Raw genomic sequence first — 72089 nt, 5'->3', positions numbered from 1 at the left:
TCGCGCCCGCATGCGCCGCACGTGCTGAGGCCAGCACGTGCGGCGCATGTAACGCCACTCCGTGCATTCTCCTTGATGTTTGGGTAATTTAACAATCGGTTTATTGGAGCGAGGTTTTTGAATTCGGCGGTAAGAGCTGCATTCTAAAAGCAAAACCACAATTTCTCCACGCATTTTGGTGAGCACAAGGTGAAGTAAGAATAACTTAGGGTGGGAAACGAAGGCGTAAGCCCAATAAATGGAAGGTATATCATGAACTCCCGCAAAGGCCTACGCATTTGCTTAGCCAAACCTAGGCTTAATATTAAAAAATTCGAACACCAACCAAGCCCTTCTGTAGGGACCCAACGTTTCAAGGCCAATTCGGCCTCTTCTTCAGGGGCGACTACGGCTATGGCCGTTGAGGAGCAGTGTCCTTTTCTTTTTCTTCTACGGCGTGTGTCTGGTCTTCTTCTTCTACGGCTCTGCCTTTTTCAATAATGTGACGAAGCCCACTCACATAGGCGGATGGTAAAGCCCCTAGAGATCTGTTGATGTTCTGTGGCGTTGTTTGAATGTGCCATGATTCTAGGAACAGTCTTTTTCGAGGATTTGTCTCAACGTCAACGATGCATGCGTTGTCGAAGTCAATGCGATGGTCCTTGACGTCGCAGTGCTCAGCAACCGCGCTACGTTCGTGATCGAACTTGCGCACGTCGTTTTTATGTTGACGGATTCTCTTTCTAAAGTTCTTCGTTTCGCCGATGTATGAGGCCGCGCAAACCCCGCACGGAATCTTATATACAACGCCTTGGGCCCTTTCTTTAGCAGGGCGATCTTTTGGGCGTGGCATGTGTTGTCCAAGGGTAGACACAGGTTTGTGCGCTAGTTGGATACCCTCTTTCGCAAGAACACGTGCCAGTGCCTCGCTTGTTCCGTTGATGTAGGGAACGCTGATGCGGGAGGTTGGCCGGAAATTCGCACTTAACTGTTGCTGCACGTGTCGTTGGTTTCGACCTACACGGCGGGCAACGCAATGGATGAAGCTGCTCGTGTAGCCGTTTTTCTTAAGGTCAGCAATGACGGTTCGTTCCTCCTTTCTTTTGTCCTCTTCTGATGAGCAGATGGTCTTTGCCCTGGTTAAGAGTGTCCTGACCACCGACGCCTTATGATTGGCTGTTTGGTTGGATTGAAACTGGAGGTAGCGTCCAGTGTGCGTCGGTTTTCGGTATACAGAGAATTTTAGCTGTTCCTTTTGCCGTTTTACTAGCACGTCCAGGAAAGGTAAGGTGCCGTCCTTTTCGCGCTCCACAGTGAACTGGATGGCAGGCTCGATGGTGTTGAGATGCGCCAGGAATTTGTCCACTTCAGATTTTGCGAGGACGCAGAAGCAGTCATCTACATACCGCAAGAAAATCTTGGGTGGTGTAGATAATGACTGCAGTGCCTTCTGTTCAATAGCTTCCATGCAGAGGTTTGCCGTGGTGACGGAGATGGAAGCACCCATCGCGGTTCCACTGCTCTGCTTGAAGAACTCCCCCCTAAAGCTGAAATATGTACTGTCGAGGCAGAGCTCAAGGAGGCGGCACAGTTCATCCACGCTGAGGTTCGTTCTGTCGCTGAGGTTTTTGTCTTTTTCTAAAGCGTTCCTAGCCGTGGCGACTGCCAGGGGAACAGGAACACTTGGAAAAAGCGAGATGACGTCGAACGATACCATGGTGTCCTCAGCGCTCAACTTTAATAGTGCAACCTTCTCTACGAAATCGCTGGAATTGCGCACATAGGTCGTCGTATTTCCCACAAGAGGAGAAAAGGTGCGATGAAGATAGTTGGAAAGAGCACGAAGTGGCGAGGTGGTAAAATCTACAATAGGCCGAAGGGGAACGCTAGGCTTGTGAATCTTCGGAAGACCATACAAGCCTGGAGCAGATCCATTCCTACAGAGAAGTCGCAGGCGGAGGCTTCTTGAATCAGGGTGCTTCTTGAAGATGTCCGTTAGAACTTCGTTCATTCTTGCCTGGACTTGTGATGTAGGGTCCTTTGGCAGCTTTTTAAAAGCGGAAGTATCAAGAAGATCTTGAACCTTTTTCTCGTAGTCATCACGGTCCAAGACGACAGTCGAGTTGCCCTTGTCGGCTGGAAGGAGCACAATCTTGTCATCTTCTCGAAGCGCTCGAAGTGCTTTTACTTCTTCTTTTGGTAGGTTGTGTCGCTGATGTTGCGGTATCTTAGACAAGATGCCGATCACCTTTTGTCGGGTTCGTTCGCGACAGCTTGGATTCATGTGCGCGATGCCGTCTTCAAGAGCTGCGACCATTTTTGGCAAAGGCGGCCTCGTTGTGGTCATCTTAAACCCATGGCTTTTGGCTAATACATTAATCTCACAAGGGGAGAGTAACCTGGACGAGAGGTTCGTGACAAAACTAGCGGTGTTGGTGCTGCGTTGTGTTGTTTGTCTGTTTTGCACTCTCGAAAACTTTTTGCCTTGAGATACTTGCTGTTTTTCAGCAGCAGTGGAGGCGACACTTTCGGCGAAAGACTGTAGAGATGGGAATACGTCTCGAATGCAGTATTCTAGCTGCCGTCGAGTGAAAAAAAGGTCCAGTTTCTTTTTCTTTAAAGTGGCGTGGCATTCGTGGATGCGGGCTTTAATGAGACGGCGCTCAGCCTGCTCGAGGATCTTGTGTCCTTCCGGCGTATGAACGAGGCGCTTAATGCGAAGGCTTTGGGGAACCACATGGGAGTCCCGGCAGGCAACCGTAAAGTCCAGGTGAGTCTTGAAAATAGAGATGCTCCAAGCAATATTCACATACCGTTTAGCGAGCTCCGCTGTCTCCTCTCCGAAGTCAATGCGTAAAGATTTAAAAGTAAACAGTTGACAGAGATCTGTCTGGTTGGGAGTAATTAATATTAAAAAATTCGAACACAAACCAAGCCCTTCTGTAGGGACCCAACGTTTCAAGGCCAATTCGGCCTCTTCTTCAGGGGCGACTACGGCTATGGCCATTGAGGAGCAGTGTCCTTTCTTTTTATTCTACGGCCGGTGTCTGGTCTTCTTCTTCTACGGCTCTGCCTTTTTCAATAATGTGACGAAGCCCATTCACATAGGCGGATGGTAAAGCCCCTAGAGATCTGTTGATGTTCTGTGGCGTTGTTTGAATGTGCCATGATTCTAGGAACAGTCTTTTTCGAGGATTTGTCTCAACGTCAACGATGCATGCGTTGTCGAAGTCAATGCGATGGTCCTTGACGTCGCAGTGCTCAGCAACCGCGCTACGCTCGTGATCGAACTTGCGCACGTCGTTTTTATGTTGACGGATTCTCTCTCTAAAGTTCTTCGTTTCGCCGATGTATGAGGCCGCGCAAACACCGCACGGAATCTTAGATACAACGCCTTGGGCCCTTTCTTTACCAGGGCGATCTTTTGGGCGTGGCATGAGTCGTCCAAGGGTAGACACAGGTTTGTGCGCTAGTTGGATACCCTCTTTCGCAAGCACACGTGCCAGTGCCTCGCTTGTTCCGTTGATGTAGGGAACGCTGATGCGGGAGGTTGGGCGGAAATTCGCACTTAACTGTTGCTGTACGTGTCGTTGGTTTCGGCCTACACGGCGGGCAACGCGATGGATGAGGCGGCTCGTGCAGCCGGTTTTCTTAAGGTCAGCAATGACGGTTCGTTCCTCCTTTCTTTTGTCCTCTTCTGATGAGCAGATGGTCTTTGCCCTGGTTAAGAGTGTCCTGACCACCGACGCCTTATGATTGGCTGGGTGGTTGGATTGAAACTGGAGGTAGCGTCCAGTGTGCGTCGGTTTTCGGTATACAGAGAATTTTAGCTGTTCTTTTTGCCGTTTTACTAGCACGTCCAGGAAAGGTAAGGTGCCCTTTATTAGTGGTGACCTGGTGACTCACCACAACAATGGTAAAACCTCAGCGTAATCGTTTACATTCTTAATTTTTTAGCATTAGTATCCACTGGTTTTAGCATTAGTATCCGCATTAGTACCACCTCGCCACTTCGTGCTCTTTCCAACTATCTTCATCGCACCTTTTCTCCTCTTGTGGGAAATACGACGACCTATGTGCGCAATTCCAGCGATTTCGTAGAGAAGGTTGCACTATTAAAGTTGAGCGCTGAGGACACCATGGTATCGTTCGACGTCATCTCGCTTTTTCCAAGTGTTCCTGTTACCCTGGCAGTCGCCACGGCTAGGAACGCTTTAGAAAAATACAAGAAATTCAGCGACAGAACGAACCTCAGCGTGGATGAACTGTGCCGCCTCCTTGAGCTCTGCCTCGACAGTACATATTTCAGCTTTAGGGGGGAGTTCTTCAAGCAGACCAGTGGAACCGCGATGGGTGCTTCCATCTCCGTCACCACGGCAAACCTCTGCATGGAAGCTATTGAACAGAAGGCACTGCAGTCATTATCTACACCACCCAAGATTTTCTTGCGGTATGTAGATGACTGCTTCTGCGTCCTGGCCAAATCTGAAGTGGACAAATTCCTGGCGCATCTCAACGCCATCGAGCCTGCCATCCAGTTCACTGTGGAGCGCGAAAAGGACGGCACCTTACCTTTCCTGAACGTGCTAGTAAAACGGCAAAAGGAACAGCTAAAATTCTCTGTATACCAAAAACAGACGCACACTGGACGCTACCTCCAGTTTCAATCCAACCACCCAACCAATCATAAGGCGTCGGTGGTCGGGACACTCTTAACCAGGGCAAAGACCATCTGCTCATCAGAAGAGGACAAAAGAAAGGAGGAACGAACCGTCATTGCTGACCTTAAGAAAAACGGCTACACGAGCAGCTTCATCCATCGCGTTGCCCGCCGTGTAGGCCGAAACCAACGACACGTGCAGCAACAGTTAAGTGCGAATTTCCGCCCAACCTCCCGCATCAGCGTTCCCTACATCAACGGAACAAGCGAGGCACTGGCATGTGTGCTTGCGAAAGAGGGTATCCAACTAGCGCACAAACCTGTGTCTACCCTTGGACGACTCATGCCACGCCCAAAAGATCGCCCTGGTAAAGAAAGGGCCCAAGGCGTTGTATATAAGATTCCGTGCGGGGTGTGCGCGGCCTCATACATCGGCGAAACGAAGAACTTTAGAGAGAGAATCCGTCAACATAAAAACGACGTGCGCAAGTTCGATCACGAGCGTAGCGCGGTTGCTGAGCACTGCGACGTCAAGGACCATCGCATTGACTTCGACAACGCATGTGTCACAGGAAGGCGGTAGGCCTCCCGAGTGACGGTGTGAAAGAAGGGGACCGCTGACCGAGCGATAGGGCCACGCTCTGGTGGAGAGTCTTACCAATGAAGAGAGACGGAGGCGTGTGTCAGATATATAAATGACGTTTAATTTGAAAGGGATAGGGTAGATAATTAGGCACTATATAATATGCAAAAATCACGTAGACATCAAACGGCAGAAGCACAGGTACGCACAGTATAACAGTTACAATTTCATGCTCGGGGTTGCCTAGACAGCACTAGAAAAATACTAAGTTTAAGAGAGTCCAAATGGTAAATTCAAATAGAAGGATAAGTGAGTGCAAAGAAAAAGTCTCATCTGGCGTAGAGGTGCTGGCGTCTCCCTGCGCGGTCCGTCCGAGGTGGAGAAATTCCGGCGGGTGACTTGGCACACCGTGGGCGCGGCTCACTGGCCCCGCACGCCCACTTTTTGCGGTCGCACACTCACTGGAAGCTTCGTCCGGTGCCTGGCGTGGGGCCGTCGACAGGGTCTCGCCGCATCCCTCGACGTCGCGATGCGTCCGTCCGCCTTAGAGTTCTCTCTCGCACTGTCAGTCCTGGCGACCCCGCGTTTCCCGCACTCTCTTTGTTCCCACGGTAGGTTGTTGCCCCCTCGGTCTGACACCTGACCCTAAAGCAGGGTTCTTCTAAACACTAAGACCCGCCAGGCAATTCAGGCGCTGACGAAAAACACATTCCAACAGCGAGCCGCCAGCTCGCCTCGTAAATCTGGGGCTGCAGAGACGCGTGTAACCCCCAAAACCACTCTAGATTGTGTATACCAAGAAACACCGAACATGCGGTCGCTTCAAGGAAGCGCACCCTGCGTAACCTGACACGCGCCTGGCCGCGAGCTCATCCGCCGAAGGCGGTCGTTTAATTCCCTGGCTATTATTCTTCCGCAGACGTCAGCACGACCCCTGTCGGTTTCTAGAACAGCCGGTTTCTGTGACACAACCCCCCACTTAAAAATATTCACTCGTGAATATCGGAAACAGCACAAGAAAACGGCCCACTCCACACATGCTACGGAACTGGTAGCTCTACTAAATGAAAAGGCATCTCTGCACTCTACAGTAAAAGAAACACTTGCAGCCAAGGTAGTAACACAACACTCTGCAAAGCCCTCCCCCCAAAAACAGTCGTGGCACATATTTTGTAGCACAAAGTTTACCGGTGATAAATACTATGCACACAGAACAAATACTTGTTTAACCCACACACACACACACACACAAAAATATTGCGAAACGGGACCAAACGTTGTAATACATATATTCGATAGTTTGGCAGGCTTCTTCTCGAGGTGCATATCAGCCTGGGCGCCTAGGGCGCCATAAGCCGACTCAGGTAATCCGCTCCCACATTTTCGCTGCCATTAATCTGTTGCCACTTTTCCGCCATCTCCAGACCTTCCCCACGCGTTCAAAACAGCTCCTCAGGGTATTGTCTTTCCTCTGCTGCTCCGCCAGTTTCTCGGGCTTCTCAGGTTCGCCGCCGATCAGCGGGACCCGAAGGGGAGTACTCGTCTTTTTCTTCTGCCTGTTGCTCCTTGTCTCCACAGCTGCGGTGACGGGGGATGCTTCCTCTTCCTCTCGTCTCCCCTTGGGTGGCTCTCCTGCATTCTCTGCCTTACGCAGGTTCCAACTATTATCAGGGTCTCCCGGGGCGCGAACATTCGGGATGTTTCCGAGGATGACATCATAAAGCGGGTTCTCCATGCACTTGGCGATTAGGTCCCCCGTGAAAAAGGGCGTGTCCACGTGCACCCTTGCCTCCGGCAGGATTCGCACAGTGCCGTCTACTAGATAGACGGGACTCGTCTCTCCCGTCAGATCGGCCTGAGTGACCAAACCTCTGCGCACCACCACAGTATTACAACCGGTGTCTCTTAGGACGCTAACTGTCCTGCCTTGGATTGTCCCTGCCGTGACCGGCATATTCGTCATCAGCGGCCCCGGCTCCGACACCGCGTTCAGGACGGGTACTTTCGTCCCATCCTTGAGCTCCACGTAGCCCCCTTGAATACAACTTGCGGTTGTATTTCGCGACTCTAGGGTCTCCCTGAGACCGGAAACCTTGTTCTTCTCATGGGGCCTACTCCAACACTGGCTTGCTGCGTGTCCGGTCTTTCCGCACTGTCGGAACCTGATGGACTTATCGGTCGACAGGCCGGCCCTGCAGTCAGAGGCCAGGTGTCCAGTTTTATCACATAGGAAGCATCTCCTCGGCGGGCGCGAGCTCCCCGAAGGCCTTGCACCTTGGTTAGCCCGTGTCTCTTCGTCAGCCCCACCACTCTTGCCGTGAGCCTCCTGTTGTTGTGCCTCTAAGTATTGGTCAGCCAGCTCTGCCATGTCGCCAAGTTCCTTACTCTTCCTTTCCCGGAGGAACAAAGACAATTTTGCGGGGGCTCCGAGAATAAACTGCTCGGTGACCAACAGGTTTCTTAAGGCGTCAAAATCCTTCGCCGTCTCTGACAGATCGACCCACCGATCGAGAAGGCTGGCCAACCTGGCAGCAAACTGGGTACCCGTCTCCCCTTTTTCCGGCTTCGCGTCCCTGAACTTCTCCCGGAAGCCCTCGGCTGTCAGGCGGAACCTCTGAAGGAGCGCCTTTTTAACTTTGTCGTAGTCAGCCGAGTCTTCCGGGGTCAGTCGCGAAAACACCCCGAGCGCCTCTCCGGTGAGGCAGACGCTAAGTGCGGTGGCCCACTGCTCCCGTGGCCATCGCTGTCCCGTGGCCAGCGTCTCAAATCTCAGAAGGTACGCGTCCAAATCGTCCCTCTCCTCGTTGAATGCTGGCAACCAGCGCTGGGGGCTCTTTCCCAGAGTTTGCCCGGCCCCTTCGGTTCCTCCACCTGGTGCTGGCAGAGGCGTCGCCGCGTTTTGGGCTTCTCGTAGTTTGATCTGGGCCTCTTCGAGCTTTACTCTCAGTTTCAGCAATCGAAACTCGGCATCTTCTCGGGCTCGAGCCTCTTCCTTGGCTGAATTTCTTTCTTGAGCCCTTACTTCTCTCTCTAGGGCCTTTTCTCTTTCGCCCCTCGCCCGCTCGGAGTCTACCCATTCCTTGAGGGCTGGACCTTCGAGCCCGAGCTGCTTTCCGTAGGAAATAAGGTCGCCTATGTCCATGTTTAGGTCTCACCAGGCAATCCGTTACACGACTAGGCTCCCTTCAACAATCCAGAAATCACTATCCGTTCTAAGGAAGCTGTTTCTATGCTCGGCTCTCCCTCTCGTCATGGAAGCCTCTCCACCGTGGTCAGCATGTCCTGTCGCGGACGCCAATTTATGTCACAGGAAGGCGGTAGGCCTCCCGAGTGACGGTGTGAAAGAAGGGGACCGCTGACCGAGCGATAGGGCCACGCTCTGGTGGAGAGTCTTACCAATGAAGAGAGACGGAGGCGTGTGTCAGATATATAAATGACGTTTAATTTGAAAGGGATAGGGTAGATAATTAGGCGCTATATAATATGCAAAAATCACGTAGACATCAAACGGCAGAAGCACAGGTACGCACAGTATAACAGTTACAATTTCATGCTCGGGGTTGCCTAGACAGCACTCGAAAAATACTAAGTTTAAGAGAGTCCAAATGGTAAATTAAAATAGAAGGATAAGTGAGTGCAAAGAAAAAGTCTCATCTGGCGTAGAGGTGCTGGCGTCTCCCTGCGCGGTCCGTCCGAGGTGGAGAAATTCCGGCGGGTGGCTTGGCACACCGTGGGCGCGGCTCACTGGCCCCGCACGCCCACTTTTTGCGGTCGCACACTCACTGGAAGCTTCGTCCGGTGCCTGGCGTGGGGCCGTCGACAGGGTCTCGCTGCATCCCTCGACGTCGCGATGCGTCCGTCCGCCTTAGAGTTCTCTCTCGCACTGTCAGTCCTGTCGACCCCGCGGTTCCCGCACTCTCTTTGTTCCCACGGTAGGTTGTTGCCCCCTCGGTCTGACCCCTGACCCTAAAGCAGGGTTCTTCTAAACACTAAGACCCGCCAGGCAATTCGAGCGCTGACGAAAAACACATTCCAACAGCGAGCCGCCAGCTCGCCTCGTAAATCTGGGGCTGCAGAGACGCGTGTAACCCCCAAAACCACTCTAGACTGTGTATACGTAGAAACACCGAACATGCCGTCGCTTCAACGAAGCGCTCCCTGCGTAACCTGACATGCGCCTGGCCGCGAGCTCATCCGCCGAAGGCGGTCGTTTACTTCCCTGGCTATTATTCTTCCGCAGACGTCAGCACGACCCCTGTCGGTTTCTAGAACAGCCGGTTTCTGTGACAGCATGCATCGTTGACGTTGAGACAAATCCTCGAAAAAGACTGTTCCTAGAATCATGGCACATTCAAACAACGCCACAGAACATCAACAGATCTCTAGGGGCTTTACCATCCGCCTATGCGAATGGGCTTCGTCACATTATTGAAAAAGGCAGAGCCGTAGAAGAAGAAGACCAGACACACGCCGTAGAAGAAAAAGAAAAGGACACTGCTCCTCAACGGCCATAGCCGTAGTCGCCCCTGAAGAAGAGGCCGAATTGGCCTTGAAACGTTGGGTCCCTACAGAAGGGCTTGGTTGGTGTTCGAATTTTTTAATATTAAGCCTAGGTTTGGCTAAGCAAATGCGTAGGCCTTTGCTGGAGTTCATGATATACCTTCCATTTATTGGGCTTACGCCTTCGTTTTCCACCCTAAGTTATTCTTACTTCACCTTGTGCTCGCCAAAATGCGTGGAGGAATTGTGGTTCTGCTTTTAGAATGCAGCTCCTACCGCCGAATTCACAAACCTCGCTCCAATGGACCTATTGTTAAATTACCCAAACATCAAGGAGAATGCACGGAGTGGCGTTACATGCGCCGCACGTGCTGGCCTCAGCAGTAGTAAGTTTTGTACAGAAAATGCCTAAAACAAATTGCATCTTGCACGGGCGTTCCTCAACGCTTTAGTTTTGTTGATTTACTTCGAATGTTTTATAGAGGAAATGCGAGCGAGTGTAGCGCATGGAACACCATTCCCTGCATTCTCCTTGATTCTTGGGTAATTTAGCAATAGGTCTATTGATTCGCTCCTCGACTTCCTTAAGGGGGGACATGAGTCTTTGGAGACAAAAACGGCCTAAAACAGCTGTTGTGTGCATGCGGGTGCCCGGAAGAAGACAAGTTCTCGTCCGTCGGGAGCGATCTTTATTTTGCGACTGACGAAATGCTTCTTCGCCGCGCGGCAGCTCGCTGCGCCTCTTATCAGGAGCGCTGATACCAGAGACTGGAAACGGAAACACGACACTTTCCCCCTTTTATTCGAGAGTAGTTAACCGGGACTGAAACGGTCGGGTGGTTTCCGGGTCCTCGGTGGGTAGCGTGGTTGCGACAGCTCCGGGGAGGTTACTTGTCCCCTTATTTGTGCTGCTGTCGCTGCTGTCGTCGTGGCTGATGTTGCTGTTGGCGCGGCGAGAGCTGGCTTGTCCTTTACAGGTGGCAGCAATACTGGTGAAAGCTCGTCTTCCGACTGAAACGCGGCCTTGCTTGTGGAGGGTGGCGCTGGCAATAAGTGATCCCGGTGTCTCCTCCAGATGTGCGCTCCATGCGACGTGGTAACTTGTACCGCGTAAGAAACGGGCCCAGTTCTTTTCAACACCGTTGCATTCAACCACTTGGGTTGAATGCAACGGTGTTGCATTCAACCAAAGTGTTTCGACTGCGTCCTGGTGCGAAACTAAAGTTTCGCACCGGGACGCAGTCATTCTCTGAAAAAGGCAAGTCCACACCTCCCCGATGAGACGATTGTTGGAACTGGCGTTCAGAAATCAAGGCTTCTAGTGATAGTCTCATAGCATCCAGGCGCGACCGAAGGGCTCTTCCCATCAACAAGAAGGCCGGAGTCTCCTGAGTAGTTGTATGAGGGGTGGTGCGGTAGGCCAGCAAAAACCTTTTCAGACTCTCGGCAACAGACCCTGACGCGGGAGCCTTTCGAAAGGCATTCTTCAGAGACTGTACAAAACGTTCTGCGAGTCCGTGGCTGCTTGGACGGTATGGCGCGGCCAGAACTTGGCGCACGCCATGCATCTTGAGAAAAGAACGGAAATCTTCGGAAGTAAATTGCGGACCATTGTCGCTGACGATGGTTTCCGGAAGTCCATGTTTACTGAAAAGTTCTTTTAGTTGGGCAACTGTGCTTGCAGCGGTCGTAGACTTCATCAGGCAGACTTCAGGCCACTTGGGATGGGCATCGACGGCTATAAGGAACATCCAGTTGCGAAAAGGACCCGCGAAGTCCAAGTGTATTCGTTGCCAAGGTCTCGACGGCCACGCCCAGGGGTGCAAGGGGGCTTTTGCGGGTAATGAATGTTGCTGCTGGCACGCCCGGCAGAGCTTTACTTGAGTCTCGAGGTCTTTGTCAACCGATGGCCACCAGACATAGCTGCGGGCTAGCTCTTTGCTACGGACGATGACCGGGTGACCCTCGTGCAGCTCCTCGATGACCAGATGACGCAGCTTGGGCGGCACCACAACACGCATACCATACATCAGGCATCCCTGATGAACCGTTAGTTAATGTCGTCTGTGGAAGAATGGCTTGAGATCAGCGTCGTCGATGTAGGACGGCCACTCAATCCGTGTGAAATCGAGTACCAGCCGGAGAGTGGAATCTTGACTTGTCACCGGCATGGAATCCAACCTCAGTGTGTAGAAAAATTCCTCATCTGCTTGTTCCTCCGCCGTGGAAAAGACGGGAAGCCGCGAAAAATAATCTGCGTCCATGTTGTTTGCAGACGTCTTGTAAAGCAGGTTGTACCTGTAAGCGGAAAGGGTGACCGCCCAACGCTGTAGCCTGGCAGTAGCAATGGCAGGTATGCCAGTTCTCGGTTCCAAAATGCGCTGCAGGGGCAGGTGGTCGGTGACCAAAGTGAAGCTGCGGCCGCAGACGTAGAAGTGAAACTTCTTCACACAAAACACCCCCCCAGGGTTAGGGCTTCTTTCTCAATTCGGCTGTACTTTTCTTCAGCCTGAGTAAGGGTACGAGAAGCGCACGCAATTGGTCTCACCGTGCCGCCGGACGTCACATGTGACAGAACTGCGCCGAGGCCGTAAGCCGACGCGTCGCATGCCAGCTGGAGCGGTGCGTTAGAGTCGTAGTGGACTAAGACTGGGGAAGTCGACAGGGCCGACTTGATCTTGTCAAGAGCTTCCCGGCACGCAGAGTCCCACGACCAGTTGACGTTCTGTCGAAGCAGCCTGTAGAAAGGTTGCGCCAGCGTTGCATGATACGGCGTAAACTTGCCATAGTAGTTAATCAGTCCCAGCAAGGAACGTAGCTGTGGGACGTTAGTCGGAGCTGGAGCTTTGAGCAAGGCTTTAATCTTCTCAGTTGTCGGCTGTACACCGTCGGCGCTGATGATGTGTCCTAGGTACTGGAGGTGGTCGCAAAGAAACACACATTTGCTGCGCTTGACGCGTACACCGCGTTCTGACAACCTTCGGAGAGTCGCTTCTAGGTTGGTGAGTGTTCCGCGTGCGTAGTTCCAGTAATCAAAATGTCATCAAGGTAGCACGTAACACCTGGCGAGTCTTTAAGCTGTTATCTATTACACGCTGGAACATGGCGGGCGCCGACGCCGCGCCAAACGGCAGGCGGTTCACGCTGAAAAGTCTCTTGTGAATGTTTAATGTTAGGAATTTCTTGGAGTCGTCCGCTATTTCGACTTGATGATAGGCCCAATCAAGGTCGATCTTCGAGAAATAGCGACCACCGGTGAGAGCCGCAAGAATCTCGTCCAGCCGAGGCAGCGGTTATTGATCCGTATCCAGAACGGGGTTCAGCGTTGTCTTGTAATCGCCGCAGAGGCGTATAGAAACGTCCTTCTTAACAACTGGGACTACTGGAGTGGAGAACTCGCTTGTATCGACAGGCGTAATGATTGCGAGCTTTCGAAGCTTTTTGAGCTCTTCTTCAACCGCGGAACGAAGTGCAAAAGGGACGTTTCGAGCCTTCAGAAATTTTGGGCGGTCATCTTTCAGCACGAGGAAAGTCTTCTCTCTTTTTATCTTCCCCAGTTTATTGTTGAAGATGTGCTTGTATTTTTCAAGAAGACGTTCCCAATCCCCCGATGCATTAGGCTTAGCAGCGCTAAAGCCATGGTCCTTGAGCTGGTGCACGCCGCAAATGGCTGTCCAGTTCGGGTTGACGTGCTCGAGCCACTCACGTCCTAGCAGAGGAGGCCCACGCTGATCCAGAACATACAGTGGCGGGAGCCGTCGCTGGTTGTTGTGCGTCAGGTTCACGTGAATGACGCCACACGGCTTGACTTCGCCAGTGTACAAGTTCGCAGCCGAAGTTCCGTTGGCTGCATTGACGACGAAGCAATCAACTCCTGGTACTGTTTGCGTGAAACCACGGAGACAGTCGCACCCGTGTCGAGTTCGCTGCGTAGCGGCACCCCATCCACAGAGACGTCAACCAGTATTGGGGGCCGTGCCGCCGAATTCATGCTGAGCAAACCGCCGCCTGCGTCTTGCGTACCCCCCCCCCCCCCCCCCCCACAGCGCGTGCATCTCCGTTTTCTCCCCGCGACCTTGCTTTTTTTTTTTTTCTTACTGCGACAGACTCGTTTGAGGTGGCCTCTTTTCCCGCAGCTTACACACTTAGCGGCAACGTGCGGGCATGAGTTGGCGAAATGCTTTGGCGAACCGCAGCGATAACATGCGGCTGTAGATTGCGCTTGCGGCGAGGCGTCTGCTCGCACTTTATGAGCGTCACCGCTCGAACGGTTGCTCACTTGATTCGCATCCGGCGCATGCGCGTCCTGGATGTTCCGAGTAGCCGCTTCTAGAGCTAGCGCTCGCTCGACCGCTTTTTGAAAGGTGTGCGTCTTTTCTTCCGCGAAAAAGTACCGTTGAATGTCGGTTCGGGACAGACCACTTACGAAACGGTCGCGCAGGGACTCGTCCAGGAAATTGCCGAACTCGCAGGACTCTGATAGTCTTCGAAGCTCCACCTCAAAATCCGAAATGAACTCATTTTCGTGCTACGAACGGCTTTGAAATTTGGCACGTTCCCCAATAATTGACACGCGTGGGGTGAGATGCTCCCTCAAAGCAGCTGTTAGTTCCTCAAAAGTCTTTGTTGACGGAACTTGCGTGGCCGTTAGTGCCTTTAGCAATCCATATGTTTTCGGTCAAATGACACTAAGAAACGCATGCACTCTGTCGGCTTCTGCTATCTTGTTCACGGCAAAATACGAGAAAAGCCGTTCTTCGTATCATGGCCAATCACTTAAAAATTCATCAAAAGCTTCCACTTGCCCGATACGAGCCATGGTGATTCCATCGGCGAGACTACCTTGCAGGAGCAGAAGAAAAGTGCCCAGTCACTCGTCGCCAGTTGTTGTGTGCATGCGGGTGCCCGGAAGAAAAGAAGTTCTCGTCCGTCAGGAGCGATCTTTATTTTGCGACTGACGAAATGCTTCTTCGCCGCGCGGCAGCTCGCTGCGCCTCTTATCAGGAGCGCTAATAGCAGAGACCGGAAACGGAAACACGACAACTGCAGTCTCTTGAAAATGGCGATAGCTGTTGTTCTTCTCAATCTACCAGACTTGAAAATTTATATATGAATATTTGAGCCGTAAATCAATTTATACTGTCTATGCGGGCTGAATGTAATGTGCGTTGAAGCTGACTCTAAAACATTGTTTTCACAAAGTAATTTTTGGACTTGTTGAGAGTTTGCAGGAGGGATATCCCAGCATCTAGAGCAGATAGAAATATAACCTCTACTGAAATGTGTAGCTAATTATGTGAAGCATACAATGTTGAGTGGAGATGTTTTAATATAAGTCTAGAAACTTTTCTATTTGATATTTTGTTGTATTACTTGTTAGCCATGCATTCAGCACTGAACTTCAATGTGAGGTAAAATAACTAATATTAGATTTTTCTTAAAAGTACTTCCAACATTGTATTTTCTACACTTCATTGCATCCAGTCATGTGTTAAAAAGGATATTCTGTTGAGCAGTTTTTTCCCATCGTTCCTCCAAACAAAGGCAGGCAAGTTTTAATTATATTGAGGAAAATTCTACTGACTGAGAAAATTTCCAGATATATGAAATCGGCACAAAAAACTGAACAAGCTTTTGCATTTGTATTCGGTTTGGTCATAACATCAAAAAAAAAAAAAAGCTCCAAGACCAGTGTTCCCCCCTAAGGGAGGCGCGAGGCCGGCGCTGGCCTATCGCGAGGAGGGATAAGCAGTTCAGGCCTCCTACCTGTTCCCGCGACTGGCCATCGCCGGCCCTCACGCTTTCCTGGAGGAAGTGGAGGGGCACTTCAATAGGAGTGAGGTTTGTGAATTCGGCGGTTAGGCTCCCGTTTCAGCGTATCGCAGCGTCGGCGTCGGCGTCGCCGTTGGCGTCAACGTAACCACGCTCGTGTCATTACGATACGTCACAGACACATACAATAATTCACTTGCCCGCTAAATTTAGCGCAGAAACTGAGGTGTGTATGTCAGTGACGGCCCGTAATATAACTCGGTGCATTAAGATTCCCCTCAAAATTAATCGGGAAAACTGACGTCACATGACTTCAACACCAATCCGGGCTCCCCGCTAAATTTAGCGGGGAATTGAATGGGTGTACATTTCCGTCGGTGTAGAACGCGCGCTGCATTATGGGACGTCACAGACCTATACACCGATTCAATTTCTCGCCAAATTTAGTAGGGAAATTTAATGGGTGTTAAAGTCACGAAACGTTAGCTTCCCCTCCTTCCTTAGCGGGGGAACCGAATTTGTGCATAAGTCACTTGACATGAAGTCATGTTCCCACATTTTTCCCGCCAAAAATTTAACGGGAAAACTATATTGGTGTCGAGGTGACGTGACGTCAAATTGCCCAATAAATCTAGCGCCGAAAATCTATTTGTGTGTAATTAAGTCACATAACACGAGGTCATTTCACGTCCTTTTTACCGCTAAATTTAGTGGGGAAATTGAATTGTTCTTGATGTTACGTGGCGTCAATTTCCCAACTAAATTTAGCTGGAAAAGTGTGATATCTTGTGACGTCACAGGGCACGGCTTCATTAAGTGCGGTTTCATGAAATCTGGAGGAACTAGCCAAAGAACGTTTCACGTTGAAGCAAACATCACGCGCGTTGCATTATCAGGCTCTGTCCGTATACCCTCCTCGTCTTTTTAAGGCTATCCTGAGACAAAAAACAAAAATTAGAAAAAGGAACTAAAAATCAGGGTGTCCAACCGGAACAGAACCGATCCGATAACCGGAACCGAACCGGTATTTTTTCCGAAACTGAACCCGAACCGGAACTGAACCGGAAAAAAAATAACGGTTACCGGCTCATGTCAAAACGGTTCGGCCACGCGCTGTTGACAATGAATGTGCTATTAATGCCATTTGTTCTTTAAGTGCCGTCAACTGACACACACCTCGCTTACATATTTTTCTTCTCCACTCAGTCTTAGGAATATAAACACTGCATCCATGAATCTTGACAAACGCTGCATCCATGAATCTTGACATAGGAACCAGTATTGCGCTGGTCGCGGCTTGCACGGACAGGGAACTCTTCTATTTTAATATTTATCCTATTACGTCCTTATGGCGTTGCGTTCGGTGAAGTGTTTTTCATATTCCGTATCTTGTTTGATGAAAACTTCTTTAAGGGTCTAATTTGGGTTACCGAAGGCTAGTTCAAATAAAGAAAGCTGTATTTTCTCCCCACTGTTCCTTCAATTGCTTACACGCCGAGGTGGAGGGATAGTTAGCGAGTTCCACTTGTAAGTGGGTTTGTAAGGAGGTCGCGGATTTTACAGCTACTGCGACGGACCCAATTAGATGAAGTCCGAATGCGTAAACGTCGGTGAGGTAACCTTTGAGTGCACATAAAGAAACCATTCCTGGTAGAAATCCCTGAGCCTTACACTACGATGTATCCTGTTTCGTATGTGCTGATTTCAGACGTTTTATTTGTAATTTATTTTGATGTTGCAATTTGTCATTTATAATTTCCGAACCGGTTCGCGAACCGGTTCAGCGCCCCGAACTGGTTCGCGAACCGGTTCGCGGATCGAATTAATCGAACCGGAACTGAACCGGAACAAAATTAATTTACCTGAACCTGAACCGTAACCGAACCCGTATTTTTTTCGGTTCGACACACTGCTAAAGATAATAATATATGAATATATTTATCTCACATTCTCTATTACCACATATCGCAAATTCAAATACCTCAAAGGCTGCGCTCTATCTCTCCATTACGGAGGAGTGTAAACGACTGTAATTTTTTAACCGTCCAACTATTTTCCCAGTTCAGCTAAAACGAATAACTGTCCTTATCTCATGAAAGCACTTTTTTATGTACTAGAAAGAGGTAGCTTTCCGACCCGGCCTTTCAGTGTCGTCGAGTGGCGGATGAAACTGTGTTTCATGGAGTTATACTCTATTCAGGGTGGTTCGTTATGTTTGGTACTCCAAGCTATTCATTAATTTATTGTTCTGGTAAAGAGAGTGCGCTGTAGATTTATTTGCTTTTGAAGAATCAAATTCGCGATGAATCACACAATAAGTTCAATATTTTTAACGTGCTAAATGCATTGTAGCTCGATCATTTTAATAATCTTGCGTGCTTTCAGGTTCAGTGGTCTGCCTAAGTGATGGCAATCAGGAATCTCCGGGTACTGAAAACAACCAGAAAGAGTGCCAATCTCTGGGACTCAGCGGTCGCCTTGCAGTTGTAACCGGGGGAGCAAGCAGGATGGGCAGAAGTGTCTGCATGATACTCGCACGCGAGAAAGCCGCATTTGTTATTGCGGACAGGAACACAACGGGCTCTAATGATACCTTGCTGATGCTCGTAGGTCCGTTGGTTTACTCGCTGATATATAACCCTCTCGTTTTTAGTGCACACAATCTTCAGCAATTAACTTATCTCTAACCTGACGCCCTAGTTTTCGCCACATAAGAAAGGGCAACTATGTTTTAGACGCAACAATACTGAGGTGGTTCACCCAGAACTTAACTTTAAATTTCGCCTTCTAGATATGCGCAGTTCTTGACGCCACATGAACTGTCTCCTGTCGTACAAATCCTATGGAGCCTTTTTCTCACGTAACTGTTTTTTTCGTTGTATCTCATGTAAAGCATTCTTAATCTTACTAAGGGTGGCAGATTGGGTAGGGTAGGGGGTTGGAAAATCTAAAAGAAACCTCACATAACCAGGGAATGGCTGAAGTCACAGCATCTGGTTGGCGACGAGAAAAAACACCAATCGGTAAATTTCTTAGATTGGAAGCTAATTTAATCTAGAAATTACAGTCGTTTTTGTGTTTTTTCGGCGGCCTAATGAGTCCTTTCCGCAAATGCTGGGTGCCATCTATCGGCAAGCAGGAAAAACGTCTTTGATGGCCTGCCTTGCTTCCGGTTCTGTCCGCTCTAAGCTATATTGGCTCTCTGAACGCGGTCGATAAACGCGCTCAGCGTTTGTTTTTCCTCTACCCAACGCGATCGACCAGTACGTTTTTGTTTTCAATGAACGCGTTGACTACGGACGAATTCGTCACTTTGTAGATTTTTTTCCGACTGACTCACCGCATGGTTGAGGCTCTCTTCGACAAATAAGAAAGTACAAATGGTTATATTAAACTAAGATTCATGTTATTTGCAGTACCGGCAGTAAATTCAGAAAATATTCGAGAACAAATTACAGTGAAAGAAAGCTTTTTTTTTTAATTGCGAGAATTTTTGCAATTTTATTTAACCTCCTCGAAAATTTTAATTGACTGAGATATATTCTCATAAATGTGAAGGCTCACGCTAAAATCGTCCCAAAAACTATTCTCCTCCACGTACAAATCTCAAATTTTTATGAAAGGTGTATCTAAGTGGTAGATTTCACCTTGTGAAATTTCAAAGCCTAGCTTCATTACTGTGAAAAAAAAAAGAGACAAACAAGCTTGCCCGGGTCAACGTCGGACGCATTCGGGGACCACTAATTCGTTTGCAAGCGCCGCTGACCCTGGCAAGTTTGTTCGTCTCGTTTTTTACTGGAGGGGAGTAACACTTCGAAATTTCACAAGGTAAAAGTTATGACTAAAATACATTTTTAATAAATATCTAGGATGTATACGTGCAGCCACCTATTTCTGAGCGTGCCTCGGCAATGATGTCGCCCTACTTCAGGCTGTAGTTGTGTGTGACTGTAGGTCTCGAAGAAAAAAAAAACGAAATCGGCCACACCTGCCTATATTGTGCCTTGCGCCTGTACACAATATTGGAAACAAATTTTTTACTCCATACATACATGAAGACAGCTTATCAACCCGATTGTTTCTTCTTTCTTATTTAACCACAAGACGTGCAGATGCGGTCCTGGTAGTGAAACAGCTGCTCCCATTTCTCTTCCCGGTGATGCACATAGCAACAATCTGTGCAGCGTAGACACTTTACCTCAGTTCTTTATAAATATTTGGAAACTGTGGGCGATTGCAATGTTTACATCAACCAACAAGCAGACAGACAGTTCGCGTAGCAACGAGAGACCGTCACTTTAGCAAATAAAAACGTGCTCCAGTAAAACGCACCATCACAGAAGCGCGAACTCCGAGGCGCTCGCTCTGGGTGGCACATAAGCCAGACAATATCATACCTAATCAAGCTGGCGACTTGTATTTCTACACCAATAAAAAATAAAGGAGCAACAACTTGAACCTTTCTTGATTAAGTGGCAAGTGCAAACACGGCCTGCTTCGTCGGGCGCAAACTAGTAGAAGGAAAGCTAAAGAAACATAAACGGCGAGAACGCTTGCTCTCGTTGCTGCAGCCGACCACGGAATAGCGTTGAGGCACGTCGGAGAACTTGGAAACGCGTGACCACCGCTAGCCGGACGCAGCACGCCACCAAAAAAGGCGGAGTCCTGTCTGCTGCTGCAGAGCATGCGCCATGGAAACTCCGGGAAAGGCCTATCACGCACTTTCGAACGCTTTTAATGTTGACGAAGCTAGTACACAATAAGTCAAGCTGATATAAGCTTTGGAATAAGTACTGGCGTACATTTGCACAATGACAAAAGAGGTGAAATATTTGAAGTGAAAATTTTTACAAAGATTCTAAGGGGCCTCATGAGGCTTCTTTTTGGTCTGAGAATCCTTACAAAGATTTTCTTCAACTTCAAGGATCTCCTGTGCCTCATTCATCTGCAAGTGGAAGAATATTTCCATGATACGTTTGCATTCTCAGAAACAGACATTCGTCTTAGAATATAAACACAGTGTGCAAGTGAGCGCTATATCACGGCATCACCGCCTCTGGGTGCGCCTTGATACCGACTGTAGTAAACCCTCTTAAAGTATCGGTGGTGTTCGTTTGAATTTTGAAACATTATTAGTGGTGACCTGGTGACTCACCACAACAATGGTAAAACCTCAGCGTAATCGTTTACATTATTAATTTTTTAGCATTAGTATCCATTGGTTTTAGCATTAGTATCCGCATTAGTACCACCTCGCCACTTCGTGCTCTTTCCAACTATCTTCATCGCACCTTTTCTCCTCTTGTGGGAAATACGACGACCTATGTGCGCAATTCCAGCGATTTCGTAGAGAAGGTTGCACTATTAAAGTTGAGCGCTGAGGACACCATGGTATCGTTCGACGTCATCTCGCTTTTTCCAAGTGTTCCTGTTCCCCTGGCAGTCGCCACGGCTAGGAACGCTTTAGAAAAAGACAAAAACCTCAGCGACAGAACGAACCTCAGCGTGGATGAACTGTGCCGCCTCCTTGAGCTCTGCCTCGACAGTACATATTTCAGCTTTAGGGGGGAGTTCTTCAAGCAGACCAGTGGAACCGCGATGGGTGCTTCCATCTCCGTCACCACGGCAAACCTCCGCATGGAAGCTATTGAACAGAAGGCACTGCAGTCATTATCTACACCACCCAAGATTTTCTTGCGGTATGTAGATGACTGCTTCTGCGTCCTGGCAAAATCTGAAGTGGACAAATTCCTGGCGCATCTCAACACCATCGAGCCTGCCATCCAGTTCACTATGGAGCGCGAAAAGGACGGCACCTTACCTTTCCTGGACGTGCTAGTAAAACGGCAAAAGGAACAGCTAAAATTCTCTGTATACCGAAAACCGACGCACACTGGACGCTACCTCCAGTTTCCATCCAACCACCCAGCCAATCATAAGGCGTCGGTGGTCAGGACACTCTTAACCAGGGCAAAGACCATCTGCTCATCAGAAGAGGACAAAAGAAAGGAGGAACGAACCGTCATTGCTGACCTTAAGAAAAACGGCTACACGAGCAGCTTCATCCATCGCGTTGCCCGCCGTGTAGGCCGAAACCAACGACACGTGCAGCAACAGTTAAGTGCGAATTTCCGCCCAAACTCCCGCATCAGCGTTCCCTACATCAACGGAACAAGCGAGGCACTGGCACGTGTGCTTGCGAAAGAGGGTATCCAACTAGCGCACAAACCTGTGTCTACCCTTGGACGACTCATGCCACGCCCAAAAGATCGCCCTGGTAAAGAAAGGGCCCAAGGCGTTGTATATAAGATTCCGTGCGGGGTTTGCGCGGCCTCATACATCGGCGACACGAAGAACTTTAGAGAGAGAATCCGTCAACATAAAAACGACGTGCGGCAGTTCGATCACGAGCGTAGCGCGGTTGCTGAGCACTGCGACGTCAAGGACCACCGCATTGACTTCGACAACGCATGCATCGTTTACGTTGAGACAAATCCTCGAAAAAGACTGTTCCTAGAATCATGGCACATTCAAACAACGCCACAGAACATCAACAGATCTCTAGGGGCTTTACCATCCGCCTATGTGAATGGGCTTCGTCACATTATTGAAAAAGGCAGAGCCGTAGAAGAAGACCAGACACACGCCGTAGAAGAAAAAGAAAAGGACACTGCTCCTCAGCGGCCATAGCCGTAGTCGCCCCTGAAGAAGAGGCCGAATTGGCCTTGAAACGTTGGGTCCCTACAGAAGGGCTTGGTTGGTGTTCGAATTTTTTAATATTAATTACTCCCAACCAGACAGATCTCTGTCAAATATTTACTTTTAAATTTTATCAGCTAAACGCGATCACGACCGGGTTTCGGAACGGGCAAGTGGGAATCAATAGCCGGCACCTTCCACGAAACGATGTGCTAGGATCTCATAGGTGGCATTTAATCATACCGACATGTTCGAGTCAGAGCGTGTCAGGAATTTCAAGACCAATTTGCCAATTGCCAAAAGAGCTACTAAAACGTTCAACTTCTCTCCGTTCATGGTGAAAGACTGCCCGGAATGTGATGAAATGATATGACGCTAATCGCAAAAACTGAACGTTTTTATAATGCGCGCTTCTATGACCTTGCCTGTCCCGACTTTAGACACAAACGTTACACGTATATGTTTTCGCGCGGCTATATACAGTTTGATCTGAAGCTTTGAAATAACACGCGCATTACCACGAATGAGGAAGTTCTTTTCAACCTTGGAGGGACATAGCTCACGCCTAATAGAAACGTCTATTGCGTAGTCAGCCAAAGAGGCTCAAAGTAGAAATTATGGGCGCAATCACGTGCTGGAGCTTTTTCAGAACAAACTTACAGCTGTTGTTTTCAACGACTGCCTCCCTTTGCGCAAGCTGTTGTTTTCAACGTCCGAGGGGTTTATGCTAAAATACGATTTTGCCCGACGTGTTCGCGCGCTACAAAGTCACAGCGAAACCGAAGGCCCATCTAATACTGCAGCTCTCCTGAACAATATCATCAAGGTTGAAGTCGGTAATGCGTGCAGAAAGCACACGTCTGAAATGTCACGTGCTGAGGAAGGGTACCGAAATGGGATCGCGGTAGCCAAACATGACGGCACGAGATCCGCAGACGCAACCATACCTGAACAATGATCGAAGTAAAATAATGATATAGTGTTACACCTAAGGCTAAAATATAATCAATTAAACGAATATAATACAGCTCACTAAAAGTAAATGTGTGTTACATTTGAGATTACGCATCGCAAACCGGCCACCATGTTTAATGTGGAGTTTAAAGTAACGATTTCATAGCCAGTATGGAGTTCCCAATCTGCTTTTGTGTACACCTTTTCTTGAGTTTGGCGCCCTTGTTGTAATGCGGATTGAATTATTTTGAATGTTGCTTCGGTGTTATCGTGAACGTATACTAATAGAGTTGCCTCTCGCACTTGGAGCCGTAGTTACATGCGTACAATTGCCAAATTCATCAACACATTGTGAACGCTGCACAATGCCAGCGCAAGGCGTGCATCGTTTGTTCGATATTTGCTTAAAATAAAATAGCGCACCCTTGTAACGGAGATCTGTTTCCCAATACTGCACTAGAGAGAGTCAATAAGCCGGCAAGCCAGATAGCCCGCACCTGCACAATCTTCAGCATTGGTACTGTCTCATGAAATACTCACATTTTACGTCACAGTGACTTGTGAACGATTACGGCAAACAGTATCAGTTAGAATCGCTACACGTACACTCGTGGGTGCCTGAAAACGTTCGCATTATTTTCTTCCCGTTATGCTAAATTGCAGTTCTACAATGTAATAATTGTGTGCCAAAGTAAGTCATCTATAGTATTCGCGTTCAAGGCACGAGAAGGGTGTTATTGCTCCGACATGCGAATACATGTCGAGGCAATGATCGTCTCGAGTCTTAATCATGCAATTACCCTGTCCTCCGTATGAGACGCGTTTTAATATCGTCACCGCTGGGATCGGAAAGCTTGATAGTGAAATGCTGAATACCGCGTGAAATCCTAAAGATCGACAACCTCACCATGCGTTCCCAACAACTTCGTCATCAGGTTTCCGAAGGAGAGACTGAACGCAAACATCCACCTCAATTCCTGAAATTACGCCGCGACAAAGAAGCTTCTTGGTTTTTTTTTCGCGGGCAAGTATTCATTGGCCCCACTAGTGTCAGCAAGCTTCAGTAAGGTAAGAAACGTTCCTATTTAATATCGTTGCACGGCCCTTTTGAGGTTTCAGCTTTGTAGTAGGAAATTGTGCCACTACTAGCTACGTTTCACACAATCAGTCAGCGCATCGTGACGGCACCTTTTGTTTTTGTACGTTGGTTATCGCTGGCTAGACTAATCACATATGGATGTTTTCATCTAACTCAGGCACAGTATCAGGGCCAAATTTCTAATTTTTATAAAAAAAGTTAATGTTTTGGCAGAATTCTTGAAATAAAAGACATTGTAAACGGCAAGCTTGCAGATTTTTTCGTTTTAAAGTTATTGGTATTTGAAGCGATCGCATTACGCGAAACTTTTCTATGTTGTGCGCTACATATAAAGGCAAGTATTAAATTAGGTCATTACTGATATCCATGCTACAATATAGGCCATAAAATCACCCATGCAAAGACGCATTCACAAAGCTTATCTTACGATAGTTGAGCTTTGATTGCGGATGTACAAACAATATACTACACTTTCCGATTATAGTTTCCAATAAACCACTTTCAAACATTACTATTAATAAAAATGAAAAAAACGTAAGAAGAATGGTACTTTTGAGAAAATCGATCCTGAATTCGCAAGGATTTTGAAACACTGGTGAATTAAAATGTATGTAGCAAATGTGTTCGTTTACATTCAAAATTTAAAAGAATAAATAAAATGAACTAAGCTTAGGCTTTCTCCTTATACAAATCTCATTCAAAATATATCTTATAGGTAATGCGTAAACAATGGACAAACTTTGCAAAAAATAATAAAAAAGAAGCGCTTCGCCATTTTTTGAAGAAAATATTCTAAAGCACAAAAAAAACATTTACTTTAATATTCACGGTGCAGACTATTTTTAAATTAGCATCAAGGGATTCTAGTGCAATAGTTTTACTCCGGCTTAACTAATCACGCACACCGAATACCCACCATCCTGCGTTAGTTGTTTGTGCGTGATTGCTTTAGCGGGTGATAGAAAACCCACATAGAAAACAAGAGGCCTAACGATGAACATTCGCCGCTGCCTATTAGGGAGTTTTGGTAGATGTTTTTCGCCGTCTCGCTATGGTGCCTGGATCGCGTCTTCGACTGGTGTGTTTAGCGTCCTATCCCGCCCATACATCAAAAGTGGTCCCAATGTGGCAACAAATGACGCGAGTGTCATGCTGTTGCCTGTCGCGATCCTGGCCGTTGGCCGTAGAAATGCTGGCGAAAAGTACGAGCGAACGCGAGTGTCGCTTTCGTCGCGGCGTCCCTTTAGGCGTCCCAACTTCCGGCTGCCCCAGCTTCCGTGAACTGTCACAGTGGGAAGCGACCTGCAGCAGAACAGGCGTCTGCCACTCCTACCACAACTGTTGGGGCGCCGCCAGGGTCGCAACAGGCGACAGCATGACACTTCTATGACGTCATCAGGCGGAAATCGAGGGACCACTTTTTTGGCCGCGGTAAACACACCAGTCGGAGACGCGTTCCAGGCACCATAGTCTCGTGACGGCTCTCTGCAGCCCGCTACGATACCCGAAACTCTCCAGTCAAGGCCATCGGCGCGCAGGGGCAGTTGCGTCTTCTTCTTTGTCGAGAAATTAGCGGAGGGGGAAACACGGTCTAGAAAAACTCCCCATTAACTTCATCAGCTTTAAAGGACTAGTAAAAGTAGAAGACTGGACAAGCCATGACTGTCAACCGACTTTTAATGGTCAAGGACAGGGTATAAGATAGACAGGTGGGGAAACGGCCCATAGAAGCCTACCGCAGCGCCGTGACCGGATTGTGTTCTCGTCTGCTTGCGGGTACGCCCGATTTGCGACAGATGGCGCTGTGGCGAGAGGAAAAAAACTGGAATTGGATTTGCATGGAACTCTATGGGAGAGTGCGCAAAATAAACCAAGACCACGACAGTCCTCCATTGAAAATCCACGAGAAACCACCTCCGTCAGTTTAGCCGGTCGCCACCGGTCGCCCACCAGGAGTGCGAGTTCGCGGTGCTCCAGATAGATGGCGCCACAGAAAAAGAGAAAGAGAAACCCAAGGGGGACACAATGCGGTCGCTTATTTGGCTCTCGTTTCCCCACCTGTCTATCTTACACCCTGGTCAAGGAGAGGAAATAAAAACACCGTAAAGGTTCTTTTTTTTTATATATACGTAAACAAGTTAAACTCCTCCCGTGACTTCGACGGCAGCTCCTGTCAGGAAGCTGCTCTTCGGGCTGCACATGAACGCGATCGTCTCGGATATTTCCTCCGGCCTGGCCTTGCGCTTCAACGCGGTTGCCGCTACAAAGATGGCCACCTTGTCCTCTGGTAACTTTTCTAGCATGGGCGTGTCCACGGGGCCCGGTAGAATGGCATTCACTCGGATGCCTCTTCCGGCCACTTCCAGGGCCACCGCCTTGGTAAGAGATATGACACCGCCCTTGGAGGCGGAATAAGGTGTTATTTCTGGGAAACCATTCTTTCCAATTATGCTTGCGATATTGACGATGGCGCCGTCCGTGACGTTGTTGGCCAGCATGTGCTTCACCGAGGCTCGATCAATCAGGAAGGTTCCCTGCGGGTGAATGGAATCGGCTGAGTGCTCACATGCCAGAACTATGTACTCAAAGGCGACATATCACCCGTTGGACAGCAAACTATACACTGGACGCATTACACACTAATAACAAGATGACATAAAGGATATGAACATGAAGACATGAGACGCGCTGGACTCAAAATTCTAGCTTCAATGAAATGGAAAAAAAAAGAGATGGAAGGAGTCTTGCGGTTCATATCCTTATCAGTACTTCGGCCTCTTTATACTTATTATGCTTAATCATCTAACCAACCCTAATATTTTAGAGCGCAGCTCTTAGGCGCCCGTTCCCGGCTTCAGCAGCGTCGGCGTCGCCGTCGCCGTCGCCGTAACCGCGGGGTGCATTATGGGTAAATTTCCCCGCTAAATCTAGCGGAAAAATTTCCCCGCTAAATCTAGCGGAACAATTTCCCCGCTAAATCTAGCGGAAAAATTTCCCCGCTATATCTAGCGGAAAAATTTCCCGCTAAATCTAGCGGAAAACTTTCCCCGCTACATTTAGCGGAAATATTTCCCTGCTAAATCTAGTGGAAAAATTTCCCCTCTAAATCTAGCGGAAACATTTCCCCTCTGAATCTAGCGGAAAAATTTCCCCGCTACATCTAGTGGGAAAATACACCGCTAAATCTAGCGGAAAAATTTGCCCGCTAAATCTAGCGGAAAATTTTTCCTGCTAAATGTAGCGGAAAATTTTCCCCGCTAAATGTAGCGGAAAAACTTCCCCGCTAAATCTACCGGAAACATTTCCCCGCTTAATCTAGCGGAAAAATTTTCCCGTAAATGTAGCGGAAAAATTTCACCGCTAAATCTAGCGGAAAATGTACCGGCTAAATCTAGCGAAACAAAGTTCCCCGCTAAATCTAGCGGAAACAATTGCCCGCTAGATCTAGCGGAAATATTTCCCCACTAGATCTAGCGGAAAAATTTCCCCGCTAAATTTAGCAGAAAAATTTACCCTCTAACTGGAGCGGAAAACTTTCACCGCTAAATCTAGCGGAAAAATCTCCCCGCCAAATCTAGCGGAAAAATTTTCCCGCTAAATTTAGCGGAAAAAATTTCCCCGCTAAATCTAGCGGAAAAAATTCCCCGCTAAATCTAGCGGAAAACTTTTCTGGGGGTCACGTGACCCCCCGAGGTCACGTGACCCTCGTGGACACGTGACACCCCCAACGTCACGTGACCCCCTCGTGAGCTTGGGGAGGGGATCATGTGACACCACCAAGGTCACGCTACCTCAGGTCACGTGGCCGCCCCCCCCCCCCCTCGAGAAAACGTGAACCTCAGCACCCTTCCCTCCTCCTCCTCAAGAGCTGTGCTCTAATTCGGCGTTACAGGGAGTTAATTGTAAACGGATTTTTTGTAGCTATACCCAGGGCACTAGATACCCTGTTAATTTTCACGGAACATTTGTATGCATTTACATTTTAACTATTCATATATCGGGTATGCTATTAATGTCCAAACTTTTTACATATCTACCGTTCGGAATGTTTTGATGGTGAAGGTTGGGCGCACCATGAACGTCGGAATGATCCCCTTTATAAAAAAATATTGTTATTGGGGATGGCAATTTTTAGATTGGACAGTTACCAAAGCACAGAATATTAAAATGAGGATGACCTTATGCACACGAACTCGAGAGCGGCGTGAGCTCTAATAAAGATTTGAACCGCAGCTGGGAGCTGGCATAATATGGGGATGCTAGCGTAATTTGTATTGTGGATGCTATTCCTTGTTACTGGGCACCGTACGTAATGAGTCTAGTAAAAGGTCTCGCGGCAAGAATGTATAGGTTTAAAGAATTGATCACGTAATGAAATCAAAAACAGGCATTATATCAATAAATCATACTAATCTTATTGACAAAAAAAAAATAAAGGACGTGCAGTATAAAACAAGCTTTTCTAATATGAACTGTGACCGTGTGTACGCTCTAAAGATTGTTCAGCAGCGATCTTTTCTAGATGATCTTTGAGTTTTAAGTACAATTGAAATAAAAGGCCCATATTTTGCTTTGTGTTAATATATAGTAAAAGAGGTTCTTTCAAAAATACCTCCACCCTTTTCACTTTAAAAGAGCAAACGCCGGAGAGAATGCGAGTGAAAAGCAGCAAACCATCAAACTTAAGGAACATAAATCTTTGTGGGTGGATCTTGTTCTTGTGTTCTAAATTTGGGAGAATCTATATGGAACGACGATGGTGCTATCTCGAGTTGTGAAGAATGGTTCATCGCATTGTTCGGACTCACCCTCAAATTTGTGGCGAGTACATCATCAAAGTCACTGTCACTCGTTTTCTCAATTGTCATTGGGTCTCCCGCAATACCGGCGCAGTTCACAACGATGCTGATTTTTTTGTCAGGAAAAGACGCCTCAACCTCTTCATACAGAGCGCTGACAGCAGTCGAGTTGGAGACGTCCACGTGGATGGCCAGGTGATCCCCGTTGTATGAAGCTATAAAAAGAAATAACACCTGGACAAGTGGAAGGACCATTGGCGTGAGGCGCTATGAGTTGGCACTACAGTGGCAGATCAGTGCGACACAGCAGGCGTGCGGGGATTAGCCCCGGGTAGGCTTAGTCGATAAAAAAAAAGTTTTAAGAAACTGCTATATTGTTCATTTTCGAAATGTAGCAGTTGTGTAATGGCAGAGGCACCCCATGTATCGTTTTATTCATTTCAGTTAGCGCTAAACTTAGTCGGCTTACATTGAAACTAAGTGTACACACATTTTTGAGGCCAGAATTATTTTTTACTTGCAATGGGAGATAAACGTTTGTATAGATCGGGATAGGGCAGGACATTTAGAAGGCACGCGTTAACTTCATGAGTATTGTCCATACCACAAATAAAATATGAAGAGTGTTACGCGTATCGAATTGCATACGGTTAAATAATGTTTCTTATACCCAGGACATGCCACAGTTAACATGTTCGTGCATTACGTGGTCACCTAGAAGTCAATACTGATGTTGGGAATATATATGCAGCGATTGGTCATTTTTTTTTTTAAACTTATCCACTTATTTTACGCTGTGAATGTGAAATCTTGAGAGTGGAACAGAAGACCCGAGTTCGCAAATGGGCCACGAAAATTATTTTTACTATTGCTGCTCCAAATGTAGAGATATATCATTAAAACATTCGCGAGATTGAACAAAATTGCACCATGTTTATGTTTTACGCACCATAGTGACTGACAGGATGATTGCCGGACGTCTCTTTCAAGTTCCCTACCTCAATCATGTGCATGTTGACTTCAGCAGTGTTTTGACTGTGCAAGTTAACTTGAGGCTCACACAATGCCAACATTTTATGGAAGGTGGGAGGCTCGCACTCGAAGGGGGACAATTTAAATTCGTCCCTGACTTTCTCATCTTGTGAATGTTTTCAGTTAGAAAGCCAATAGAGGTTATAATCTCCTAAATTCGCTGCTGGTCACTTTTTACCGAGCCAAGCTTTTGAATCGGCAATACGCTCAGCAGATACTGCACACTTGTTGCTACACCCGCTCATTGCTGTTCTCCAAATATAAAATTTTCTGGTAATCGCTAGAATATTTCACTCTAAAGATTGGAAACTCGCACCCAAAAATACACGAAGAAGGAACGGAAATCGGAGGATGCGAAAATCGCCTGATACTTTTAGAAATATAAGAAAAAACTAAAGACTTTTGACTTCTTTGTAATGCCGAACCAGAGCGCAGCCCTTAGGAGGAGAAGGGAATGTGACGGAGGGGAGGTTTGGGTACGGAGGGGAATTGACCGTAATATTGTGGCACAATTTTCCTGGGTATTCCCCCGCTAAATTTAGCGAAAAAACTTCTTGGCGGAAAAATTTCCCACCAAATTTGGCGAGAAACGTTCCCCGCTTCATTTGGCGGAAAAACTTCCCCACTAAATTTAGCAAGCAAATTTCCCCGCTAAGTTTAGCGTAACAATTTTTCACCAAATTTAGGCGTCGGGTGACGTAACGAGGGTGACATCACTCGTGACACTCGTTACATCACACGTGACGTCACGTGTGATGTCATTATGGGAAACGTTCCACAATGCAACACGCGGTTTCGCCGACGGCGACGGCCACGGCCATGGCGACGGCGACGCCGCTTAATCCGGAACGGGCGCCTAACAGCTGCGCTCAAAACTAGTGTAATAGTCGCATGTAATATACAAATATAAATTAGTCAAAGGCGTGTTTGCGATTTTTACAGACTAATGACCAACCAGCTGCTGGTTCGAAACAATGGAGTAGAGCTAGTTTTATGTGATCTGAATTTCCTGTGAGTTGTTGGGTAATTTACCGCACACGCATCTCAGCCTTAATACTAACCTGCGTGATCTCAACCATCTGATCATCCACCTTGGATACTTTGAAACAAGCAACGTTCTTCTGCAGATATGGTCGATAGTCTGAGTTTCGACTGATGGCCATTGCATGAATTAAAAAGAAAGGCGAACATCCAAAGCTTGCGGTGCGTGTTGAGAATAAAGCGACCTTCGCGCCTCAACAAGCGTCTAAAAACAGCATTTCTAGCCACAAATATGTTCACGTCATACCACTCATCGAAATCGTTAGAAACGCGAGGGCACGAAAAATTTTGACCATACAAATATTGCTCATGTGAACATGAACACAGAGCAGGTTGGTACAGTTGACTTGAAACACGAAAGAATAAAACACATAGGGACGGATATACACGAACATGACAGATATTTCAATTAGCAACCGACGCTTATGATGCCTCCTCAATGGGTCAGCGCTTCTCTATCCCAACCTTCGAAAAGAGGGGAAAAAACCGCAATAACAGACAAGACAGCGCGGTTGGAGAAATGGGGAAAACAACAAGATACTCAAATTAAAATTAAACTATATAAATAAAAAATATACATCTTTACTAGCAAAAAAAGAAAACAACGCCGGAAAAACAAAAAGCGCTGAACCAACTTGAGCTCAGCGCTCTATCGCCTCTCTCAGAAACTCTACCTCTTCGTTGGTTCACCTAAGGGAGGGTGAGGCGTAGTTCAAATCATACCTGGCTATCTTGAAGGACTTAATAATTTATCGTCCTAATCTGTCCTTGTGTCTCCAAATGACTCGCGTAGCTTCAAAGTCCGGCTCCCAGTTTGAACTAATGTAGTTTTGCTCCACAATGGGATGAAGGGAGTCACTATAGACGCACGGTTTACTTCGAGGATGTGCTCCATGAGGCAAGTGTTGAGCAGGGTGTAAGATAGACAGGTGGAGAAACGGCCCACAGAAGCCTACCGCAGCGCCGTGGCCGGATTGTGTACTCGTCTGCTTGCGGGAACCCCCATTTGCGACAGATGGCGCTGCGGCGAGAGAAAAAAAAAAATCAGAATCGGATTTGCACGGAACTTTATGGGAGAGTGCGCAAAATAAACTGAGAGCACGACAGTCCTCCATTGAAAACCCACGAGAAACCACCTCCGTCAGTTTAGCCGGTCGCCACCGGTCGCCCACCCGGAGTGAGAGTTCGTGGTGCTCCACAAAGATGGCGCCACAGAAAAAGAGAAAACCGAGGGGGATACAATCCGGTCGCTCATTTGCCTCTCGTTTCCCCACCTGTCTATCTTACACTGTGGTGTTGAGGGACCTGCAGCTCTGTCTGACATACCTATCCCCGCAGATAGAGGGTTATGGGACACAAACATCTCGTCGCAGGTGACAAATGGGTTGGCATGCTGGATGGAGCAGACTTTGGGGCACTGTTGTCATTCACCTTTTGGGAAAGTTTTTTTAGGCTTCTCTTGCACGATAAAACAACAGAAGTACCATACCGCACAAAGTTCGCACTCTAAAATGGTCAAGTATGGAATTGTCCGGTTCCTCTCTCTCGTCCCGTGCTAAGTCCAGGGCCCACCTTGTTCAGTTCAGCTTATCAGCACAGCAAGAACGCCTCCTCAATGTTGGGTACCCGAAGTATCTTCTTTCGACCACTTTCATGCGTGTAATTTTAGGTTCCGCGAGCTCTCGGTTTCCCAGAAGGAGAACTTCTCAGGTCGTTACCATTCCTTTCGTCCATAACGCTTGTCACAGCTTGAAGACCATCGCAGCGCGGTGAGGTACTTCACTTGTTTTCTCGTACAAGACGCACCTAAAACAGTTTTGCCAAAAGGTCAATGACCACAGTGCCCCCAAAGTCTGATCCATCCAGCATGCAAACACATTTGTCCCCTGCGACGAGAAGGTTGAGTACCGTACTCCTTCTACCTGCGGGTATAGGTACGTTGGACAGACCGGTAGGTGCCTCAACTCTCGTCTCCGGGAGCAGTTCCCCGAGGTGACACGTGCGTCTAGTGGCTCTCTTTATCCCATTGTGGGGCACAACCGCATTTGTTCAAACTGTGAGCCGGACTTCAAAGCTACGCGAGTCATTGGGAGGCACAAGGACAGACTAGGACGAGAAATTATTCAGTCCTTCAAGATATTCAGGGAGGATTTGAACTATGCCTCGCCCTCCTTTAGGTTAATATAGGCAGAGGTAGAGTTTCTCAGAGAGGAGATGAAGTGGTGAGCTCAAGTGGGTTCTCAGCTTTTTCTTTTTCCGGCGGTGTTTTCTTCTTCTTTTTCTAGGAGTGACAGGCATCTTTTTTTTATTTATTTTAATTTTAAATTTGAGCATCACGTTTTTTTTTGTTTGCCTCTTTTTTCCAACGGCGTTATCTTCTGTGTTATAGAAGGCTTTCTTTCTCTTTTTTCGAGAGCTGGGTTAGAGAAGCGCTGACCGATTGAGGAGCCATCATGAATGACGGCTGCTAATTAAAAGAACTGTCCTGTCTCTGTGTGTCCCTCCCTCTGTGTTTTATTCTTTCGTGTTTCAAGATATATTGATCCGCAGCTTCAAAGGTAACACTTGGGAACACGCGCATCAGCGTGTCCGTTCCATGCGTTCTTTAATGCTCTTCAGAAGGTTAGCAGCGATATAAAGCCCGCGAGTTTGCACTTCTGCAGAACACGAAAACTGCCAATCACGGCAAACAAGATCTGGATCCCAACCAATGAAGAACGTTAAAATGCGAGTCTGGAAAATGAGATCAGCCAAAGGACAATGTAGAAACGTCAAACTCGTCATCCATGCGCGAATCAGATCTTTTTGTTCGCATTGTATCTGACGTGTCCTGAAATTGTTCGCAGTGATTGTGTTTCGTAGCCTTCTCCAAAAAAGTTAACTCGCTCACATTTTTTTTTACTGTACAGGGCGTTTCCCCCAGCAATTGCCGAAAGTATTAAGGTGGACAGTTAAGCTAGTACGTACAGATTAAACATGGTTAAAGATGCGCACAAAGGCACAGCAACAGAGAAGAAAAACACGTAGACGATAAGCCCACAACTTCTCAACTTGAGCAGACAGCCTTGAACTGAGCAACAACTTTAGTCCAGCGGACTAGCGCGCTTATTGGTTTTCCACGTGTTTCTCTTTTCTGTCCCTGTCTTTGTGTGCGCACATTAATGATATGTAAAAAATATTTTTCTCGCCGCAAAAATAAAGGTTGCGGAACATTTATTTTTTTTTGCCAAAATATAGCGCTAGATGTCAGTATTAAACTAACCGTTTTCTTATTCAAAATTTATAACTGACATTCCAAAACGCTGAATGGAAATTGGCGGCCGACGGAGCACTTGAATGCAGGGAGCTCAGTCGCGCCACTCACAGACAACATGCGAAAAAGGGCCCCAGTTTAACAATATTTTTTTTAGAAAAGGACTTTGAATATTGATTGATGAAAAGGTTAGTTCTGAAACTTTGACATTTGGATCGAACCGCTAGCCCTACTTTTGATGAGACTGCGCCTTCTGCGATGATTAGTTAATCGTTTCAGTTAAAATATACCCTGCGAGCTTGTTTTTGGAACACGCTTAATATGTATTTCGTTCACCAATACGATTAGGCCCCATCTCGAACTATCTGGCACATCTGAGCAGCAGCATTCACTATGGTGGCAGCTTGGCAGTCACCAAGAGGACTTCTTCCATAGGTTACTAGCTCAACTATTATGGAGGACGTGGTTGCTTGAAATTTTCTTATTGGGTCCAGGCGCTGAATTGTTTTAATGTAAACATCTGCAGATGGCGATGTATAAAAAATAAATGAATTAAAAATTAAAGGTACACTCTGAAAAAAAAAGGGTATCACCTAACACCAATTTGTCCCATATAATACACCCCAAAAGTTCATTTCGACGTACAGCGCCCTAGAGTCAAACAGACGGCACCAAATTTTACCAAGGGCTTGATAACGGTGCGACATAACTTATTAACTTGCTAAAGTACGTATCAAATACCAAAGAAAGAAAACACGGAGCTTTTGCAGTACGGCCAAGAAGCCTCCCATAATTTTTTTTGTAGTCAATAATACGTACATTAGCTATCTTAATAAATTGTACCACACGACTATCAATCCCCTCGTAAACTTTGGGGCCGCCTGTTCGATTATGGGGCGCTGTACGTCGAATTGAAGTTTTGGGGTGTATTATATGGGACAAGGGTTGTAATAATGCACCTTTTTTCTGAGAGTGTAGATTCATTGGTAGACCCTTAGAAGAGACGCTGGCATGACCTTTTGGGAAACGCCACACACGTCCCCCTTTGGAACGCTGCTTCGCCCCAGCCTGTGTCGTACAGACACCCGCGTCGGCTTGCCGCTTTTTCCGTTGAATTTCGGCCAGCTGAGCTGCGCGCTGCTTCCGTTCCTCTGTCTGGTTCGCTCGCCTTGCACGCTTAGCAGCTTAGAAGCGGATTCCGCTGTCTAACATTGCTTTCGCTGTTCACCGGTTTCGGCAGCCGGTCTCCTTCGTGCACAATCCGCCTTCGCTTGCCAACTACTTCGACCAGCGGTAGTACTTGGTTCACGGTCCCTTTTGTAGCACAAACCAAGGCATACACGTTCCGCACATCTCCAACTTCAGGTCACGTGGTTCAGACTTGCCACAGCATCTGGGCCAGCATTAGCACCCGCCCCGTGACGTCGCCTCCCTTTTGCCTTTGTCCTTCACCACTCTCCTTCTCACTACGCGGTGCGCATCACTTTCCACTGTTTTGTCCGCAGACGAACGTTGTCAGCTTTTCCCTGCCATGTGGGTTGTAATGTAATAATGTAAACGATTACGGCTATACAAGGTGTCGAACTGGGCGAGTTGGTAAAAGGTTGACTTGGTGGGTGTAACAGCTTCAAAAAACGAGGACGATGAAAGGAATAGACACGACAGGACAACAGCTGTTTAACCATCGTGGTGTTGAGTTACCAGGCGACCACTAATTGCGTTTCGGAATTGAAACGGACACCACGGGTAATTTAAGAGGGTTTACAATAGCCGGTATCAAGGCACACCCAGAGTCGTAGATGCCGTGAGAGGGCGCTCACTTCTTGCAGGCTGTGTTTATACTGTCGGAGGCATGTCTGTTTCTGAGAAGGCAAATACATCATAAATGAGGCACAGAAGATCCTTGAAGTTTAAGAAAGTCTTCGTAAGGATTCACAGACCAATAAGAAGCCTTAAGATGTCCTTCAGAATCTTTGTAAACAATTTAGACTTCAACAATTCAACCTCTTCAGGCTATATCTAAATGAACGCCAGTGCTGACTCCAAGGCTTACATCATCTTAAAGCATAGGGACACTAATTTCGGCAATATTAAAAGCGTTCGCGATTGCGTAATTAGGCGGCAGAAAATGAAAAACCACGACAATGTTTTCATGAAATCAGCTTTACAATCTAAGCATTTCATCGATATGTCTTTTTTTCCCGTCGCCAACCAGATGCTGTGATTTTACCCATCCCCGCGGTTACATGAGGTTTGTTTTGTATTTTATAAACCACCCGCCCCTCCCCAATATGCCTCTCGTTAGATGATAAAGAATACTTTAGAGAAAGGACGGCGAAAAAAAATGTTATATGAGAAAAAGGCCCTATAGAATTTGTACGACAGGGGGCTGTTCACTACGGCTTCAGGAACTGCGCATATCAAGGAAGACGAAACTTCAACTTAAGTTGTTTTTGCGTCGAAAACGTAGTTGTCCTTTTTATGTAGCGAATACTCGAGCGCTAGTTTCTAGATCAGTTGCTTGCTAAAGGAAACGGTCAGCTAGAGCGATAAGGAAAAGCACAGACTGGGAGAAATAAATACATGCACACCGCTGACTATCAACTGAGAATTTATAATTCTTCTTCATCACTTTAACCCAAAAGATTCACACCTAAAGTAATTGCAATAAATGCACCGACGCCGCGAGCTCCCTGATTTTAATGACAATGACAGTGTCAGGGAGCACGCGGCGTCTGTGCAGGGCGCCGGGGCTGGGCACCTTGAAGACCATTGCCGCACGTGCGGGTGCCGGCCAAGTTTTAGCAGCATTTCTATTCTTAAAAGACACAGAAATGCCTTTGTGCGCGAGATTCTCGGGGCCCTGACCATTGAGGAAACCACCGATGACTGCGTGAGCATGCCCTCCTTCACGGTCAGCAAGAAAGAAAGGCGGTTTTTGCAATGGGTCACAGCCCCGTGAAAGGGAATAAAAGGTATATGCGTCGCTGGGGGTTTGTGGGTTGGGTGAGAGAGGTCTGATTGACCAAATTTATTAATTTAGTGTAATTTAATTTAGTAATGTTAGTTTATAGGTTTGTTATTACTTTAGGTGTGAATCTTTGGGCTAAACTGATGTAGAAGAAGTATTAGGTATGAGTTGGTAGTCAGCGGTGTGTATGTCTATTCCTCCCTGTCTGTGTTTTGTCCCTAACGTTCTAGCTGACCGTTTTCTTTTGCATTATGCACCAACTAGCTTAACTTCAGCCTGTTATTGAGTTGGTTGCTCAAGATTGTGTGCAATAAAAGCGACAGGGTAATATATCAGCAACTTAACCGACGGACCTTGGAGCATCAGCAAGGTTTCATTGGAGCCCGTTTTGTTTCTGTCCGCAATAACGACCGTGGCTCCCTCTCGTGCGAGTACCATGCAGACGCTTCTTCCGATCCCACTTGCACCCCCGGTTACAACTGCCAGGCGGCCGCTGAGTCCCAGAGATTGGCACTCGGTCTGGTTGTTCGCAGGACGAGGAGTTTCCTGATTGCCATCATCCTGGCAGACCAATGACCCTGAAAGCACGCACGAGTATTAAAATGAGCCCCAAAAAATTCAGTTTCTGCGGTGAAACTACAAAACTTCTTACCTTTAACCTTTTTTAAGTACCCCTTGAGCGGTTACAGCATGATAGCATGTGACGTGTGATTCATCACCAATTTAATTCTTCAAACGTAAATAAATCTAGCAGCCCACTCTCTTGGCCACAACAATAGTTTTAAGAAATGAATAGCTTGGAAAACCCAAACACGACGGCCCACATTGAGTAGGATATAACGCCATAAAACACGGTTACATCCGCCACTCGACGACACTGATAGGCCTGGTCGGAAAACTACCTCTTTATAGTACATAAAGAAAAAGCATTCAGGAGAAAGAACAGTTTTTGTTTGTGGCTGAACTGAGAAAAGTTTTGGATGGTGAAAATATTACACATGTTAATGTTTCTCCGTAATGCGGAATTAGAACGAATTGCTGGAGTCTTTTGATTTTGCGTTATTCCGCAGTATAGAATGTGAGAAATAAATATATATATATATAATTTTTTTTCTTTCCTGCTGTCGGTAAGCTTGGAATGACGAGGAATGTGCGGGGGAAGGGGGGGCAGTAAGGGGGGGGGGGGGGAGGGGGGGAGGGTGTCCCGATAATCCAACGCGCGTTGTGTTTCTTTGAACGTGAAACATTTTTTGTCTAACTTCTCCATATTTCGTGAAGCCGTGGCCTGTGACGTCACACGACGTCACACTTTCCCCGCTAAATTCAGCTGACAAATTGACGCTACGTAACGCCAACAGCAATTTAGTTTCACCGCTAAATTTAGCGGGGAAAGTGATGTCACAGGACTTTGTGTTACGTGACCCAGACACAAATTCGTTTTCCCAACAAAATTTAAAGGGAAGCTGACGTCACGTGATTTTAGCACCATTTACGTTTCGCCGCTAAATTTAGCGGGGAATGGAATTTGCGTATAGGTCTGTGACGTCCCATAATGTAACGCGTGTGGTTACGCCGACGCCGACACCGCTATAAGCTGAAACGGGCGCCTAAGTGCTACACCCTAGAAGCAAAGACACCATTCCTCCCTATGTTCTGGTAAGCACGAAGTGAACTAAGCCTATTTCAGGGTTGGAGAAAGTGTGAGCCCAGTTATGGAATACTATATCATAAACTTCCGCGAAGGCCTAAGGATTTGCTTAGCCATCCCTAGGTTTTTATCCGTAGAGCACGAGCACGACCGGGTCTCGGACTGGGTATCTGGGAGTTATTAGCCTAGCACCATCCACTGAAACGATATGCGATGAACTTAGAGCTGGCATTTAATCATACCGAAATGTTCTAGTGAGAGTATAACAGGAGTTTTAGGACAAACTTACCGACCGCCAGAAGGGCGACTAAAACCTTCAACTTCTCTCCACTCATGTTGAAAGACTGCCTGGAAGATGATTAAATGGTTTGACGCTCATCGCATAAACTGACGGCTTTTATAATGCGGCATTCTATGACGTGCCTGTCCCAAATAAGGACACAAACGTTAAACATAGATGGCTGCCGCGGATCTACTCAGCTTGATCTGAAGCCTTGAAATACCACGCACATTATGACGAATGAGGACTTTTTTTTTTTTTTTTTCAACCGTAAGGGCATAGTCTACGCATTCTGGAAACGACTATTGCGTGCTGCGCCAACGAGGCTCAAAGTAGGAATTGTACGCGCAATAACGTGTTACAGCCTTTTCAGAGCAACCTTGCAGCTGTTGTCGTTTTCAAGTTCTGCCCCTCTTTGCGCAAGCTGTTGTTTTCAGCTTCCGAGTGGTTTATGCTAAAATATGACCTTGCCCAACGTGTTCGCGGTACAAAGTCACGGTGAAAGCGAAGGCTCATCTAATACTGCAGCTCTCCCGAACAACATCATCAAGGTTGAAGCCGGTACTGTGTGCCAAAAAGCACAGGTGTGAAGTGTCATGTGCTGGGGAAGGATACAGAAACTGGATCACGGTCGCCCCACATGATGGCGCGAGATCCGCTAATGCAACGATACCTGTAAGATGATCGAAATAGAATAATGGTTTAGTGTTACACCTCAGACTAAAATATAATCAATTACGGGAATATGGTACAGCTCACTAAAAGTAAATGTGTGTTACAGTTAAGATAATTAATCACAAACCGGCCATTATGTTTAATGTGGGCTTTAAATTAACGGTTTCCCAGCCAGTGCGACGTTTTAAATCTGCGTTTGTGTAAACGTTTCTTGAGTTTGGCGCCCTTATTGTAATACAGACACAATTATTTTCAACGTTGCTTCAGTGTTAACGTGAACATGTATCTAATAGAGCGGCTTTTCACACTTTGAGCTGTAGCGACATACGAGCAAGTCCCAAATTCATAAATGCAGTGTGTACACTGCACAATGTCAGCGGAAGTCATAGATCGTTTGTTTGATATTTTTTGAAAACTAAATTTCGCATCCTTGTAACGAAGCTGCGTTCCCCGTTACTGCGTTAGATAGTCAATAAGCCGTAAAGTCACATTGTCCGCAGTAACCCAATCTTCGGCTTAGGTGCTGTCTCATTAAATACTCACATTTTACGTCACAGCGACATAAAATGTATTTCATGTTACAGTATCAGTTAGAATCACTTCACGGAGCCTCGTCGGTGCCTGAAAACTTCCGTTTTATTTTCTTTCCTTCATGCTAAATTACATTTCTAAAATGTAATAATTTTGGGTTCAATGTAAGTCACCTATTCTAGTCACGTTCTAGAGACGGGCATGGGAAGACTCCTACTTTAAGAGGGGCCGTAGAAATAAATATTACATTTGCGGGGATTGTTCCTTGACAAACCACTGCAATACAGTGGTTCCACTTGGACAAGCCAATGGCAAGTCGGGATGCCTGGCGTTCGTTGCCCCTTCTCCCTGCAACGTTTTGTTCCCGCTTTGGCTTTCGTTTTCTCTTTTTCTGGGTCCTTGCGTTTCCTTTCTCTTCCAGGTTTGGTCGTGGTCACCTCAGTGTCGTGTTTCGCAGAGGTGTCGGAGGTGTCTCGTTCGCTTCCAGAGTGTTGCTGCTCTATGTTGCTTGTCCGCCATTTTTTTTCTCGGGTGTTTCGATTGTCTCGGGCCGCCATACGAGAAAACAGTCATGTGTTCAATTCGGTCATCGGTTGTGAATTTTCTGATGTTGGCGCGTGATTCGATTGACCGTGAAGATGGCGCAGCTCAATCAGGTTCTATTTTTTCTTTCTTTAATAAAACCTGTGCTGTTGCCGCGATTCTTGGAAGTTTGATTTAGCACATCCCACGATCAGAGGTAAAAATTACGGTACTTTGCTTATCTCGAAATTTCGCTTATCTCAAATTTTTTTTCGCGGATTTTACGACGTTGAGTTAACGAGGTATAACTGTACGTAGCAGGAAATAAAAATAAATAAATACAGATGTCTAAAGTGGTTACTTGACAGAAATGCTTTATACTTCTGACAGGCAAATTTGGATATATAAACAATTAAAATAGCCTATTCGGAGAGTTTTTGGGGACATCAAGAATGTAGGGAAACACCATATAAACCCTGACACACGGACAATAAAAATCGCCTGTAGCACAATGATTATATATAACTTCAAAAGAAACTTTCTTTTTGAAGTGTACTAAACTGGGTCTGATTTCTTAATTCCGTGCAGTAAATTACGCTCTATCTTGAGAATGTAACAAAAGCAGCCTTTGTCTATTAGATAAAAAATGGTGAATTCATGTGATCCCGAATAGGCTACAAAAACCTTAGTTCTCGCCTCAATGGTCAACAACATCAGAATTAGAATCCACCGCACTTCGTATTGTTCTCCGAAACAACTATGTTTCCTGTCAAACTTAGATTGTAAGCAAGACATAAAAGCAGCCAAAATTGTTTTGCCCAGAAACACACCTCGATACAAACGCAGTAAGTTGTAGAACTCTCTAGTTCCACGAACTACTACTTCCAAATAACGACTGACTTTGTTTTTTAAATAATTATATAAAATTAAGGCCTAACAACATTCTAACTCAAAACAATTCCTGGGTACGCTGAGATACCTTCTCGAGATAATCTTAACAATATAAGCTAAGCTCGCACAATGTAAACTCAATTACCCCTCAAAACATTTTACAACGTGTAAGGTGGTCTAATTTTTTTGGTACAACCTGAAATAGATGACTGTCTTAATGGTGTCACGGTGGTTGTTCAGTTTAAAATTTTTTGCTCGGACACTGTCTAGAACTTCCGGCAGGACAGTAGGTCTGCGCTATACCACCTATTCCTCAAACACACGCTACGTGTGGGACTGTCCCAAAAGCCACACATCCGGAAACTCTCTCATTTTCCCCCTCCCTCCCAACCAACACTTTTAGAGCTGGACATAGTGGGTCATACTTCCCAGAATCCTGACCGCCAGGCTCTAGTCCCTTCTTGTTCGAACCGTTCAAAATATGAAGGGCGGAGGGTGGAGAACCCCCTAATGAATCTCCGGACAAGGGAGTAACAAGTAAACATGATATATCTTTCTATTTTAAAACTAACTTCCGACACGCCAGATGACTCCGGATTAACTAAGCAATACAAGACGCCTCCTCTAAAACGTCTTTTCTGATGGCTGCGCCCCGCCTTTTCTTTGGGCACGCCAGGATTCATCGTAAAAGTTTTTTTATAGATGTAAAACTTAATGCCACTTTGATCGCCACCCTCCACTTTCCTCGGGAGGGGGGGAGGGCGGGATTACGTGCCAAACCAACGAACTTACTTTTAGGGAGAGAAGCGTGAGTATTTGGCCATGTCCGAAATGCAGATTGCCTTTACTGCTGCTAATGTAAGGCTACAGATATCAGCATATTAAGACGCCTAAGATTTTACCTTTCGTAGACAAAAAATAAAACATAACCCCCCTCCCCCCCAAAAAAAAAAAAATCCTAGTTATTTTTTTTCTGTATTTAAACGTCAACTACGTGATTACCGGACGCTTAGTTTTCCGTTAAAATATAGGGCAAGCGATCTAAATTATAGGCCAAGTTTCGCGAACTATCTGTTATCTTATTCAAAATCTATGAGTTATTCCTGATACTTTCAATGACAAAATGATGATATTTCCCGGGAGCTGACCCCGTTCATCTCCGGGTGTTTGTCGGTTTCTGTCGGCTGAAAATGTTGCGTAGAAAAGATTCTGAAATCGCTTATAACTTTGGAGCCAGAAAATGACACCTCTCAAACTTTGCCAACTGGTCCAGGTCGAAAGTGCTACATTGGGGCTGTTCGGCGATGCGTACTCTATTTTGAGAGGGCAGCTATTATACTTGATTTCAGCTTAGGTCCGAGCCTGGCCGTTGTTATGAGCCGAAGGTCCAATCAAAGAGCGCAAAAAGCGCGACGTCACGGCATTCTTCGCTCTTGATAGGGAGACCCAGCGGAGGAGCAGGCACTGAAAGACGTCGAACACCGCTGGTCCTATCAACTGCGGATCCCAAAGCTGAAGTTTGGGATTATTTGTGCTAATATTTAGCTCGCGAACAATGAGTCATTCATAGTTTTGCTAACAAAAATCCTTTTTTTACTTTCTTTTTACTTTTTTATATATTGAAAGCCGGCCGCCAGATAAAGCTGTATATACACCAGGTAACGAAGTATATACCTCAAATAAGGCTGTATGTATGCCAGATAAGTCTGTATATACGCCAGATTAGGCTCTATATATTCCAGATAAGGCTTCATTTTCGCCAGATAAAGCTGTATATGCGCCAGATAAGGCTGCATATATGCCAGATACGGCTGTATATACATAAGATAAGGCGGTATATACGCCGTATTTAATCATACCATGTTTGATATGGCCAGATATGCCCCAGGTATCAGATTTTTATACGGGGTAAGTTGAAATGCTCCCTCAAATCTAGGCTCGTTATCCTGCAGTGCCCTTGCGAAATATGTTGCCACTTCCAGAACAGCTTGACGCTCGAGCAACGCAAAGCGCTCAGCACACTACACGCTTTTTTTCCCTATCCCTCGTTATATATTCGAATGGGTTTGCTGACGCACTACAGCCACCTGGACTTCGCAATTCGCAATCATGATGGCATGCATGTACGACCGCATCATTGCAAAAGCCGGGGAGAGCCATGCGTCCTCTGCCTTGCTCTCAGTAACCAAGGAGGATGAGCTGGCACAAATATGAGACGAAAGAGTTTTGTAAACGAAAGGAATTAAGCAAAAAGACATGTAGCTTAATATCGTGTTGACAAATGTAGTCATGCGCTAACTGTAGAGTGTCTAATGTGCGACGAAAAAGCATGCTTTTGGCTCGATGTGCCAAAAGCATGTTTATGCTTGCGTCGCTTCGATCGGAAAATTAGCAATCTGCCGACAAGAAAATCGTGCAAAACTGCTTGAAAACATAGATACAACGCCCTATTAAAGGTACTCAATCCTTGGCATCCAGTTCTTCACTTGTGCTATTTCACTCAGCACGTAACGCTAGTGGGTTGCTTGGTGTTTTGTTTGTGCTGTAAAGATACCCTATGTGGAAATCGCGCCCTTCGTAGTTCTGAATCTTGACTTCTTTTTTTTTTTTTTAACTAAACCCCCAATTACAAAATTCCGTACACCCGTTCGTGCATTTTCCGCTAAAATTAGAGAGAAAATCAGCGAGTTTTAGTAGACCGTGTTTCCGCTCCGCTAAGCCCCTCCGCTACCCAGAACTCTATAGCCAAGGACATCGGCGCGCAGGCGTAGTGGCGGTTTCTTCGTAGCGGAGGGCTAGCGGAGGGGGAAACACGGTCTACTAAAACTCCCTATTGACATCACGCGACGTAACGTCACGTGACCTATACACCACGTGTAGAAATTAACGTCACGTGATCTACACGTCAATTCAGTTGCCTAGCTAAATTTAGCGGCAGAATTCACTTTTCGTGATCATGACATCAATTCAGTTCCTCGGCTTAACTTAGCAAGAAAATGGACATCACGTGACCTATAAACCAATTTTCCAGCTACATTTAGCGGGTAAATTGACGTCACGTGACCTAAACACATATTCAGTTCGCCTCTACATTTGGGGGATGAATTCCACGACTTTACCTACACGAAATTGGCAGCGTCCTTCATTATCGCGGTTTTACTGAAAGAGAGCGAGAGACAAGTGGCAGAGGGCTGCAGAGCGCTTTCCTCCTCAATGGTTGGTGGCAACAACTCCGAGATAAGAAAGCTATAAGTTCTGAATTTTCGCACGTCACTAAACGATGCCACCATAGAGCACGAATTGGACAGAGCGCTGCGTCAGCGATCGGTCGGAAATCGTCAACCAATCAGGAAGAACCTGAGACTCAGCCGAACGTTGAGGCCGCAGTCCTATCCACAATGCCCTGCCCAACAATGGCCTCTTTAAAGGGGTACTCCACAGGTTTTTTTGAGCTATCTCACCTAACTATATTTTCTGACTCTCCAACCTTTACCCTTTCCGGTATGCTATTTAGCATCGCAAAATTCAGAGTAGTTATTGTTAAATCGGTAGTTGTAAGTAATGCAAAAACTAACATTCAAATATACTCGCACTTTTCAGTGCCGTGACGTCAGTGGAAGGCAGGCTTACCAGTCGAGGAAGCAGTCTAAAAAGTACAAAAGGCCAATCATCTGTTCCGTGCTGGAGCAAAGGTACTAGAGCGAGCTTCCAAAGCATTCATTTGACACCATGAAACTGCTTCAAATCAATTGCGAACGAATTCTACAGTCCAAAGAATGAACCCCTGCCCTCCACTGACGTCACTTTTTCGTTGTTGCCAGTAGAGACCTTTAGTTTGGAAAACACGGTGAGGTCCAAAACTGTAAATTCAATAACTTCGCGAAAAAACAATATTTTACCTAATATTTGGGATACAATTTTAGCGATGTTTGTTGTTGAGTAAATTTAAATTTCAAGCGAATTGGAGGCAATGAAAAAACCCGTGGAGTACCCCTAAAGCAACGCGATACATTTCACCACTTAGGATTTCTTTTCTAGAAGGTGTTGAACAAACGCTTGAAAGAACCGGACGAGTCCTTTGGATGCGTGAGTGTAGCCAGACGTTAACGTGCCCTTGTGCTCACTTTTTTTTTTTTTTACTTTGATTGATATGATATGTCAAGAGTTCTCTTGAGCGGAACCACCAAGACCGCTTCGGAGTTTTTAGGTTTCAACGCCTTTTCATGATCAGTAAATCCTGCGCCAGCGGGTTCTATTTGTAAACCGAATTCTTTCACCCATCGTCATAGTATAGATTGAACATTTTTCTTAATGGAATGTATGTTGAGTTCTACGTCAAGGATGAACTAAGCAAGATGCTTTGTCCGTTTTAATAATGAAATTTTATTTTAATTTATCACTGAAACGGGGGACCAGAACGAAACGCTGCTACAGCAGCTTTACAGAGTTCCTGGCCCCCGCAGGCGATTCCCAAAAAAATTTAGAAAACGAGCAAACTCCCGCCACACCCACGATTTGTGGGTGTGGCGGGAATAAACATGACTCTCTTGTCTCCTATGGAATGCACGCCTTAGATTTTGGCTTTGAGAGCAGATAGTTAGGTGGTTACTTGCTGAGTGCAAAATCGAACTCCCACCTACCGTGGTGCCCGCCGCAGGACTAGTATGCCTAAAGTGGGTGCATCCCTGGTGAACTCCTCCTCAAAGGAAGCTCCCGCGTCCATTGCTGGGAGGTACACCCTCCGATCTCCACCCGGCTTGGCCTGAGAAAGGAATTTTTTTTTTCCAAACGCTGACCGAGTGGTCGGCGTTCTAATCCCATAGAACACGAGCCTTGCCTGTACCCGGTGACGCCCAGTTTGCCCCTCAACGTTTGGCTGATGGCCGGTGAGTGTGCCTTAAAGGGCACGAATGAGGGGTTCGCAGTTCCACGCACTTGTAGAAAATACGGGTAGCCTAACTCTAAAACCCGTTTTATTTATTTTCTTTATACGGAGAACATCCCAGATAGCAAATCATGTTTGCCCATCAGTTTCCAGGCATCAGGCTTCGCAGGGCCTGCAATTACCCGGCCTGTCCGGAAAGGGGCCTTCGACCCCATCTTTCGGGAAACATAACCGGGAAGAGGGACCGACAGATTCATGTTCGGGGTACAGAAAATTACGCAAGCTGTGGGTGTGTACATTACACGCCCACAGAGCGTGCAGTTTACCTAACGACCGGTAAACTGACACATTTTTGTTAAAAAAAAATAAGGTTCGTTTCAATCCAATGCGTTAGCACAGTTTCAAGCAAGTCGATTTGAAGCCAGATGAGGATCCCTAGGATAAATTTCTCGGGCGGGACATCGTCATTCTAATTTAGCGTGACTCCCGTCTGCTTTGCTGGTCAAACCTATAAACCAAGTTCACTGTGTCACGGTCATGGTGGACGAGCAATAACTGCACAAACACTCAACTTCTTTGAGAGGAATCTTCACGGCGACGTCACGGTTCACGTCGCTTGTGATCTTCAGATGTCATATATCTCAAGGAGCGAGGAATTCCCCAGTGGGAAATCTGGCGTTCTGCTGCCCGGCGGCAGCTTGCCGATTTGTTGTAGTAGCAAATTCGGTTTGGCGAAGTTCGACAGGGAGCACGCGCATGTAGCTTGCGGCCGTACTTCCGCGAAGCAGCACTGCTTTTATTGGAAGTTTTACTATACGACAATCCACCTGTCTTGGGTGAACATCCACCAGGTGCGAAAAGGGAACCGTATTATTGATTCTAAATGACGTTGTAGTTCTTTTTCGAATTGATTGGTGTCTCTGTCGTCGTGTTGACAGAGGTGAGTGACATTTAGACAGCAAAAGTGGGGCAAAATTTCGTGTTATTATCCCCTTAATGAGAAGTATGTAGCTGTCATGGTGTTTAACGACGTAATGTGAGTACTTAATTATTAACTATTTGAGGCTTCTAGCCGTCACAACGCCTGCGTAATTAGGTATACGTCCGTAGAGGGTCGCCTAAAATTAAAAAAAGAGATAAGGAAAATAAATAGAGCAATAAAAATATGTCCAGAAAAATTTAGGCAAATTTAAAAAAATTCATTAGGTATGTGGACCATCGGAGTTCAAAGTAGGTGAAATGTAAGCCACCAGAGTCTGCGCTATTCATGATAGGCCGTGTTTTTACTTTTTCTGTCGTTGTCAGAACGAGTGAGGCTCTCCGCGAACCGGGACTCCTAGATCTTCCAAGGTCGATGACGGCGATTCTGGGCTTGCTGGAGGTCAACCTCTGTGCCTCTGTACAACTAGTCTTTCTTTCTTCCTTATAAAGGCACTGAAATGAACCAAAACATTTAAGGGTATAAATAGGACGCATATGTCTTTTATTTTGTATTTATTCTACTAAAACGTTTAGCAATATTCACGCCATCAGACGCAATTAAAAGGGGGGAGGGGGGAACTGCAATGTCTTAAAACATTGCAGTTTTAAGACGGGGATCGAAAAATAGACCGACGAAGGCGCAAACCATGAAGGTAGAGAGCTTCTGGAGGGGACATCACGACACCACAGGTGAAGCCGGGGGAGACTTCCGGTTTCGAGGGACACATCGCCAACAATGATCAAAAATGTACAAAACCAAACGACGCTATTTGACAGCCTTGAACACCCTTGGACGTCTTTAGACAGACTTCGTCACCCTTGAATGCGTTCCCAGAGACCGCGCCCTCTACTTCCGGCTTCACTTGGGATTTTCTCACTTGTCTAGCTCGAGCTAGAGCACTATATAGCTCCTTCGGAGCAGAGTACCGCAATCTAGAACGCAGTCTCTCGGCAACTAGCGGCGAACACCCGGGGGTTCCAACTCCGGCCTACTTAAGGAATAGATCCCAATTCGTTGATGTTAACGGCCATGTTTCAAACGTTCTATCTGTCACTTCCGGCGTGCCCCAAGGAAGTGTGTTGGGACCATTACTATTTCTTATTTATATAAATGATCTAACCGAAGTGGTTTCTTCGTCTGTTTCCATGAGATGGTTTGCGGATGACTGTATTGTTTTTAAAGACATCAACACTGCTGACAACAATCTTGCGCTTCAAGAATCTATTATCGTGATAGAGCACTGGTGTGAAGCTTGGGATATGGATTTGAATATTGAAAAAACTGTGCTTCTAAAAATTACTCGAAAAAAACATATAAGCTCATTTGAGTATCAGCTTCACAACATTGCCATTCCTGAGGTCACCAGCTATAAATATCTAGGAGTTACCATTACTAATCGTTTAATTTGCTATATACACATCCCAAATATTTGCTCTAAAGCTTTCGCTAAACTGTGTTTACTAAGGCAAAAGCTCAAACACGTTCCCAGTAGTGCTAAGCTCCTCGCATACAATACGTTCATCAGGTCAAAACTCGAATATGCATCAGTCGTTTGGGATCCCTACAATAAAAAACGATATCCACCAGCTTGAACTTGTACAAAGAAAGGCAGTTAGGTTTATATTCAGTAAATACAATAGGTTGGACTCGCCCACGGAACTTATGAGGGATAACCAAATGCCACCTCTCGATACACGTCGGAAAATGACTCGTATTTTATTTCTTTACAACATCCTGACATCCAGAGTAAGCCTAAATACACTCCCATATCTCAATCATCTAACTTCAAGAAAAACACGACACACTAGGGATCACGCACTACAGCCCATCTTCGCAAAAACAAATGCCTTTAAGCACAGTTTTTTTTTCCGTGCACTATTTCGGACTGGAACTTGCTACCAGAAACCATTATTCAGTCAGCCAATTTCATTCAGGAATTAGAACGGTACCTAATTCGATAATGCATTCCGCAGCAGTGGTCTTGTCTTCTTTTGTATTATTGTTTTTGTCATTTTTTCATGTGCTCCCATATGTTGCATTTTTTGCCCCTCCTGCTTGGGCCAGAGGACTGGCCTGCAGTATTGTAAAATAAATAAATAAATGAATAAAAATGCATGGGGAACGGGAGCAAATAGCTGCTTCCTGTATATTTTGGCGATCTATGGAACGACAATAGTTTTTGACATAATAAGGGAATAGTTTACAATAATTTGCGCTAAGTTGTGCGCCATGAAATAATTTCATTTCTTTAAAAAAATTGCCTGAGCAGCATCATGCAGCAGACGACGCGGTGACGCACACCGTTCACGTGACCCGCTCCGGCCAATCCATAAAGTCGATCTCCGCTGCGTAAAACAATCGTCTGCTTCAAACGCCATTGCTTTGAAAATTGCATTCGCATAATTTTCACAGGCATCCACTATTATTAAAACTTTGATGAAGTGTTTAGTGCTTTACCAAATTCACGACAGACTAGTTTCAAAAAGTGTGAACTTGGCATTTATTTTTTAATCAGCCGTGTTGTGTCGATCTCCATGTATTCTTCCATAGGGCAGGCCGCCTCCTGGAACCCTGAGTACCACGTGACTCGCGCCGAGCTGCTCTGTCGGCCATGTTGCCGGCGAAACACGCGGATCAAAGAATTGCGCTACTCTGCTCCGTAGGAGCTATATAGTGCTCTAGCTTGAGCCGGTCTGTCGCTTCCCCTTTTTCCTACCTCCGTGGCGAAAACGGACGCCGAGTCGGCGTCCATGTTCAGAAATATGAAAGCTGCCAGTCGGTGTAGCCGACCAGCAGCTTTTGTGTCCGCGTGTTACGGGCGTTCCAGACGACGATAGATGGTGATGAAATAGCAGGCGATGCCGGATGTTGCCCCGCTTCTGCCCGCACGACTAGCAGCAGTGTCAGACACCGGACTAGACGCACTGGATGTCGCGAAAGGGAGACACTAGGCTCGCAAGTATATTTAGCCGAGCAGTCAAGCGAATCCATAGCAAGGCGGGGCCCCTGATCAATAAGTGGGGTTTAGAACGGGCCGTGACCTCCAACTAAATTCTGTTGAACGGGGTAAGCAGTGCACGGTAATTTGTTTTTGTCGTGGAACAACTATAAAAGAAATGCCTGTCCCATCTATGCCCCTTAATTTTTTTTTTTTAAATTTAGGATTTCATTTATGTTGGTTGTCTTATGCCGTCTAAATTGACATTGGCAGTTTCAGAATGTTGGCAAAGTTCAGCACAATGCTAACGTTTTTACCCGGCTAAGACTAAATATATTCAGTCTGCTGACAACAGTTGAGTTAGAAACGTCCACGTAAATTACCCGGGGATACCGTCGTATCATTTTGTCCAAATAACACACATGAAAAAATCAAACGATTAGACAGAACACGCTCATTAGGAGGCCTGCTATGTAGATGCTTTCAGATGGGATAATATATGGAGCTTTTAAAAATGGCACACGCCAATATCTAAACTTTTACCGGAGCATGTATAGGAGGCTTGAACTCTTACACAATTCCAACTGCGGTTGAGCTTAAAAAGCTCCTTATGACCCTGATCATTTGCAACCAGCAGTCATCGTTCCAAGAGGTCACAGAAGTGAAAAAGATGTCAGAAACGAGTGAACAATTTGTATTTTTTTCGGAACGCCGAAAAATGATGCGTGTGCCTTATATCTTTGTAACGTGGGTGGATTTAGCAGTTTTCAACGATTCTAATCAAAGTTCTGATTGAAAATGCACCTGCAAAGTTTCTTAATCAAAATTTATAGACTAAAATGAATTCCCCAATTCTACTGAACACTAATACTTTTCCTTAATGGGACCCTTTGGCACAGACCACTACGGAATCTTTCTGTGCGACACGTAGTTTTCGCAGGATCGATTCGGCCCGCGCCCTAGAAACACCCTATATATTCTCCGCGTGGAAACATTCACAATTTGCGAAGCAAGAAATATAAACTAAAGCTCTAACCGTTACACGAGTGAGTATCTGAATGCAGCCAGATCGTTATTATTACTCTTTTTATGAAATTGCATATTTTCTCGGTGTCATTATCCTTTTAGATACGTACACTTATTTGTCCTTATCCTCGCTTCTGTAACAATGATTTGTTTAAATTCAGCATACGATATCACTACATACTACAACTGGAGTCAGCATTGATTTCAAGTCGTCTTAAAGATAGCTGAAAAATAGTGTATTACACACTACAACATGAGCTCGTTTTCAATCTCAGGTCACGCTCAGAACTTTTATTTATCAGCTAATATATTATTCCACTATTATTCCTCCCGTGACATCAACAGCAGCCCCAGTCATGAAGCTACTCTTAGGACTGCACATGAACGCAATCGTCTCGGCTATTTCTTCAGGTTGCCCAACGCGCTTCAAGGCCGTTGCCTGGACGTAGGTGGCCACCGCTTCTGCGGGAGTTTTTGCTAGCATGGGCGTGTCGACTGGCCCTGGTAGTATGGCGTTGACTCGGATGCTCTGGGTGGCGACTTCGAGGGCCACTGCCTTCGTGAGGGACACGACGCCGCCCTTAGAGGCTGAGTAGGGAGTTTCCCCAGGATAGCCAGTTTTTGCCATAATGCTCGCGATGTTGACGATGGCACCGCCCGTGACGTTCCTAGCCAGCATGTGCCTCACAGAGGCTCGGTCAATCAGGAAGGTTCCCTGCGAAAGAAAGAACAAGAATGAGTGCCACGTGATAAAAAGCGTGGGCTCAAATGAAGCCGTTATATCTAGTTGGCGTGCAGAGAGGATTGTACGTAGGCGCAGTTCTTCTCAAACCTAATGCCGTCACGAGGTGGTAAATTTTTTGGCACATTTTGTGCTCTTTCTTGGACTGGCGCTGGAACTATATGTGGTACATTATTGACTCACCCTATCACAATTCAGCACGAGAAAGATATTCCAGCTGCTGCAGCAACCAATATACAGGGTGTTTCAGAAAACTCAGGCCAAATCGCTCCTGCGAAAACCGCTTATCGCAACGAAAAAAGGCTTGTGTCGTTTTGGTCCGGGGCCAGGGGCCCATTTAGGAAAATTATTAAAGTCCGAGATAATTAAGTTGTTAATTATTTTTGCGTAATTAACTTTTTTAATATTGTGTTTAAGCGCGTGGTTTCAATTAGAGAATTGCTCACCATCGTCGAAAAACCCTAAACCAACAAAGTGCAGAACGATAGAAGGCACGCGAAGCATTTTACGGCTTTCTGAAAAACCGCACAAATTCGACGGGTTTTTAAGTTTCGGTTTGCTATCGGAACGCATCTGGGCCCCGGCGGCACCGCGCCCCGTGGAGAGAGAGTGCAACCGACTTATGCTGCGCTGTCATCGCGCGACGCAGCAGAGGCTGGTTGCAGTATCTTTCCACGAAGGGGGATCGGTGGCCGAGTGGTCTAGCGCACACCAGCTCGGAGCACGTGGAGCGAAAGCTCGCGCTGCAGAACCCAGAGATCCTGGATTTAAGCCCCACCCCTGCCCGTTTCGATCTGGATGAGCATCGTACCAGCGTGCGGTCGTGTATCACTACTGCGTGGTGCACGTTAAAGACCCCAGGCTAGCGGCTGTACCACACTGGCTAAATTTCTCATCTACAGCTGGGAGACTCGTCGCCCTTGTGAAGCAGACCAAGTTCTAGGCTGTATAAACACACACACAACCCAATTTTTTTTTTTTTTAATCTTTCCACGGGGCGCGGTGCCGCCGGGGCCCAGGTGCGCTCCGATAGGAAACCGACACTTAAAAACCCGTCGTATTCGTGCGGTTTTTCAGAAAGCCGTAAAATGCTTCGCGTGCCTTCTATCGTTCTGCAGTTTGTTCGTTTAGTGTTTTTCGACGATGCTGAGCAATTTCCTAATTAAAATCATGCGCTTAAACACAATATTAAAAAGTTAATTACGCAGAAATAATTAACAACTTAATTATCTCGGACTTTAATCATTTTTCTAAATGGGCCCCTGGCCCAGGACCAAAACGACACAAGCTTTTTTTTTTTGTTGCGATCAGTAGCTTTCGCAGGAGCGATTTGGCCTGAGTTCTCTGAAACACCCTGTATATATATACCGGGTGATTCAAGGAGCGGCCAGGCTCTTTAAATCGACCGCAAATTTCGGTTTCTGAACGAATCGCTTTTCGATTTTGTACAATGTTGGTCACCAGGTGGTGCATTTTTTCTTTTTCAATTTAAAACGTCTCTGACATGCCAAAAAAAATTTTTTTTTTATGCTAGGCGTTAAAATGGCGTGTCAGGACATTACAAAAAAAAATTTTCACTATAGAGGTGCGTAGTTTTTTTATAAAAAATAGAAATAGGAGGCCCAATTCAAGGTTCCCGCCAGTGCACTGTGACGTAACAGTGTACCACAAGGTGTCGGGGCGGTCAGAAGGGTGGCATCGACATACCTCACTAAAAGTGGGTTATCAAGAAGTCACGCGAGTTTTACTCCTCGTGCTCTCCGCGACCGTGCCTACGACTTTTTCTTTTATTTTCTGCTCTTTGTACGAGCGATTGTAGAAAGCGAAGTTTCAGTTCCACAAGCTCTTTATCGCTGCACCGTTGGTTAGTTTCCGTGCTGTAAAAGTTGAGGACGAAGAGTCAGTGGATCGACGTGATGGAGGTCAATAATGAAAGTGTTGCGAGTAGAAGCCAGTGTACGAGTGCGTGCCGTCAGTCCGACGATACAGAGCCATACTGGGCACAAAAAAAGCTATCAAGTTTTGAAAATTTTTAGAACGCTCGCAGAAATTAGGATTGCTTGCGTACGACGCGTCTAATTGCATTGCTGAAGCTTCGGACACCGAGGTCGTCGAATCATCGTATACTCCCCAGGCTGAAGATGCCTACGGTCTCTGGGAAATGCATGCAGTGTGATCTCTTCTCCAGTTGCTGAAATACCGGGACAGTCCCTCACACAGCACCTTCTAGGCACTTTAGTTGATCACGTACTTCACTGACTCCTCCTCGTCTGCCTTTACAGCAACATTAAGCGATGAAAAGCAAATAAAACAAACTTTGTCTGCTTTGATATCGCTCGTGGAGGTGCGGAGAATAACAAAAATAAAAAAAAATAAAAAAATATTACACACCCTCGCGACAAGCAGGAGGAGGGATACAACTCACGTGACTTCCGGCGATGCTTCCCTTCTGACCACCCCGGCACCTTGCGGTACACTGTTACGTCACAGTGCACTTGCGGGAACTTTGAATTGGGCCTCGTATTTCTATTTTTTTATTAAAAAACTACGGACCTCTATAGTGAAACAATTTTTGTAATGTCCTGACATGCCATTTCAACGCCCTTTAAGGACTTTCGTGGCTCCCGTTTGCTTCCGTGTATATTAGGGCCCCAACCAACCACTTACCTACCCACGACTCGAGTAATTTTGGGGAAAACATTTGAATAAGAAAGAAAAACACTGGCCAACGCCTGTTCAAGTTAATGGTGTCGCGGACTGTACAAATATCCACAACTTCTTTGTGGAAGAGATAACTTATCAGTGTTTTTGTCAAATATCTCTAGTATGTAAATTTCAACACTACAAGAGTTTAGTATAAAAAGGTTTCCTGCATTTGTGATTGAAGATAGAAATGTGTTCTATAATTTAACCAGAATAAAATAACTACATGTAACACATTCAACACTTATACCTACCCAGTGATAAAAACACTCCAATGCTACCAAAATGCAAGGTCTCGCTAACGTTACGTTCTGCGTTAACTTTCGTCAAATTTCTCTATTAAAACAGTACCCATATAATCGAGGTTTATTTTAAAGTGTGACTTCGCTTTTTATTTTATTAAATGTAGCAAAATGCTATGCATCTAAGCAACCCAATCATATCGCAGAACCAAGACATATCGCAACATATTATTGGAGTCCGCTCCGCCCAGAGATAGCTGCAACGCGTTGCGCTCAGCATTTCGAATTCAGAGCTTGCATGCGACGTCATGGCATCATGCAGGAGGTTAGTCCATATTCTTGCCAAGAAAAAGGAGACGTTTACTCTTCTCCGTAATGCGAAATTAGAGTGCAGCTCTTCAAATATTTTGATTTTGCAATATATAGTGGTAAACATTTCAGAGAGAAATATGTCTACCTTGACATTTTGATTTTTTTTTTTTTTTTTGAAGGGGGGGATGGGGGAGGCGAGAGAGGGTAAGGAGGGCACAGGCGGGGGCCCTATTTGGGGGCGGCGAGAAGCGCGAAGTCGCATGTCGTGAAGTCCTGACCTGTGATGAACCATAATGCAACCCGCGCGCTGTTGCACTGTGGGACTTCACAGCAATTCTGTTTATCTGCTAAATGAAGCGGGGAAGTTGAATTGGTTTGTAGGTCTGTTACGTCCCAAAATGCAACGTGCGCAGTGTTGCATTACAAGACGTGACAGACCTACACACCAATTCTTTTTCTCCGCTGAATTTAGGGGAGAAGTGAGTGAATTGGTGTGCAGGTCTGTGAAGTCCCATGATGCAACGCGCGCGGTGTTGCATTATGGAACTATTAAGCACCCGTTCTCGCACATAGCAGTTACGCCGACTGCGACGCCGACGCCAATAGCGGAGCCGCTATATGCGGGAACGGGCACCCAAGAGCCTCGCTCTAAAACAAATTTTATGGTTTGAAGTTTATTCTTCATCAGGAAGGTGAGCAGCAGTAAGGTGACCAAAATGACCCCTGATCGGACGTCAGTTGAGCCTATGTATTGGTTCGAGGGTAATGCGGAGTTATATCTCCCAAGTTACGCTGAGCCGAAGCATTGGCGTCGAGATGTTTCTGTGGCGACATCTGATAGATCCTATTCCAGAAGTCATTACCAGGATTTAGCCTAGCCGTGACGTTACAAGTCATGATATACCCTCTTTTTTATTAGAAAGGCTGTCAATTCGGTGACGTGGCCATTGAGCGCCCGGCCGACGGAAAAAGGCGAGCAGATGCGCAAAACGGTTACAAATATGGAAGCGAAGAGTCACTTCTTGGTTGACACCTCAGGCAGCGACAATAATACGCACGGTGGACTCATGAAACAGCAGCAAACCGCAAAACAGAAACAAAGGAAGGAGGCTACCGACGCATGGAGAAACGGGAGATGGGCGGAAGAGTAAAAGGTGGACGCAAATCTTTAAGAAAAAAAGAAAAGCGCGTTTGTGTTTCCGAATTTAACGACTGGTGCGTTGTTTGGCGCTGCCCGAATAAACCCCTGCGCACGCCCTTTTCCCTGATCTCCTTTCCCTTTCACAGCGGTGACGTTCTTTTAGCATTTAACAGACATTGTACAATAAAGGAGGCTATGCATTTTATCATTGCAACATATAACTTCCGGACCAGAAGTTTATTGGTGCAATAAAGTGCAGGATGAACACTTGCAGTCTTGACTTGATCAGCTGCATTACCGCCAAAATTGCCTTTCTGACATTGCCCCTAGTTCCCTCCATAAAATCAGAATAGCAGCAAACATTTTAGACCAGGGCAGTCGACTAAAATGCGCAACCACATATGAACACATTAATTAGCAATCCCCAAACTCATAATGTAGAGTGAATTGCAAACAAGACATCTGGCCGCCGCCATGTTCTACCTCGTGTAAGCCAGCACGTGCAAGTGAATGGCTGCCAAAGCTTTCTTTACGCGCATGCGGCGCGTGCTTGCAATCATGGGGCACCAGCCGGGAACCCATGTTTGCGAACGTCTATTCATCCAGTGGTATTAGCAATTTTCCACTACTGAAATCTGGAGCACATTACCATCGTCAGCTACAATTTCAGACAACTTGAACGGCCTACATAACGCACCATATTTTTTTTATATTGTCCCCCATTTTTGTGGCGCTCATTAGCTTATCACGTTGTCAATTTTCGCGTTAAATATGATTTTGTTAGTCCACTTTCAGTGTGCTGTTTTTTCTGCATTATCTAGAAATCTGCTTAACCTAACCAGTTATAATTTTTATGTATTTGAGTGTTTTTTTTTGTATTATCCTTGACTTTTAATGAATTTATGATTCCAATATTTTAATAAAATAGGTCCAACGTAGCTAAATCAGCTCTAAGCACAGATAGATTTCGAGCGACTAGCAACATCCATTTCTTGTAATCGAGCCATTATTAGATTTATGAATTGATTGATTGATTTATTCACTAAATATGTCATAATAGGCCCTTGGCTAATCGCAGTTGGTAGACCGCAGAGATGATCTTTGTCGCACACGTCGACAGTAGAGAATGGCTAAGAAGATATTCTCAGCCCTGTAGAGCAGGATTTATTGATTTGTTTGTACTTACCCGTAGGTTGGTGCCGATCGCTTCGTCAAAGGTGGCGTCGCAAGTTTCATGGATGAGATTGGGTGTGCCCGAGACACCGGCGCTGTTCACAACAACGCTGATCGTTCTCTTAGAAAACAAAGACTCGATCTCTTCGAAAAGATTGCTGACAGCAGTTGAGTTGGAAACGTCCACGTAGATGGCCCGGTGATTGCCCTTGTAGGATCCTGCGTAGGAGATAGTATATGGAGAGAGAACAGAATGCTAGTGGATGGTATCATTTTAGGGCCGGATAAACAACCACTCGCTCCCAAAATCAAGCATGTTAAATAAAAGCTGAACTCCATGGAGCGAATATGCCGCGAAAAACCGACGAACTTCGCCCAGGGGCCCGTTCGCTTGGCGCATGGCACAACAGCCACTCTTCTGACAACACGCGCAGAGCGAACGGTGCCGGACGAGATTCGTCGCTTCTTTCGGTTCATGAAGTCCAGTATTAAAAGCGGTCCCCACATACATCTGGCAATGACGTCCCTCCCTTTTGTGCTTCCTCGAGTTCAACATCCTCTCACACTGAGAACAAACATGGCGACCTAGGCAGATGACGTCACGATCTGAATAGTCGGCCACAATAGCAAGGCACTTATGACAGGTCATATCCTCCAACTGGCCTTGGATAAAGCAGGGACAGAAAGGGCGCGTCTGAGACTGACGCTGAATACACCAATGTATGCTCTCCTCTACAGCGACTTAGCCGGCTACAAGCTGGCAAAATAACGTGAAATGGCACGGAGATCGAAAGAAACAGGTGAAAACTCTGCTTGTGTCTTCCTACGGAGGACCTCCTGACGTGGCGACCTGCAGTGAAACGACTCTCGGCGCAATTCCGCCAATTATTAGGCACCCTCCAGGGTTTCTGGGCACATGACCAAGGAGGGTTTCCCACAGATAGTCTGCTCACACCCTTCCGAGGGCTCCTACAGTCTAAGCTGCTCTATGAGCGTGCCGTACTCAACATCCGCTAGCCCCAACTGGAATCGCTGTAATGGTATCACCGTGTGGCATCCCTGGGCTTCCCACCATACGCCAGAAAGGTGACAACAATAAAGCCCAAGAAAACCCAGTCTCTCTTCAGCGAGAAAGCGCTGCAATGCACTTCGTAATTCGAATGCGTACTGGCCCAATAGATCAAAAATTCATTTTCAGCCTGCTCTGACGATTTTGTTCACAATTCGGCCAACTCATGGTACAATTCTAACGCGACATTGGAGGTCCAGCGATCCACATCCCTATCCTCCCACCGTAATACGCGCGTTCCCCAATAGACGCGCGAGATTCATTACCAGACCTTCCCAAGAAAAAGGACATGCACCCGGAAGTTGCTCGCTCTGCCGTGGCTATGGCCCTTGAAATGGAATCTGCTGGACAAATCAAGGTCTACACTGATATCTCAGTAGGTAAGAAAAAGGGCTCTGCGACTTCTGCTTATGTGACTATGGCCCTTGCAACAAAGAAAGGTGTTTTGAATATTGAAACGTCATCTACATCCTCAGAGCCTGTCACTATTCAAATGGCGCTAGAGGCTCTACAAGCAACACCAGGGGTTTAGCAGCCGTGATTCTTACAGACTCCCGTAGTGCTCTTCAACAACTTGCCGACATCGAAGGCACCTTCCTGATAGCTCAGAAAACCTCACATTTAGAGAAAAGGCTAGGAGACGACGGTTGGAAACTTGTGTTTCAAAGGGTTCCTGCGCACTGCGGAATCGTCCGAAATGAACTATCGGATACCTTGTCCACAATGGCTCACATCCTACAAACCGCTACACATGACCTCCGACGTTTTTATGAACATCAGAAAACGCCACCCAGAAACTAAAACCACCCGGGGACAAAAGATAATGTGGAGAGCAAGTCGTGCGCTGCTTGCACAGGTGTTGAAGTGACGTTGCAAAGACACCTAGCTCTGGTTGGCTCTTATTGAAGGATAGCGGTTAGACCTCAAAACAAGTTACCGAGAGGTATACCCACCATTCATTCAGAACCTATTAGAGCTCGGGATTCCGAAGTCACCACAACCCCTTAAAAAAAAAACAGACAAACTTGCGATCAGCATACATGTGCCAGACTCTAACCCAACCCGAAGTGGCGCCTCCCTGTTACATCGGCTGCGTACCAACAAAGCCTTCCCCCAGAACAACCTACGTCGCTCCGGGAGGAGTGATCGCCGAAGTGCTCCCAACTGTGTTGTGCGCGGATATTATGCAGAGGACTTTGACTATATATTCTGGCACTGCCCAGAGTACAGGAATGCTCAAAAGACATTTATGGGGCACATTCAAGCCTCCAGCCCCACTCGAGAATTACTGTTTCCCATAAGTAGCAGGCAACCGGAACAGACGATTTTCAAAGCAGTGCTCGATTTTGCCTACGAAACAGGCCTGGTAGGCCGCCGATAGACTTACACACTACTTTGAGGATTGTGTGGCCTATCTAACGTACAGCAACCGTATCACGCTGGTAAGATGCCATTACTAACAGTTCAGCTGAAAGCCACCCTCCGAGGCACCGCCGCTTTGCAGCGGTGCGCTGATGTACAACGCATCTTCCCCTTTTTTAGTTGTTTTCCCAACTGTTTCGATTGGCAACCTTCATCACATGCGACAAAACTGTTTTACCTAACCCTTCTCTACCCACATTTTTCACTCCCCTTGTCTTTGGTCCATTGAGTATTTCCCCTAGGCATGAGCATACTATTACGCATTGTCAATAAACCCCCTTTCCCGCTTTATATATCAGATCCCCGCCCTTCCACATGTTGCTCCCACATACATCGCATATGCTAACCGAACACTAGATCCGGCGCTGAAGCAGCGCTCGGTTGAACGCAACTTGGCATCGATGTAACGTTGTATCAAAACTATCACTAATCCAGCATGAAATCATCGCGGTGCTCGCAATATCAGCGATAACAGCCATGAGATAGCGCCACAGTGTATGTTTGAACAGGCCTTTATATGAGCAAGCGGTCTTCGAAGTAGCAGTGGTAACGGAGTGACTGCTCACCACTTACCGCATTAAACATTAGGAGTGTTATGTACTCAACATAGGAACAGAGTTTATGCAGATGTGAACAATATTCTAATTGATCTGGCTCTGAGATACCTTAGACAGCAAATGACACGTTGGTACTAATTATACAGTGATAGGTCGCTACAACTTCACTTTATAGAATAACTGAGTGTAGATCCGAGCTGGTGATAATTATCCATGATGTAACACCCGAATCTGTGCTGTGGAAAAAATCCAAGAATTTTTATTCGGAAGGGTTGACAGCGGTAGCAGAACTGTTTTCGTTTTCTTCGATTTTAAATTCCCGAATTTTCCAGCACCACAGACTCAGGTTTTACATTATGAATGATTCCAAATGCGGTTATACAATGCCAGCGCTATAGGAGCAGGTTTTCTATCACGAAACGGCTACCTAATTGTTTCCTTTCAAAAGCGTCACTGAACAATGATTGCCTTATTGCACGCTATTTTATTACAATCACATGTTGAAACAAATAAAGCGTAGTCTTTCCCCAATGTATATTGCATATAGGCTAATTACGCGTCCCAGATTCACCCCATGATATTACTCCGTGGGGAACCCACTGATTATTGAGTTGATGGATTAGTGCTGGATGCTTGTAGTAAGGAATGATGATTGACGTAATGGTAGCTCCTCGCGGTGTAAGACTATTGAGAAAATCCCGGGCACTGATTGGTACATTTGAACGTCCAGCACTTTTGCTAACAAGGGACGATCGTGGCTTGTTCTCGTTCGTTGTTTGTGACAAGATGGCTCGTGACAGTAAACCGAGCATCGTTGAGGCGACGTACCGAAAGCAGATCTCCGAGGCGGCACCATCTCCGAGGCGGCATCCGTGTACGCGTGAAATACTAATGCCTGTCTACCCAAGCCTTCAACACCTCCTCTCTATACCACTAATCAAGGGGAACGTGTGTAGCCAGAAAAAAAGCTGCCGGCGCCGCGTGTGTCTACTTGCCGACAAAGCGCACGCGCTAATTTGGGACCTGCCTACAAAATGGCCAATCATGAGACCCGAGTTCGCTTTATAGTTTTACATCGTGAGAAACTAATACAATCCTGATTACAAGAAGCTGGTTGCTCTTTGTCATGATCACAACTACGCCTGGTGCGCGCTCGAGGCAAAAAGTTGAAAACAAATATAATAAAGCGCGAAAAAGGTCAAGGGTTTCTAGTACAGCAACGAAAGTTTCTGCGAAATAGCACAAAAATAATCTTCCTTAGAGGTAAGAATAAGTGTGTGCCCAAGATAATAACATTAGGTACTGTGAATCACCGCATTTACAATCTCAAAGCTGTAGACACCAATTTGCAATGGGCAAAACATTTCTCATTCATGGGTCCTGTGTTCGCACACTACCCCAAACAGTAAAGGCAATAGGTTAAAGTGCAAATAAGTGGAACCACTAACCTTGCAGCATCTCTATAGTCTCATTTGAGCCCGTTCTGTTCTTGTCTGCCACGACGACTGTGGCGCCCTCTCGAGCGAGTACCATGCAGACGCTCCTCCCGATCCCGCTGGCGCCTCCGGTGACAATAGCAAGCCGACCTTTGAGTCCCAAACCCTGGCATTTGGTCTGATTATTTTCAAAGCATGTGTTGTCTTGACTTCCATCTGTTTTGCACAATACAGTTCCTGAAAGCAAGCAAATTTACTAAATCGGGCACCGTGGGAAGATATAAATTTATTGTTATAAGATTTGTTCAACGTCTTTGAAACCTGACCAATATTCTACTCTATAGACACCAGGAGCCATCTGGTACCGCGGTAAACCGTTTTAACAAGCCTACACTTAAACGACGATTCAAGTGAGTATTACGACGTGTGAGGCCAATAGTGTCGCTGTGGTTGCAATTGGCGATTGGCCAAATGCTCACTGTGACGTCTTTGTTTGGATTAATGTTTCGTTCATCGACGGAAATAAGCTCAATGTCAGATTGTCACTCGTGACAATATTGATATAGAAATGCGATGACTGCAAGCTTCCATTTTTATTTTTACAGATAATGTCGAACTTGTAGCTCAAACCTGATAATGGCCAATTCACGCGACGGACCCAATCGCACCTGTCGACTGCGGACTGTGTAACACGTGATCGTAACGTCTCCGATTTTAGCAATCCGCAACTGGTATGTGGACGCGCTGAGTGAAATGGCCGAAATCGAGCCCCTTTTCACTCGGATTTTTGGCGGGTAATCGAGTTCAGAAGCGTTTAGTCTGGCAACACTACAACATTTTAGTTCTTTTTTGTGTATGTTTACACCTTCGAAAATAACGCCTTCTAAGGGTTAATCTAAAACACTCCACTGTGGCATGCGCAAAAACACCAACATGCTGGCAAGTCATTAAATGCTCTAATACTCACTTCCAGGCGACTGTCAATACAACTTAAAAACTTGCCGGATTTACGGTGTCGTTTTTCGTACGCCGCTGTGCAGTATTTTCAGATAGACAACAAGAGGACTTATTTTTTAAGTGGTCTATTGTGTTTTGTGCGCTGGCTGGTTCATTTTGTCGTGCGATTCTTGGTTTCAAGCGCAGAAAGAAGCACCAGAAACTTTACCCGGCTGACGCGACGCAGGTTCCAGTACTCCCCGTGTCCGTGTCGAGGAGCTTCTGTCAAAACGCGTCTGACAACGCTGCGACCTTTGCTGCACACCCAATTATCCTTTCACCTAGTAGGACGTTTCACGTGGCTGTGGTGTACTGTCGTGTTGTGCGCGAGCGCGGAGTACGAGAAGGCATCTCCAAATGTCCCTCCGCTAGCCCAGGACTTCGTCGCCGCTAAGCCGAAGCCTCCTCGAGGAGACCATGCTTGCGCCACTTCGTGCATTTGGGTAGTAAAGCTAGTGGCACTGTGCACTAAGCCTATCACGATGTTTTGTGCCACTCTGCACCACTGATCTTTATTATAGGGGCTGGATGGCGCATAGCCGCTCTCCGAGCAGGGCGCAAGTGAAGCCACCGGAAGTTTGATTACAGTTGAAAACGAGCGTGTTGGTTAATAGATACAAAACTTGAAAGTATAAAACAGAGAGGACGAGGACGGGAACAGGACATCTTTCATTTAGCAACAACATAGAATGGCACAACGATAAAACCGCCCCCCAAGGGTCTCAACGTTCTCAAAGAGGGAAAGGAAATACTAGTTGTAAAGGAAAGGGAATACACTAAAAGAAAAGTTTAAAAAGCGCATCAGTAATCTAGTTATTTTTCGATTACTTAGAATTAACCTTGGTCATTGTCAGTGATATTGCGGAATTATTCTTGTTTGCAGTCCAACAAGGGAATTGTACTATAAATATAAAAGTTTAAAAAGCTGTAGCGTCACGACGAGGTGTCAATATTCTAGTCATCTCTGGTGTTAAGAATTCGACCTCTGTCTTTGTCAATGATAATGAAGGTGCAGAAATGTTGTTGTTAACAGTCCCCATGGCAAATGACTCGATGATTTCTCTCCCAAATCTGTTATTGTGCGCGCCCAGTATATTAGTATTAGAAAAATGAGGTGTACAGTCATCGCATGTGCGGCTGTGAACGACAATGGGGTGATACGACTCGGTTGAAGCCTTTGATGTTTCCAAGTTATGTTCTCAACCACCGACTCAGAGAACATAACTTGGAAACATCAAAGGCTTCAACTGAGTCGTATCACTCCATTGTCGTTCACAGCCGCACATGCGATGACTGTACACCTCATTTTTCTAATACTAATATACTGGGCGCGCACAATAACAGATTTGGGAGAGAAATCATCGAGTCATTTGCCATGGGGACTGTTAACAACAACATTTCTGCACCTTCATTATCATTGACAAAGACAGAGGTCGAATTCTTAACACCAGAGATGACTAGAATATTGACACCTCGTCGTGACGCTACAGCTTTTTAAACTTTTATATTTATAGTAAACTTTTATATTTATAGTACAATTCCCTTTTTGGACTGCAAACAAGAATAATTCCGCAATATCACTGACAATGACCAAGGTTAATTCTAAGTAATCGAAAAATAACTAGATTACTGATGCGCTTTTTAAACTTTTCTTTTAGTGTATTCCCTTTCCTTTACAACTAGTATTTCCTTTCCCTCTTTGAGAACGTTGAGACCCTTGGGGGGCGATTTTATCGTTGTGCCATTCTATGTTGTTGCTAAATGAAAGATGTCCTGTTCCCGTCCTCGTCCTCTCTGTTTTATACTTTCAAGTTTTGGAAGTTTGATGCTTCTTCCGGAAGTAGAGGGTCCGCTGGGCGTCCTACTGCAATCAGTCGATGTTTCAGTCTGCACCAACGTTACGAAGACACTCAGTTGGGAAACTCGCCGTCAAAACCAGGGCCGCTGGCGCCCACCAAGACCGAGCTAAATACGACAACAGCGCCACCCTTTATCATTCGTCTGTACTTTGGTCACCTCGAGCTTTTAGAAAGCACGTTTTTTGCGTAAAAGCAAATGGAAAAGACTCTTCTTGTATGAAATTTATTGGAGTTTAGTACAAATTGAAAGGCGCGTGATGTTTTTAAAATCTTTAGTTTGCAAGATTTTACGGCACAATTAATATTGCTTTTATACAACCATGCCTCAGCGGTGCTTTCTTGTAGCGCGTCCCGACCTAGGTGCATTTTAACTTCGGTAGTAAGACGCGGCGTGTCCGCTGGGGGGACGGGGGTGGCTCCCCTGTAACCTCTTCCGCTGTATGTCTCTCGGCACCGAAATGGCCGATTAAAGCCAAAATAGACGTCACGTGCAGTTCCTCAAATGGGCGCTGCGGGAGAACAGGCGGCGTTTTGTTCGCCAATAGCTCGGTGCTCGAGGACAGAGGGGGGCACTTCTTCAGAGCAGTCTCTATGGCAGTTTCCCAACTGAGTGTTTTAGTAACTTCAAGAAGAGTGGTTGTTTGGGCGAGTTGGTTTGACATCTTACACAATCTTGTTCGCAACAAAAGACTAGGACAAAAGCAGAGAAGAGGATACAACAAGACGCAACTTTCAACTGAATTTTATTGAAAACGTGTTCCGGTATATATAGTCTCAACCATCGTTACAATGACAACAAAAAGACAAAAGTAAAGGAGAGAAAAAAAAAAAAAAACCATGACAGAGCATAACTAGGACACAACACTATCTCGTTCTCAGGAAAAACAATTCCTTCTCCGATAATGCAATCGACGGCATAGCAACACACGTGTCTCCTAAATAATCAATGTGCTCGGCTTCTGTGATTTCGCGTGTTACCGCTGACTTGCATTTCCCAATTTTTACGCATTCATCCAACAGTGGGGTACAACCGCATGTCCTGCGATGCAAGTCAAGAAAGCCACCGTTCTTTTTTTGCACGCTGTTATTGTGCTCGCGAAGCCGATCATTTAGGCAGCGCCCCGTCTGCCCGACGTAGTGGCTGCCACAGGACAACGGAATGCGATAAACCACGCCATCTGTACAGTCTACAAATTTCGTTCTTTGCTTATTTTCACGTCCGTGTTTGGCACGCACGCCAGGCTTTGATAGTTTGCACAGGTCCATGAGCTTATTGGGCGCAGAAAACACTACCTTTACATTTGATCGCATTACTATTTTCTTTAGATTGTGCGACACTCGGTGTATATACGGAATCACAACAACTTTTCCTTTTCGTCTTACCGGCTGGCTCCCATTGTTTTCTACGAGACAGCGCTTTCTTAGCAGGCCTTCCGCGACCGCAACAAGAATGTGTTTTGGATACCCAGCTTCGAGCAAGCGCAAAACTTGCTGATTAAAACCCTGGGGGATCAAATGCTCACAGGACTTTTTTAGTACATTGGTGAAACACAGGTTAACGATACTCCTTTTGACTAGCTTGGAGTGGGCTGAATGAAAGGGAGGTAACGGCTTATTCGCACGTGGCTCATAGCACCAACAGATGTGGTCGTTGAGAAATAAAAATCTGATGTCAAGGAAGCGAATAGTGTTGACCACAGGTATCTCATGCGTGACCTCGAATGGGCCAAAACATTCCTTAAAGGTGGTCAGGGTTTTGACAGCCTCTGCTTCAAAAGCGTTTGTGGCAGATGCGATGAAAACTAAAAAATCATCTACATACGCAGAAACTTTTTTTTACCTTTGATCCCTGAAGCCGGCTGTTAAGAGTACTGTCAAGTCGTGCTAAATATATATCGCTTAGAACAGGCGCGATACACGAGCCGATGCATATGCCCTGTTTTTGCAAGTAAGGCTTGCCTCCCCATTGAATAAAAGTTGTTTGAAGATAGAAACTAAGTAATTCTAAAAAAAACCGCTGCTTGACGTTCCTAGCTCATTTTTAAAGGCTACCACTCCAAACTTGTCGATGCACTCCTCTACACACGACAGCGAGCCGCAATTTGGGAGGGAGTAATAAAGGTCTTTCACATCGACCGAAAACGCCCCGAGCGTTTCCTTTTTGAGTTCTTACGAAGTCTAGGACTTCTTCTGAGCTTCTGACGAGAAAAGGGTCGTCAACGTGTAGCATGTTAAATTTCTCTTTAAGATATAGTGCGATTGATTTTTGCCACGTGCCTCTTTCGGAGATTATTACGCGTAAGGGCGTTTCTAGTTTGTGGGTTTTGGCACTGAAGAAAACCTCTAAACACTCGCGCGTACTCTTTTCAATGCTCCTTACAACACTACTGAGTTCAAGTTCCTTGCACAGATTTTTGGCTTCTGACTTTAGTTTTGGCAGCGACACACTCCTATGGCAATTAAACACCTTCTCAACAGCTTCCAGGGCTTTCTCATTGTACATACCATGTGAAAGAACCGCAAAGCCTCCCTCCTTATCAGCGGGTAAGACGCAAATGAAATTGTCTTTGCGTCTCACCCGCTGAAAAGGAGGGAGGCTTTGCGGTTCTTTCACATGGTATGTACTATCGCGGACAATATGAGCTGAAACAGCGCTCCGGCCGGCGGACGGTACTACCTGCGCCGCCTGTCGCCTTGCTCCGCACACATGGCGCACCCTGAATCCGGGATATTTTCTCACTTGCGCTCGCTGCGCCACTGCGCTCTTCCGGCTGTCTGCAAGCGAGAGGGTGGGCGCGACAACTGTGGGCGCGACAGCGGGCATGTATAGTAGGGCGGCGGGGGGAACAAAAGATTACACTTGTCGTTCCCCTTTTGGGATTGATTTACTTTACTGTATCGCGTAAAACCCCGTAGACAAAACGCTGACTGGTGAAGAAAAAATATTGAAGTGTCCTAAATTTCAACTGCGATTACCGTTGTTGAAAGTCATATCGAAATACGCTGCAGGTTGTTTTTGTTTGATTATAGGTGCATGCACAAAAGGGGACATCGTAAAATAGAGGCCAAAATCTGTATGCCGGACTTAGTCCGGCTCCAATGTATGTATTCTTTTTTTCCCTTTCACTGATCACATATGTTCAAAAAACGGTAAGCATACAAGTTACTGAGAAGGTTTTGTAACCTTGATTAGTATGAAAAGGTATAAAAATATTATTTCTTCATTACTGGGCTAACATGTTTGTTTCAAGCAAAACAAGTGCTGACGAGACACCAGTTTTTTGTTTACGTATTTTTAGCCTTAATAAGGTGGGAAAAACAGTCATATGTTTATCAAGAGAAGGAGATTGAAACTTAATCGAAAAAATATTTGCAGAGGAGATTGTCAGACACAAAAAATTAATAGTCGACGTGGAAGTTCAACTGCACTATACAAGAAGATCGGGATGAAGGAGGCACCCCTCAAAAGTATGCGTGGTTAACGGCGTCAAACAGGGTGCCACAACCGTAAGATCAAGCTTTGTTCCAATCGGTAGAAGTCCAGTTCAGGGGTCCCGAGGTGCAGTAAAACTTGCAAAATAATTTAATACCGCGTCATTCTCCCTTGACTCCGGACCACGGCTCTCATCCTGTCTGGTAAGAAATCATAGAGCGCGGCCACGAAGTCTGGCTCAGCCCCAAAGCCACTCCCACTCACCTCCCATTGCTTTCCACAATTTGTAGGCAGTGACGCGGTGGAGGGGACGCCGTGACATAGCTACCTTGATGCGCCTCCAAATGTTTTCGATGATATTCAGATCGGCTCCTTTTAGGGGCCTAGGCAGCTTCGTCAGGCAGCGCTCCTCGAGGAGATACGAACGTGACAGCGCATTTTCCACTTCGGCGATTTCTTGAATTGGAACTGAAATTCATGGTAGCTGAAGACGTGAACATTGGGCTAGCAGACGGCCGGAAGAGCGCAGTGGCGCAGTGAGCGCAAGTGATAATTTATCTCGGCCTCAGCGTCCGCCGTGTTTCGGGAGCGATGCGACAGGCGGCGCAGGTAGTACCGTGCACAGGCCGGAGCGCTGTTTCAGCTCATATTGTCCACGATAGTACAATGAGAAAGCCCTGGAAGCTGTTGAGAAGGTGTTTAATTGCCATAGGAGTGTGTCGCTGCCAAAACTAAAGTCAGAAGCGAAAGATCTGTGCAAGGAACTTGAACTCAGTAGTGTTGTAAGGAGCATTGAAAAGAGTACGCGCGAGTGTTTAGAGGTTTTCTTCAGTGCCAAAACCCACAAACTAGAAATGCCCTTACGCGTAATAATTTCCGAAAGAGGCACGTGGCAAAAATCAATCGCACTATATCTTAAAGAGAACGTTAACATGCTACACGGAGACGACCCTTTTCTCGTCAGAAGCTCAGAAGAAGTCCTAGACTTCGTAAGATCTCAAAAAGGAAACGCTCCGAGTGCGTTTTCGGTCGATGTGAAAGATCTTTATTACTCCCTCCCACATTCCGGCTTGCTGTCGTGTGTAGAGGAGTGCATCGACAAGTTTAGAGTGGTAGCCTTTTAAAATGAGCTAGGGACCTCAAGCAGCGGTTTTTTAGAATTGCTTTGTTTCTATCTTCGAACAACTTTTATTCAATGGGGAGGCAAGCCTTACTTGCACAAACAGGGCATATGCATCCGCTCGTGTATCGCGCCTGTTCTAAGCGATATATATTTAGCACAACTTGACAGTACTCTTAACAGCCAGCTTCAGGGATCAAAGGTAAAAAAAAAGTTTTTAGGTATGTAGATGATTTTTTTTAGTTTTCATCGCATCTGACACAAACGCTTTTGAAGCAGAGGCTGTCGAAACCCTGACCACTTTTAAGGAATGTTTTGGCCCACTCGAGGTCACGCATGAGATACCTGTGGACAACACTATTCGCTTCCTCGACATCAAATTTTTATTTCTCAACGACCACATCTGTTGGTGCTATGAGCCACGTGCGAATAAGCCGATACTTCCCTTTCATTCAGCCCACTCCAAGCTAGTCAAAAGGAGTATTGTTAACCTGTGTTTCACCAATGTACTAAAAAAGTCCTGTGAGCATTTGATCCCCCAGGGTTTTAATCAGCAAGTTTTGCGCTTGCTCGCAGCTGGGTATCCAAAACACATTCTTGTTGCGGTCGCGGAAGGCCTGCTAAGAAAGCGCTGTCTCGTAGAAAACAATGGGAGCCAGCCGGTAAGACGAAAAGGAAAAGTTGTTGTGATTCCGTATATACACCGAGTGTCGCACAATCTAAAGAAAATAGCAATGCGATCAAATGTAAAGGTAGTGTTTTCTGCGCCCAATAAGCTCATGGACCTGTGCAAACTATCAAAGCCTGGCGTGCGTGCCAAACACGGACGTGAAAAGAAGCACAGAACGAAATTTATCGACTGTACAGATGGCGTGGTTTATCGCATTCCGTTGTCCTGTGGCAGCCACTACGTCGGGCAGGCGGGGCGCTGCCTAAATGATCGGCTTCGCGAGCACAATAACAACGTGCAAAAAAAGAACGGTGGCTTCCTTGACTTGCATTGCAGGACATGCGGTTGTACCCCACTGTTGAATAAATGCGTAAAAATTGGGAAATGCAAGTCAGTGGTAACACGCGAAATCATAGAAGCCGAGCACATTGATTATTTAGGACGCATGTGTGTTGCTATGCCGTCGATTGCATTATCGGAGAAGGAATTGTTTTTCCTGAGAACGAGATAGTGTTGTTTCCCAGTTATGCTCTGTCATGGTGTTTTTTTTTTTCTCCTTTACTTTTGTCTTTTTGTTGTCATTGTAACCATGGTTGAGACTATATATACCGGAACACGTTTTCAATAAAATTAAGTTGAAAGTTGCGCCTTGTTGTGTCCTCTTCTCTGCTTTTGTCCTCGTCTTTGTTGCGCACAAGATTGTATAAGTTTTAGTAACGTTGGTCTGTACTTTCCGGTGTCTTTGGGTGGGTTTTAAAAACCATTCCCCGAATTAAATCCCGAAAATGAGGCATATGAACTTGTGACAGATGCACACTTGATCAACTAGAATCTCAAAATGTTTACATTGAATAGCTTCCCTTGATACATCTCGGGTTTGCATGCGCTCTTACTGTGCAACAAGCAGACTCTCTTTAGGTGACAAGTTAAAATCAAGCGCCCTCAACGCTTTTCGAACCACACTTGGAAGGGGGACAAAGCCTGCCAAGCGCTCACTTCTTGGACAAGCCGCTTACTTCCGGTGGCTTCATACCCGTTTGCTGAATGCGCCATCCATCCCCTATAATAGAGATCAGTGCTCTGCACGTCACAGCGTCGCACGATTCTTTTCCGCGGTGGCAAGCGCAGATTTCACTCTTGAACAACACTGACATAGTGCGCTCGGGCGATGATGGAGTTTCGCGGCACTGTGAGGTCGCGAACAGGCTCCGTTCGACCTCGCTGTCCTTCACTCGTGTCTTTCCACGAGATGCGCTTGGTAGACGAACGAACCCCGGACGTGTCGTTACGTGCTTAATCCATGGGAATACCAGTCCGTTGTGTGAATCGGCCATAAGTTATCAAAGAATACAACTCGTGACGTCGTGGCGAGGAAAATTCCGCTCCTGATGTCACGAACGAAAACTATAAGGATACGCCACCCGAAAGATCTCGTCGCTTACAGACACTTCCGATGGTTGCCTTCTGTGCGCTGTCATCTTTTTCAGCCGCAGC

General features: G+C 46.2%; 2 protein-coding genes across 2 annotated transcripts; both read right to left on the bottom strand.

The window, feature by feature from the left end:
* Positions 1–26384: 26384 nt before the first annotated feature.
* LOC120839986 ((3R)-3-hydroxyacyl-CoA dehydrogenase) lies at positions 26385–40079 on the bottom strand. Its single transcript, XM_040210408.3, has 6 exons — positions 40073–40079; positions 39886–39943; positions 39280–39338; positions 37696–37920; positions 29055–29260; positions 26385–26780 (listed from the first exon to the last, which is right to left on the bottom strand). Exons 1-6 carry the CDS (start codon positions 40077–40079, stop codon positions 26385–26387), a joined length of 951 nt encoding a protein of 316 aa, XP_040066342.1.
* Positions 40080–52030: 11951 nt separating this feature from the next.
* On the bottom strand, positions 52031–62875 carry LOC120839980 ((3R)-3-hydroxyacyl-CoA dehydrogenase-like). The gene is made up of 4 exons (XM_040210404.1): positions 62839–62875; positions 62530–62754; positions 58047–58252; positions 52031–52435 (listed from the first exon to the last, which is right to left on the bottom strand). The coding sequence occupies exons 1-4, from the start codon at positions 62873–62875 to the stop codon at positions 52031–52033; spliced, it is 873 nt and encodes a 290-aa protein (XP_040066338.1).
* Between the last annotated feature and the right edge of the window lie 9214 nt (positions 62876–72089).

The sequence above is a fragment of the Ixodes scapularis genome, unplaced genomic scaffold (genome assembly GCF_016920785.2).
Source record: "Ixodes scapularis isolate PalLabHiFi unplaced genomic scaffold, ASM1692078v2 PGA_scaffold4__175_contigs__length_147842914, whole genome shotgun sequence".
Lineage (NCBI taxonomy): Eukaryota > Metazoa > Arthropoda > Arachnida > Ixodida > Ixodidae > Ixodes > Ixodes scapularis.
Note: the sequence above shows the minus strand (reverse complement) of the source record. Positions and strands in the feature narration are given on the sequence as shown.

Excerpts from the sequence above, each read along its gene's own strand:
- LOC120839980 (XM_040210404.1), bottom strand. The coding sequence starts at position 62,875 with ATGGCTCCTGGTGTCTATAGAGTAGAATATTGGTCAG. Across the intron at positions 62,755-62,838 it reads TAGAGTAGAATATTGGTCAG|GAACTGTATTGTGCAAAACA; the intron begins GTTTCAAAGACG and ends GCTTGCTTTCAG. Across the intron at positions 52,436-58,046 it reads CGATCGGCACCAACCTACGG|GGAACCTTCCTGATTGACCG; the intron begins GTAAGTACAAAC and ends TTTCTTTCGCAG.
- LOC120839986 (XM_040210408.3), bottom strand. Across the intron at positions 29,261-37,695 it reads AACCTTGCTGATGCTCCAAG|CTTCATACAACGGGGATCAC; the intron begins GTCCGTCGGTTA and ends TTCTTTTTATAG. Across the intron at positions 26,781-29,054 it reads TACTCGCCACAAATTTGAGG|GGAACCTTCCTGATTGATCG; the intron begins GTGAGTCCGAAC and ends ATTCACCCGCAG.